This window comes from Carettochelys insculpta, chromosome 8 (genome assembly GCF_033958435.1).
Source record: "Carettochelys insculpta isolate YL-2023 chromosome 8, ASM3395843v1, whole genome shotgun sequence".
Classification (NCBI taxonomy): domain Eukaryota; kingdom Metazoa; phylum Chordata; order Testudines; family Carettochelyidae; genus Carettochelys; species Carettochelys insculpta.
This window is the reverse complement of record NC_134144.1, coordinates 44,795,511-44,867,599: the sequence shown is the minus strand read 5'-3', so window position 1 is coordinate 44,867,599 and position 72,089 is coordinate 44,795,511. Positions and strand designations below refer to the sequence as shown.

The window sequence follows — 72,089 nt, the reverse complement described above, 5'->3', positions numbered from 1 at the left end:
ACAGTTTTTACATTCTACAGACCTATTTTCTTACACACGCTGGAAGAACATAACAAACATTGCTGTTGGTTTGGATGACATTAGACGGTTGGGAGGGGCCCTTTCAAATTGCAGGACCAAAAAGTGGGGCCCGAGATAAAAAGTTTGCTTATCCTTGCTCTAAGCCACGCCCCTTCCACCTTTGGCTCTGACCCTTTTGGGACATGGATCTGGGCCCCAGTCCCACCTTGCCCTGGAGCTCACAGAGGCTGTTGGCACTGCTGCTTTTACCACATCAGATGAACCAATCATTGGCTATTCATTTTTTTTAAATTCAGGGATGGTTTTAGAGGCAAGCAAGCAGGGTGGATGCCCTGAATACCAATTTACAGGGGGTGCCAAATCACTCAGCTCCCTCCCCGCTTTTTTTCTCTTAAACTCAGGAGGCTAAAAAGACTTATGAGGCTGCGAGAGACACCAAAGTGTCTTTCATTCTGAGCAGCAAAGAGCCTCAGTTCAACCGCTTAACAAAAATTGCAGCAAAACTTTCCAAATTTAATATTTTTCACCCTTTCAACGTGTGTTATTTGAGATTTCATAGAAAACTACTGTACTTTTGTACTTTTGTGGATTGCAAAATAATCTAGAACAGAATCACAAAAATTTCACCTGAAAAAGTCACAATGTTTTTGCATGGATCAGCTGAACTCTGTATTTGATTTCTAGCGCACTGTAACCTGTGAATGTAATGAGTTTCCAAAATTGTGCATGCATATTTAACTAGCATGCATATTTTGCAAAAGTGTTTGTGATGACATTAAATTGATTGGTTACATTGATTTGCTTAAGTATTTGAATATTTAAATATACATAACCGTTTGAGTTTACCTGAGAATAAGTGATATTTTACCCTTTACATTCCCGGAAAGTGATGTTACAGAGAAAAATTTTGTTTGCAGTTAGTTAAGAAGGAATTTCTAGAAGTCAGTGAAGTTAGTATGATTATTCACCCATTTAACAGAGCACAGAATTTGGCTCGCTGACAGTCCATTGTGAAGGACACACCTGCCACCTGCCCCGCAGGACTGAAGTATTATACCACAAGCTATTTCTCAGTGCTATTATAGGCAGTTTCCCCCCACCCACCTTTTCATTTACTGCTCCTGAAAACATTTAAAAAGGAACAATCACATGTCACCAAAGAGTAGCAATTAGACAACACATCTGTTGAACCAAACATTGAGAGATGCTTTCACTGAATCCCCCTTCCAAGGCCAGAAGGTATCATTAGCAGCAATGGGGTTAAAGTGCTACTTATTTGTGAAACAGTTATCTTCTGGGGAAATATTATCGATGGAGAAAAAAACAGATATCTTTTGCCAGATCCATCCTCTTCAGTTAGTGCCTGAATAAAATCTGTGGCCTAGAGTAGTTCCTTTGAAGAGTTTACACTTAACACAGGGGGAGGGAAGTGCGAAGGCATATGGTTATGGCTTCCTGATTCTCTGCCTGGAGCTGCCCTGACTTAACCTCAGGGTCAGTGGGCATTTCAGGGCTGTCCACCAGTTGAAGATAGCCAGTGCACAGCATGACCCAGCCACCTGCCTGATACTCCTCTTTTCCCCAATATGTGGGCATCAGTGAGGAGGGAGGGTAATAGTTCAGGAACCGGAACCTGAGCTTAGAACCAACTGGAAGCAACTCCCATATTGGGAGAATTCTCAGCTGCGTATTTTCTGTTCTGTTTGCACCACTAAAGAGCCTAAAGAGCTCTTAGGCTAGGGGTGGTCAATCTTTTTGCACTGGGGACCACATGGAAAATTTTTAAATGTTCTGGGGAGCCTAACACAAAATAGTGTCATAATTCAAAACAGAAACGTGCAGCATAAATTAATATTTGATTAATCGAGACAATTCACATTTTTGTTTTTACACAAGTCCACGCAGGAGTGGTCTTAGGGCTTGGAAGTTATTCTTCTTGCAAGCAGAAATAAGCTACTACATTTTGCCCACTGTGTGCATCTCATTTATACCACCGGTTAACATGCAGATTTTTTTACATTACTCCCCACATATTTTCACTTGCACATTGTGTCTTTATGTCAATAATATTTGCAGTGCTGTTGTGTCCATGTTGGTCCCAAGTAACGAAAAACATAGGGTAATGCGTTATCTTTCAGTGGACCAACTTCTGTTGGCAGAACGGAGGTGTTCTTTCCCCACTTCATTTGTAATGACTTCTTGCAACATATTAAGCCATTATATTCAACAATCTGTCCCACTTGCATTTAGCCATGACATACTAATGGCTACCAACTCCAGATCTGAAAAAGAGCTCTGAAGCTCAGCAACTTATCTCCCTCACCAATAGAAGTTCAATAAAAGACATTACATCACCACCGTGATTCAATCAATGAAAGTGTCATTTGGATGTGCATTTTTTTTCTGCTAACAAATCTTCTTTTAAACAAGTACTAAAAATATCATACAATAAACTATATACTGGAAAGGTCACTTGTCAAATTATATTTCCTGTTTGGGAAACTATTAACAATAAAATTATCCAGAAAAAGGAATTAGAAGTACTATGTCATGCAAAGGCTTCAGTCTAAGGGGAAATACCCTTGACAGATATCAGAAATGAACTATCCAAAGACAGACCGTCTTTCCAGGGCTAAAATGTGTGGTAGTCTGCAATAACCAATACACCTTGGCTGCATCTACACTAGCAAGTTCTTTTGGAAAATCCAGCCCCTTGCCAAAAGAACATGTGGAGTATTTACAAATAAAATGCATGCTTTTGATCCAAAATCAGGCTCTTCTGGAAGCCCTCTTCTACTCCCGGATCAGGAAGAGAACCTCCTTCTGAAAGATTCGTCCAAGAAAAACCGAGTGTAGATGCTCTGCAGGCCATTCTTTTGAAAGACCAGTCCTCATGGTGCTGGATTTTTCGATCCCTGGCCCATTCTTTTGAAAGAGCAGGGACTGTGTGGATGCTCTCTATCAAAAGAATGGACTGATCTGTCTATCTGCTTTTTTTGTGTGTGCATGCACTCTTTCAAAAGAAGTTTTTTCAGAAGAGATCTTCTGGAAGAACTTCTTTCAAAGGATCGTTGTAGTGTAGACGTAGCCCTTGAGAGTCAGTATATTAGAACGTACACTTCTGATGCAATTTAAAAAAGCAATACACCCACACTTAGAATTAAAGGTCCATGCAACTCTGATCACAGAAAAAAAGACAGAAGGCTTCACTTTGAACAGTGGTGCCAGGATCCTTGTACACAGAAGCAAAAAAAACATGTGTTGTGATAACAGCACCACTTTTCTTTTGCTTTTTTAATTTCAGCCCTGGCAGGGAGGGGAGGTAGAGTGCAATAGAGAGGGGCGTTTCAGTGGACTATGTCCAAGGAGCCTGTAAAGGCAGCCGCAATGAAGGGTCCTGTGGCACCTTATAGACTAACAGAAAAGTTTTGAGCATGAGCTTTCGTGAGCACAGACTCACTTCTTCAGATGCTGAGCACAGCGCCACAGACTGCCCCTGCCACCAACTTGCCTCACAGGCCAGATAAAAATGCCTGGTGGGCTGGATTCTGGCCCCACTTGTTGGCCACCCCTGCTTTAGGCCAATGTTGTTTTTTCTAATGGCCACTGATTTTCGATACCTGGCTGGTGACTGTTTGGGCCTCAGGACTTAAAGTATTGAGCGGAGAAAAATACAGCTGAAGTCAATGGGAGTTGCAGATATTCAGCACCTCTGAAAACAGCTTTTTAAATCTACGAAGAGCATTGAGATGATCTAACCCAGTGGCTTTCAAACTGCGGGTCAGGCTGCTGGAGCTGGGTTTGCTAGACCTGGCTAAGTGTTGCTGGGGCTTAGAACCAAAGTCAAAGCCTGAGCCTCGTGCCTGGGACCAAAGCCCCAGGGCTGCAAAACTGGGCAGCAAGGTTAGAATACAGTCCCTGTGCCTGGGGTTGAAGTCCTCTCACTTCAGCTCACAGGCTTTGGTCTCCCCTTCTGGGGTTGTATGGTAATTTTTATTGTCAGAAAGGGATCGTGGGACCATGAAGTTTGACAATCCCTGAGCCACACTCATGTGCTTCATAGTACACACACAGAATTTCACCCTGTGCCTCCTGCATTAGGCCCAGTGGTGTCTGACTGAATTACAGTGTTATATTTTTAAGATATCCAGTCTGATTTGAAGATATCAAGTGATGGAAAATGCATCCAGTCCCTTGGTAATTTGTTCCAAGGGTTAATTATCTTATTTACACTTTATATCTTTTTTCCAGTCTGAACTTATCTAACTTCAACTCAAACCATTAGGTTTTGTTATTGCCTACTTCACTAATAGGCCCTCGGAAATCTTCTCATTATGTAGATACCGAGGTGGGGAGCATGGATCAGAGTTCATGTAGCACTCCCATTCAGTGCCCACCAGGGAAGCTAATGAGCCAATCAGCAGGCTAAATTTGGTGATGTATCTTGGTCACCTGCCACTTCAAGCATGTTGCACATATGCTAAGATACTTGTATACCATTATCAAATCATCTATTGAGCTTTCCTTCCAAATTAAGCTAAACAGCCTGAGCTCTGTGTGTCTCTCATGGTGAGTCATCTTTTCCAATCCTCAGAATTTTTCTTGGTAGGCATTCAGCATCGGTGGTCATTTGGAAAAGTGTGGTCTTCTTCAAGTGCATCTTTTCTTTCATTTCCCAGCCCATTCACTGCCTGCGTTTCACATGTAGGCGCACAGCTGACATTCCAGCTGGGAACTTCGTTGTCCAAAAGCAGCGGTTCCACTGCATAAGCTCCCTTTGCCCTCTTGTACATGTAATTATCTTCAGCGAGTTGCATTCAGACACCACTAAAATCAGCAAACCAAAACCATACTAAATAAAACTGCTTTGCTGGGTTTATTTTTTTAAACTTGTCATTTTCTATTGACTTAACAAAAAGCAGCATCAGGCCTATTTTTAGACATAGGTACGGATGATTATATTTCTGTGATAAAAGGGGATAGAGAGGGCTGTTATGACAGTCCTACTTTTATCATAAACAAAAGTCCAGATGGCTGTACTGTCAGCTGCAGCACAGTAACTGCAAAACATCCACAGCTGAGACCTGAGAAACAGATAAAGAGCAATTGAGTTTCCATACTTACCTACTCCTGAGTATGTTCTAAACTGAGATTGGCAATTCCCCCAACTGTAAAAAATGATGCATTGTGATGTAAATATGCTAAACTAGGTGCTGGGTTAAGATCAAATTCATTGCACTGGGAATCAAAAGCGGGAGTCAAACCAGTGCGACCCCCCCATGCTCTGATCACATCATCTGTTTGAAACTTCTATTTTTTTGGAATAATATCACTTAATTCCACCATCTGTCTCACACCTGTGCACGTACCAGACCATTAGTGCCAGAAGAATTGCGTTATCCCTAAAAAATGTAGGTAGAGTCTGATTTTAAGCAGAGATTTAAAGGGCTCCTACAAGTTAACTGAAAGAATAAACAAATCAGTACAACGATTTAACATACATCCTCAAGTTCTTTTGGGGTGAAGTTTTGTTTGTCTTGTTTTGCTGTATTACATCGCAGCAGCTGGTTGCACACAGAAAAGATGCCAGCAGATGCTACAATATTCAACCATTTGCCAACATTCCACTGAACCAGACCCATTGGAAGAGCTGCTTGCAGCTTGAGAATCCTGGGGTACAGATTTCTGTTTTATACGCTGATGCAAATCCCATTAACCTGAGGCAAAAAGATGGAATCTAAACAGCTGCTAACCTGATACCGTTAGGTTTTAAAAAATAAAACCCTCTATCACTTATTTGCTGTGGGCAAACCAGGCTGCAAGACTTCCCTCTAGAAGTCAATTGCAAGAGAATGCCAGTTTGATTTTAACTATGTTAGAGTTTCTGATACTGCAATGGTTATGTGGAATTCAGTGCCTCATTCTCAAGAGTGCTAGTGGTTGCCAGTGTGTTCTGAAAAGTCTTCGCAGCTGACAGCAAATTATTTATGCAACCACAGTCTTAAAAATTGTCTCATTCTGGTGAAACTCACAGTTTATTTTAAAACCTAAGTTTGACCCATGCAGGGATGTCAAATAGATGGATGAGAGAGAGATCCGTGAAGATAAGGTCACAATCTCAGCAATGTGTGAAATGTATTGTCTGTCTTGTCTTATGGCTTAGAGGAGGCAGAACAGGTGCCTCCCAATGCTTCAAATCTATAGTAGCCAGTGGTATTAGGATTGGACCTGGAAGACACCTGTGGGTCATCTAGCCTTCCATTTGTAAATAGTTTGGGTCTGCACTAAAGTATCCCACTCAGATAAGCTGTTTCTCAGCCCTACTCAATAATTTTGTAAATCATAGAATCATAGAACACTAGGACTGGAAGGGACCTCGAGAGGCCATTGAGTCCAGCCCCCTGCCCCAATGGCAGGACCAAGTACTATCTAAACCATCCCTGATAGACACCTATCTAACCTGTTCTTAAATATCTCCAGCGATGGCGATTCCACAACCTCCCTTGGCAATTTTTTCCACTGTTTGACCACCCTGACAGTTAGGAACTTTTTCCTAATGTCCAACCTAAACCTCCCTTGCTGCAGTTTAAGCCCATTGCCTCTTGTTCTATCCTCAGAGGCCAAGAAGAACAAGTTCTCTCCTTCCTCCTTATGACTCTCTTTTAGAGACCTGAAAACTGCTATCATGTCCCCTCTCAATCTTCTCTTTTCCAAACTAAACAAGCCCAATTCTTTCAACCTTTTTGCATAGGTCGTATTCTCTAGACCTTTAATCATTCTTGTTGCTCTTTTCTGGACCCTCTCTAGTTTCTCCACATCTTTTTTGAACTGCGGTGCCCAGAACTGGACACACTACTCCAGCTAAGGCCTAACCAGCACAGAGTAGAGCGGAAGAACGACTTCTCATGTCTTGTTCACAACACACCTGTTAATGCATCCCAGAATCATGTTTGCCTTTTTTTGCAACAGCATCACACTGTTGACTCATATTTAGCTTGTGGTCCACTATAATCCCTAGATCCCTTTCTGCTGTAGTCGTTCCTAGACAGTCTCTCCCCATTCTGCATGTGTGAAACTGATTGTTCCTTCCCAAGCGGAGCACTTTGCATTTGTCCTTATTAAACTTTATCCTGTTTACCTCAGACCATTTCTCCAATTTACCCAGATCATTTTGAATTATGACCCTATCCTCCAAAGCAGTTGCAACCCCTCCCAACTTCGTATCATCTGCAAACTTAATAAGCGTACTTTCTATGCCAATATCTAAATCATTGATGAAGGCATTGAACAGAACCGGTCCTAACACAGACCCCTGCGGAACCCCACTTGTTATACTTTTCCAGCAGGATTGAGAACCATTAAGAACTACTCTCTGGGTACGGTTATCTAACCAGTTATGCGCCTACCTTATAGTAGCCTCATCTAAATTGTATTTGCCTAGTCTTTTGATAAGAATATCATGAGAGACCGTATCAAATGCTTTACTAAAGTCTAGGTATACCACATCTACCGCTTCTCCCCTATCCACAAGGCTCGTTATCCTATCAAAGAAAGCTATCAGATTAGTTTGACAAGATTTATTCTTTACAAACCCATTCTGGCTGTTTCCTATTACCTTCCCACCTTCCAAGTGCTTGCAGATGATTTCTTTAATTACCTGCTCCATTATCTTTTCTGGCACTGAAGTTAAGATGACTGGCTTATAGTTTCCTGGGTTATTCTTATTCCCCTTTTTATAGATGGGCACTATATTTGCCCTTTTCCAGTCTTCTGGAATCTCTCCTGTCTCCCATGATTTTCCAAAGATGATAGATAAAGGCTCAGATACCTCCTCTACCAGCTCATTGAGTATTCTCAAGTGCAAAAAAGAACAGCCCTAGTCACTGACTATTTGTTGGCTTTCAGTATTTATGTATCGGGAAAGTTCCATCTTTCTGTCAGTCATCCATGAAGTCAAGGACAGAGCTGGCATTAATCATTAAGTAGAACTAACAGCAAACCCCTCCCTACCTAGTATCTTATCCAAAGTCCTTGGAATTTACTCTGAAGACTCTCACTGACTCCAATGGGCACAAAACAGAAAAATTCAGATAAAACTGCAGCAGCATAAACTTAGTAAGTAAATGAGTCAGGTGACCTAAATTTTCACTGTTACTTTTTCTCCCTCAAAAGCACACATTTTGTCTGCATCTTGTGCAGTGACAGCTCTACCAGACTGGGAGGGGATGGGATCAAAAAGCCCTTTGAAGGGCTCCAGCCAACTCAAAGCCCAGGACTCTGTTCATGACTTTCTAGTCCATCCCCTTCCAAACGCAGAATGTTGACGCTCTTGAGATTTTATCAAAAGTCTTGTAATATTTGCTATTTTTCTTGAAGCCCCAACTCCGGGAGGCACGAGACAATGGGAGAATCTCAATTTTCAGTTTTTAAAAAATAATAGATAAGCTTCTCATCCTCACAGAGGAAGAAGAAAGCCAGATAATATGATTCAAGTGTACCCTGAAGGCTTAAAAATTGAAGACAAAGAAAAAGAATATGAAATTTGTTTGTTTGTTTGTTTCCTAATCCCTTGACTTCAAAACTAGTCTCATGATTCTTTTGGGCTGGACTCTTGATTTTTGACTTCTTGGAGCTGGCAGTACTTCTCCTATGCCATGTAACCTAAGGGACATGGGAGGGGATAATTAATGCATATTGAACTGCAGAACTGTGGCGAGTTAAGTATTTCTGAAGGGGACAGAAGAATCTTAAATAGAAATTTTCTATTAAACCCAGGGAATGATCCTGCAATGTATAATCTGATTGCCTAAATAGCTCAAGTTATCATCAGCCTGGGGGGTCTAGCTGCACAAAGCAACTTTCCTCCACACCATGTGGTGTAGCTTTGGACCAGGAATAGCAAACATGATACCACTGCTGATGAATCTATGTAACCAGCAGCCATCAACAGCTGCAGTATTGGCAAAATCATTTAACACAGTACTTGTTGTGAGGTGAAAATAACTAATCCTCTGACTCTGCTTAAAGAGGCTTAAGAGATAAGGAGAGAGAAAAGGAGCAGAGAGAAGACCCATCAGAAAGGGAAAGTGGATGGGAGAGGATAAGTGTGTGAAGGAAGGGGAAAGTGATGGTAAACAAAGCTTAGAGAAGAGAAAGGGGAAATGAGGCAAAACTGCCACAGCAAAAAGAGGGACAGAGAAGAAATGTCTTGAGGAAAAAATCTTTTAGGGGATGAAAGAGTGAAGTGAGCCAGCTGCAACTGAAGGGAAGAAGCAAAGAAGGCCGAGGAGAAGAGATGAAAATCCAAATGATTAAGGTGGCAGGAAATTTTTGAACTTCAGAAACATTTCTGATGCATTTGAATTGTAGGAGCCCCAGCTGATCTTTTGCACCACACCTACCACATGTTACTATCCCTGCTGTGCCGAACATGTTTGTCCCAAGTTCACACCCAAGTTAATTAAAATGCAAAAAACAAGCCAGCTAACTGCACTGCTGGACAGCCTGTCCATCTGTTATAATCCACTGAAAAGTTGATCTGGAGCTACCCAGTAAAGACTACAGGATTGGGCTCTGATTGCTTTGAAATTAACATACCTTCCTTCTGTTTATATTCTTGCATCTGGGTAATGGAAACAGCATGTGGCTTGCTGTTGCCTGGAAATGTATAATCCTGTCTTGGGCTTTGGCAACATCCACCCACACTAATAACTTTGTGGAGATCTAAACAGGGATAACCATGTAGCTTTGGAGGGAGATGAACTGCTGATTTTTTTATGAAATTTGGAAATGACTGCTAAACTCTTTTCCAAGGGAGCTGAATCAGGGTTGGATGACCCTGCTGTAGGACTCACTGAACAGACTGAAAAGCACAGCAGAATGAAATTATACTGTGACAAAGGCGAAAGGGCAGAAAGAGGTGCCCAGGGATTTTACAGGGTGGTCAGCAGGTCTGTCATACCTAAACTAAAAAAAAAATTACACTAAGGACCCCTTTGCAAATTGATACCTATGTCACCAACTGTGTTGTTGAACCATAAAACCAGTTTATGCCAGCTTCTCAAATCCATTCACTCTCAAGCAAAGCATGCAGCATTTTACTATTTGCTGTTTCCATTTTAAGTGGCCAGTTTCGCATATCTGCACTAGAGGCTTCCATAAGTGGGAGGAGGCTGGTGGGAGGAGAAGTAGGGTGGGAGGAGGCTTCTATGGGTAAAGATTTAGGCACACAGAAAGTAAGGAGTTTTCAAAAAGAGGCCATATGGCATAGCAAAAGGACTTGTGCCCTTTACAAGACCTAGCAGTGGAAACCAACAGTCTGGTGGCAACGATGCCACTGTGTTTCATAGAATCATAGATCCCATAGAATCATAGATCCCATGGGAGGAAAAACTGAGGGGAAAAACAACTGAGGAGAGTTGGCAGTTTTTCAAAGAGACATTATTAAGGGCCCAAAAACAAGCTATTCCCCTATGTAGGAAAGATAGTAAATATGGGCAAAGACCACCTTGGCTTAACAAGGAGATCCTGCATGATCTCAAACTAAAAAAGGAATCCTATAAAAAATGGAAACTGGGACAAATTACAAAGAATGAACATAGGCAAATAACACAGGAATGCAGGAGTAAAATTAGAAGGGCTAAGGCACAAAATGAGCTCCAACTAGCTACAGGCATAAAGGGTAACAAGAAGGCATTTTACAAATATATTAGAAACAAGAGGAAGACCAAGGACAGGGTAGGGCCATTGCTCAGTGAGGAGGGAGAAACAGTAATGGGGAACTTGGAAATGGCAGAGATGCTTAATGACTTCTTTGTTTCGGTCTTCACAGAGAAGTCTGAAGGAATGCCTGACATAGTGAATGCTGGTGGAAAAGGAGTAGAGTTAGTTTTTGAAATAAAAAAAGAACAAGTTAAAAACCATTTGGAAAAATTAGATGTCTGCAAGTCACCAGGGCCTGATGAAATGCATCCTAGAATCCTCAAGGAGCTGATAGAAGAGGTAGCTGAGCCGTTAGCTCTCATTTTTGGAACGTCATGGGAGACAGGAGAGATTCCAGAACACTGGAAGAGGGCAAATATAGTGCCCATCCACAAAAAGGGGAATAAGAACAACCCAGGAAATTACAGGCCAGTAAGCTTAACTTCTGTGCCAGGAAAGATAATGGAGCAGGTAGTTAAGGAAGTCATCTGCAAGCACTTGGAAGGTAGTAAAGTGATAGGGAACAGCCAGCATGGTTTTGTAAAAAACAAATCACGTCAAACCAACCTGATAGCTTTTTTTGACACGATAACGAGACTCGTAGATAAGGGAGAAGCAGTGGATGTGGTATACCTAGACTTTAGTAAAGCATTTGATACTGTCTCGCATAATATTCTTATTGACAAACTAGGCAAGTCCAACTTAAATCGCGCTGCAATAAGGTGGGTGCATAACTGGCTGGCTAATCGCACCCAGAGAGTAGTTGTTAATGGTGCTCAATCCAGCTGGAAAAGCATAACAAGTGGAGTTCCGCAGGGGTCTGTTTTGGGACCAGTTCTGTTCAATATCTTCATTAATGATTTGGATATTGGCATAGAAAATACGCTTATTAAGTTTGCAGATGATACCAAGTTGTGAGGGGTTGCAACTACCTTGGAGGATAGGGTCATAATTCAGAATGATCTAGATAAATTACAGAAATGGTCTGAAGTAAACAGGATGAAGTTTAATAAAGATGAATGTAAGGTGCTGCACTTAGGAAGGAATAATCTGTTTCACACATACAGAATGGGAAAAGACTGTCTAGGAAGGAGTACAGCAGAAAGGGACCTAGGGGTTCTAGTAGATCACAAGTTAAATATGAGTCAACAGTGTGATGCTGTTGTAAAAAAAGCAAACATGATTCTGGGATGCATTGGCAGGTGTGTTGTGAACAAGACACGAGAAATCATTCTACCGCTCTACTCTGCGCTGGTTAGACCTCAGCTGGAATATTGTGTCCAATTCTGGGCACCCCAATTCAAGAAAGATGTGGAGAAATTAGAGAAGGTCCAGAGAAGACCAACTAGAATGATAAAAGGTCTGGAGAACATGACTTATGAAGAAAGGCTGAAAGAATTGGGCTTGTTTAGCGTGGAAAAAAGAAGATTGAGGGGGGACATGATAGCGGTTTTCAGATATCTTAAAGGGTGTCATAAGGAGGAGGGAGAAAACTTGTTCTTCTTGGCCTTTGAGGAGAGAACAAGAGGCAATGGACTTAAACTGCAGCAAGGGAAGTTTAGGTTGGACATTAGGAAAAAGTTCCTAACTGTCAGGGTGGTCAAGTACTGGAATAAGTTGCCAAGGGAGGTTGTGGAATCTCCCTCCCTGGAGATATTTAAGAACAGATTAGACAGATGTCTATCAGGGATGGTGTAGATAGTGGTCGGTCCTGCCGTCGGGGCAGGGGACTGGACTCGATGGCCTCTCGAGGCCCCTTCCAGTCCTAGTGTTCTCTGATTCTATGATTCTATGATTCCATAGGCAAAGAGAGGTTTAGTTCCCAGGAGAAAGATCATATAGAAGGACACATGAAAACATTGTGTAAGCAATATAAAGGCATCTAATTTTGAAACCAGATCTGACAGCATACGCACGACACTGCTTGAAAGATGAACAGAAAAATCCTGGCCCCATTGGAGTGGATGGGAATTTTGCTATCAACTTCAGCCTGGCAGGATGTCACTGGAACTCTCACAAAAGTCACTTCCAAGTTGGATGTGATACATAAATTTGCAATGTATAAAGGCGAAGTCCCTGTTCAAATTCAAGATCAGTGGAATGAAGATTAAGGTCCTGTCTGTGCTATAGTCTTTAATAGCATTGGTAAGCACATCATGACTCAGTTGCCTCTTCACACTGCCTCAACTACTGTTGGATGCTATATGATATGAGCACTCTGTTGTGCTGCTGACATGTTATGGGATGGCTGTGTGAATTTTCCCAGAAAGTATTCATTCAAATAGGACTAGACAGGACGGTAGGTGTGGATTTATAGACACAACAGAAATATAGTTGAACTGGGGGAGAGAGGGTCGGGGGGAATGCTGTCCTCTGCTGTGTTTGTTAGAAATGGATCAGATAAGCATACCATGTAGAAAAAGACAGTGGTACTTACCAGACTGAGAGGGTCTCAAAGAATATAACGGAAAAATGTCATAACCCTAGAAATCTTCAACTGCAGATGGTATCTAACTTCACCTTTTATACAGCAGCCTTCTCCAAAGGAGAGCACTGGTGGATGGGCTCTTTACAAAGGAAACAAATTAACCCCAGCTATGTTTGTCTTCAGACTGAGCTCAACCAAAAAGGATATGGAAGCCTCAGGCACCCAAGCCTCCAGTTACCTCATACCCAGCCTGGAGTATTGTAAGATACAGCCCCTACACCAGATGCTTCCAACCAATCCTCCATCTGTCACTGAACACATCCTCTGTCCCAGATGTCTTAATTTCATTCCCTACTACTAGATTTTTTGTTGAATTAAACTACGCGCCAGTATCCCAAACCCATGAAAACCTGCCCCCCAAGCAGGGAGCCTACAGTTTTCTGGCCTAAACAGAATGAATCACAAAGAAAAATGAAAACCTTGGCAAATAATGTTTGGATACCACAGATTTTTCTTTCATTTGGGATCAGACTAAACAGAATGTTACCCCCTTTTGATGGAAGTAGTTAGCCAGCATTCAGGATTTTGCAGGTTGCTTCTGTTTGAAGAATTGAAGATGGATCCATGTATCTTTGCTGCAATCCTTTGTTATTGACAAAGAAATAATATTCAAAATCCAGTTTCCCTAAATACAGGAGAATCCGAACAGCAGGAAACAGTTTCCTTGCTCAAATTCTAAGCCTTCATAGTTTTCCAGGTAGATTTCTACCCAAAGAGCTCCCTGTCTCCTGCTCATGCTACAAGTGTGTCTCAGGTGATCCATGGCTTTCTGTTGTCTTTCCTATCTGCTTTTGTGCAGTTTCTGACTGAATCTGCGCACACAGCTCCACCAAAATAATACCCAGCTCCCTGAGTTTGCTGTCAACCTGCAGTAAACCACCTTCTCCTACACAGCCTGATAGGCTTAGCACCTGGCCTTTGTTTTGGGTCATGGCTCCGATAGTTTCAGCTAACTTATTCTAAAAAAAGATATGAACGCCCTCCAGTGCTTTTTTTGTACTGGTACTTGCCAGTATGGAGTACTAGCACCTTGGCAGCCCCAGCCAGCCTGAGTGGGGGGGAGCAGCTGAGTAACGGATCGTCTTGATTTTTATTTTTTACAAAAAAGGCATTAACGGTTCCTTATATTTATCTTGAACAAAGGGCAGCTATTACCGTCTTTAACAAGTCTTTACCTAACCCTCAGCAGAACTACATTAGTACAAGGTCCTAGGAAACAAAAAGCTTACTTCACTACTAAGAAATGTATGTACATTCTCCAATACCATTTCTCCTTACTGTTTTCATTACAATCCGGCCTTTTGTCATCCGCAAACTCTGGTGCGTCTTTAAAGAAAGAAAACCACATGCCTGACCTCCACAGTGAACTCTCTGCTTCCTAGGACTTAGAAAGGCAGATTTTAGGCCTATTTTTCTACTGCATAAATGATTCAGTTATGCCTTTTAATGGTTTCTCCCACTCTCTCTTCTAAACATTATTGAACCAATTTCTAATTTCCAGTAGTAATGCACTTGGATCCAAGGTGACTTACTTTTTTGTATTCTCAATTTTATTTTTTTAGCATATAAACAATACGTACAGCAGAAAATGAAGTGACACCACTAGGTCTGTGTTTGTTTAACTACAATTTAAAGTAGGCTCTTTCATTTGGTTAAGGCTGTGCAAGTCTTTTCCATGGGTTACTGACACTCGGCAGTAAGGTCAGACAGTCTGCAAGAGCCTGTTTTGTTTTCACTCCAATTTCTGGGCTGCAGTAATACCAAGGAGGAGAGAGCATCTGTTAATGAGACCACATGTCTCTTTCCTGCAGATTTTTCTCTAATTTCTTGCGTTTGTGGCATTATCAAGCTATGCTAATGTTTGGTGCAGTCCCATGTGGAGAAAACAGAACTCCAGTTACAGCAGATGCCCAGATTTATTTTATATTTTTTAAAACACTCTCCTATTCCTCACTCCCCCACGTTCAATCTAAAGCATTTGGAATCTGCTGTATTTTTGGAAAATGAATAGGTCCCAAAATTGAAAATATTCTGACATTTGAACTTCCTAGAATGAAAGGAGCTATGGACATGTTAATCAAATGACTTCACCAGGGGAGCCAACAGACTTGCCAAGCACCTGGGCAAGGCGTGTGTCGGGGCAGTTCTGTGATCCAGGAAGGGGAGGAGCGCTGGGTGGAAGGGGCAGAGCTGTGGAAGCCACCACTCAACCACCACCCAGAGCATGCTGCATTGAGACTCCCCTCCACCCACCTGCAGCCCTCAGATGTGCCCAGAGCATGCTGCACTGAGACTCCCCTCCACCCACCTGCAGCCCTCAGATGTGCCCAGAGCATGCTGCACGGTGTTCCAGCAGCTATTTAAAGGGCCCAAGGTCCTTCTGAAACACCAGGCTCCCTTGGCTTCACCATGATTACAGTTTTCTTTTCATAGAATCATAGAACGCTAGAACAGGAAGGGACCTCAAGAGGTCATCCAGTCCAGTCCCCTGCACTCACAGCAGGACCAAGCACCATCTAGATCATCCCTGTTAGCTATTTATCTAACCTGTTATTAAATATCTCCAATGATGGAGATTCTACAAGCACCCTCGGCAATTTATTCCAGTAATCAACCACCCTGACATCTAGGAGTTTTTCCTAATGTCCACTCTAAAGCTTCCTTGCTACAATTTAAGCCCATTGCTTCTTGTCTTATTTTCAGAGGCTAAGGAGACTAATTTTTCTCCCTTTTCCTTGTAGTATCCTTTTAGGCACTTGAAAGCTAATTTCATGTCCCCTCTCAGCCTTCTCTTTTCCAAACTAAACAAACCCAATTTTTTTAGTCTTCTCTCATAGGCCGTATTTTCTAGACCTTTAATCATTTCATTGCTCTTCTCTAGACCATTTTCAATTTCTCCACATCTTTCCTCAAATGTGGGGCCCAGAACAGGTCACAGTTCTCGAGTTGAGGCCTACTCAGTGCAGAGTAGATTGAATGAGATATATTAAACAAAACCTGTGTGCTTTATTAATAAATAGTAGAATTATTGATAACGGTGTCTGGCTGTACGAGGCTGAACTTTGTTCAGTAACATACGATGAGTGACACTGGTGACACTGGTTTTAGTGGAGACTGTTCTAATATTAGAACAAAAGAGCATTATTTATAAAGCTCTTAAGAAAAGAGCCTTCTTCTAACAACAGCACCTAATTGGTTACAACAACCTTATTTTTTGAGCTACTGGCTGGAGTAAAGAAGGTGATAAACAACCCTAAAGGGGTTGGCAGGAAGGTCTTATTGGTAGCAAAACAGAGGTGTCTCCATTCTGAAGTGCTGGCTAGGCGGAAGAATGTCATTATAGATAACCCAAAGCCAGGTATTGCATCAAGCCAATTTACTGGTTTCATGGCTGATGCTGAAAACAATTCAGCTGTGGTACTCAGGGGTGTGGTGAGACAAAAGCAAGGAGGAATGAAAAACAACTCTGCATCTTACTTGCTTAATTCTGTGCACTAGATCAAAAACTTGTCAAAAAATTTTGAGAACCAAACGCAGCACTTATCACAGGACCGCGGTGGAAACCTGCATGGCTAGCAACCACATGGAATTACACACAGTCCTTCACTCTCAATGATACATAAACATAATACAGTCAATTCTCCCAGAGCTGCTGCAGGAGATTACCATATCTGTCACAGGTGTTATCATCTAGGTACTCAGGTGTGGCCTTCTCTCCAACAATGCAGCAGGGAGACACAGAAGACATGTCTATGCTGCAGTAAGACCTGTGGCTGGTTTGGTTCAGCTGACAGAGGCTGTGTACTATAAAATTGTGAGGGCAGAGGGTTCCAGAGCCCAAACCTTAAAGTATATATTATACAGGTTGAACCTCTCTTGTCCTGTACCCTTGGGACTTGACCAATGCTGAATGAGAGACTATGCCGGACCATGGGTGGTCAATGTTGTCTAGCACATTAGCAACATTTCCACTGTTGACTGGGTACTTAGAAGACATTTAGGGGCAAATTATATCTAAATAGCAGCACAGAACACTGAGAGCCAGGACTGGTGGCTGTAAACAAACTTTATGGGACCATGGGCAACTTGGCCACACCCATTGTAAGTAGCTAACAAAAATCATGCTGGATTACTGATGTTGCTGGATGAGAGAGTGGTGGATTAGAGAGGTTCAACCTGTATTTTCTAGTTTTGAAGCCTGACTCCTGATATCATAAGACATCTGATCCAGACTAGCCACAGCTGTGCTGCATATCCTTTAGCACAGTGTGGCATTCAGTCACAGTTTCCCATTTGAGTTTGGTGGTAATTCAAGAGTTAACATGGTTCATTTCCTTGTTGCCACCTCCCATGGCTTGGAAAACCCTGGAATAAAAGGAAGGTCAGGCTGGTGTTTAGCTGTTCACTGTTTTTCAGAGGACTATCTTTTTGGCACAGTTAACAAGGTAAGAGTTTCTTCTTCAGACTGGTTGATTTCTGGTACTCACAAGGTTAGGTGTTGTACAGACACAAAAAGTAGCACAATGTTGTTTCTGAGTGCAGTGAATCTTTACAAACTGGTCTGACTACACAAACAACTATGCAGGTAGAGCCAGATTTTCTAAAGTATTTATACAGGCAAGCTTCATTTAGCATTGCAGCTGACTTCCGAGCCCAAAATTCATTCTCATAAGTGACTCAGGCACATAAGTCTCAATCAAAGTCACTTTGAAAATGAAGCTTATGCCCCTGATGTTGTATGCAGTGTGCTATGTAGCTGTGTTGATCCCAGGATATTTGACAAGGTGGGTGAGGCAATTTGAATTTGGTCCAATAAAAGATATTACCTCAACTACTTTGTCTTGTTTAAGCTCCCAAATCAGCTTCAGTGCTGAATGGAACAATGCCCAAATTCCTTTAAAATCTGGCACGTTGAGCTCTGTTTTCAAACAGGGAAGTGTGTAAGCACAATCCAATTTTAGGCCACGAATCATAAAGTCTTTTCTTTTGCTGCAACTGTTCGTGAGAAATGTGTATAGTTTTGTTTTTTTTTGTTTTCCCTAACTAGGCCCTTCCCAATTCCTCACAAGTGTTTAACAGAAGACTTTTTGAAAATTCATGTCTGATTCTCTAATGATGGCAGTCAGTCTGTTTGAAGCAAATAAGAGTGAAATTATCTTGTGAGTCTCATGCTGTCTTTTAATGTAAATCCCTTTTGTATCCAAGAGGTGAAGCTCAAAATCTTTGGTTTTGGTGTGGTGGGCAACAGAGGATTAAAAGTGAATTAGAGCTAATCTCAGACACTGATACAAGGTGATAACTAGACTGGTGCTGCCATGTAATCAACAGTTCCTTTGTACCATTGAGTTGTGATTGGCTGAATGAATGAACAGTGGTGGGAATGTGGTAAACCTTATGAATACTAAACAATTTCCCATTAGCAGATCCTCACACTATAGATTTTCCCATTTACACCACTGGACTCAAACTCTTTGCTTTTTAAAAAAGGACTTTTAAATGGTGTCCAATGAGAGTCTTCCAGTGCAAATAAAGAATACTCTTCCAACTAAACCCAAGAACCTGGTCTCATTGTTAAAAAATAACTATTCTGTAAGTATAATACACCTGCTCCCTCTTTTCTAGCTATTCTTACATGAACTATTTTACTCTTATAAAGTGATAGGGTATGCAATATTTATTACACCAAGAGAGTACTAAAAGGGGTGGAGGCACAGAGTGTTTTGTTTTTATTTTAAATATTTTGCTAGGAAATCCTAGCTACATTTAGGAGTCCAAGTGGTGAGAAGGATCCTGTGGTTAGCAAGTATGGATTGGTGTTAGGCTGACATTGCTTCATTCAAAAAATTTGAGGAGAAAATGGATCATTTTCTGCCACTTGGATGGAAACATCAGATATGAACTAAAATACTATCAAGTGGCTAAACAACTTACCTATTCTCCAGGAAAACTCTTTAGGGAACTTCAGCCTGACTGGTTTAAGGGGGAAGATATATGGAAGGCAAATTTAATTAAATAATTCTGTGATTAAGATGAATAAGCAACTCTCAAGGAGGAGCTCATTAGCAGATCAGCGCCCAGCATGTAAGGAATTCCTTGCTGATGAAGGATCTAAGAAGGCACAAGGAAAAAAATGGCTCCATCTGTGATTGTTTGGAAAGCGAAAATCCAGGCGTACAAAGAAAATGGAACTGGCACTCATTCATTGTTTGGAGTCAGTAAGGCAGATACAGGAGTGGAACAATGTGTGGGCAAGATGCAGAAATTTTTCTGCTGAGCCCCGAGAAGGTGGCGTCCTCTCCAGAGAAACAGCTGCAGAGGTGCTAGTAAAGTAATATGAAAAGAGAATTCTCCAGAGAGATTGTGGGGCAGGTGAAAATGAGAACCACCTCTCTACCACTGACCTGCATTGAAGAGTCTACAAGAGGGAGTTGGCTTGTTTTAAATATGGTGCTTCAGAGACCTGGGCTCTGAATTGTAGAATAGAATCCGAGGTATGGTGAAAACACAGCTGCCTGACACAGGGTGAGAGAGAAAAGAAGATTCCATCCCAAGTGACACTAGGCAGGACGAAGGACTGTTTACTGTTAAGCCAGCCAAGTGCAATGGCAAAGCCAAGCCTTTAGCTACTCTCACAACTGTAATCCAGAATAGATTTTTAATGCCCACTCAAGACGTGTTTCCATTCCACTCCTGCCCCTTCCCTCTCTTCTGCTCAACATAGTGCTAACCTCTTGCAAACGAAAACTGCCAAAGTTCAGCAGCACTCCATCCATTTCTCCTTCCCTCCCTCACTCTGCCCTTTGTCCTTTCTCCTATAGCCACCATGGAATTCACTGATCTTTCATCAGCTTCAAACCCCTGGCTTTGACAGCTTTATCTCCTCTCATTCATCACCTATCCTCCCTTGCTCCTTCCTTGTCTTATCACATATCTTTCTGGCCAACCAATATCTCCTCAAGAATGTCTTGCTCCTTCTTTGAACGAAGGGTGGCTAAATGGAACTTCTACTCCTTCCCTGTTTTGTCTCCTAGAAATATAGGGCTGAAAGGGGCCTTGGTCATCTAGTCCATCCCCTCTGCAGAGACAGGAGCATTAAACCTAGCCCATCTCTGGCAAGTGTTTGTCCAACCTGTTCAAAAAAGCTTCCAATGATGGGGACTCCATAACCTCCCTTGGAGGCGTATTTCTGTGCTTACCTGTCCTCAGAAATAAAAAAGGTATTCCTAATAGCTAACCTACATCTCCTTTGCTTCAGATTTAGCTCATAGCTTCTTGTCCTCCCTTCAGTGGACATGGAGAATAATTGATCACTGTCCTCTTTACAACGTTCCTTAAGATATTTGAAGGTTTCTCTTTTGTCTCCTTTTCTCAGGACTAAAACTGCTCTGTTTTTTAAACTTTTGCTCACTTGCTTCATAAACATTTTTATCATTTATCATATCCTCCCAGTCATACAATCTCACAAGTTTAGACTTATCTTGGACTACTCGCTTTCCTTCTCACCTCACCTCCAGGCCCTGGATAAATTTTATTACTTCTTCTATAAAGCATTAAAAATTCACACCTGCCTCCCCATCTCTACAGCAAAAACCTGCCTCAGGCTAAAGAACATTCCTTCAGGACTACTGCATCCTTTTCTTGGTTATTACTAATGTTCATCAGCAAAAGCAATCGTTCTGTCCTACTTCTGACCACGGAACCTTTCCCTCTCCCCAAACCCTTATAACCGTTCCCCAGACTCCTTCTATTTCCATGTACAAATCAAATTGTTCTCATTTAAGGCTCTTTCTTCCTTACCTACAACTTAGTTCCTCTCCTGTCACTCTTTACCTCACACCCTGTGCTTTTTCCACTCTCTTCACCTTGTTCCTTTAATCTCTTCCTTGTGGCTTGTTCAATGCCCTCTGCGGGTCTGGTCTAACTTCTATCAAAGTCCCACTGGAGACTTTCCCCTGATTTCACTCTAGCTAGCCAAGTATCATTCCATCTTCTTATAATTCCTGCCTCAAAACAGAGTTCTGTAGCATTGCTTCCCACTCTTGTGCCAACTCCTCCACTCTTCCCATTAGTGGCTATCATTTGAAAATGTCAGAATATAAATGCACTCACTATGTGACTCACGTTTATCCTGTAGTCTTGTCCTGGCCCTTCTCACTCTTTATGCTGTTTCTTCTCTTCAACTGCCCTTACTCAACCTCTTCTTCTACATTTGGCTGATATAGTCTGACCCTAGTGTAAGGATTACCATCTTTATATGGAGAGTCTCCTACAAAATCCAAACAAACGTCAATGCATCTGATGAAGTAGGTTTTTGCCCATGAAAACTTATGCTCCAATAAATCTGTTAGTCTATAAGGTGCCACAGAGCTTCTTGTTGTTCATACAAATAGGTGTGTGCTTCCAAATGCACTCTGTTTCTACAGACAGCAATAGTCCTCGGCAACTCAAAGGTGTTGGATTTATGTAGAGCACAGGTAGTGGCAATACAAGCTTCTTCAAGCAAGCCATAGAGCTCAGCCTGGCTTTCCATGTTGCCTTTCCCATATATATTGGTTATAATGGTTTATATTGGTTATATACAATGATAATCAAAAATATGTAGCATATGCAAATATGCTAAGATGAGCATACTTTGAGATAACTCCTCTGGGCTGACAGAATTCCATAGCCTCCATGACTAGTCTACCCTGGGCCCTTGCAGGTTGGTTCCATTCATTATAGCTATATTTGACAAATACATATACAACTGGACAAAGACCACCACTTGATTTTACAGGGGCATCATATTGTAATGGATGTGTTAGTGATTAAGAACATAAGAACATAAGAATGGCCATACTGGGTCAGACCAAAGGTCCATCAAGCCCAGCATCCCATCTGCCGACGGTGGCCAATGCCAGGCGCCCCAGAGAAGGAGAACAGAAGACAAGTGATTTATCTCCTGCCATCCATCTCCTGCCCTTGTTATGAAGGCTAGGGCACCATACTTTATCCCTGGCTAATAGCCATTTATGGACCTGACCTGCAAAAATTTATCAAGCTCTTTTTTAAACCCTAATAGAGTCCTGGCCTTCACAGCCGCCTCGGGCAAGGAGTTCCACAGGTTGACTGTGCGCTGTGTGAAGAAAAATTTCCTTTTATTAGTTTTGAACCCACTACCCATCAATTTCATTTGGTGTCCCCTAGTTCTTGTATTATGGGAAAAGGTAAATAATTTTTCTATATTCACTTTCTCCACACCATTCATGATTTTATATACCTCTATCATATCGCCCCTCAATCGCCTCTTTTCCAAACTGAAAAGTCCCAGTCTCTCTAGCCTCTCCCCATATGGGACCCTTTCCAAGCCCCTAATCATCTTAGTCGCCCTTTTCTGAACCTTTTCTAATGCCAATATATCTTTTTTGAGGTGAGGAGACCACATCTGCACGCAGTACTCGAGATGTGGGCGTACCATAGTTTTATATAGGGGAAGTATGATATCTTTTGTCTTATTATCGATCCCTTTTTTAATAATTCCTAACATCCTATTTGCCTTACTAACTGCCGCTGCACACTGCGTGGATGTCTTCAGAGAACTATCCACTATAACTCCAAGATCCCTTTCCTGATCTGTCGTAGCTAAATTTGACCCCATCATGTAGTACGTGTACGTGTACGTGTACGTGTACGTGTACGTGATTACCATAGAACTGTAGGGCTGAAAGGGGCCTTGTAAGGTCACTCATACTATGCCTACATGACAGCCCCATTTTGACATAAGGTATTTCAAAATAGCCATTTCAAAATAACACAACCACACACAACCACATCCAGCTATTTCAAAATAGCATTTCTGGGTCCATAGCACTATTTCATAATACCTCAGGAAATGAGGTTTACTGGAATCATAGTGCGTACATCATTCAGACATTACCAAAGTTATTTTGAAATAACTGCTGCTATTTTGAGATAATTTGGCTGTGTAAACATAGCCTTGGTCCGTCCCCCTGCACTGAGGCAGGCTCTAGCAAACTGAGGCCAGCTCTCACAGGAGTTTTTCCAACTTGTTCTTAAAAATCTTCAATGATGGGGATTCCACAACCTCCCTTGGAAGCCTGTTCCAGTGCTTGTCTAGCCTTATAATTAGAAAGGTTTTCCTCATATTCAACAAAGTACTCCCTTGCTCCAGATTCAACCAATTACTTCTTGTCCTCCCTTCAGTGAATTCAGAGAACAATCGGCCACCATCCTCTTTAGAACAGCCCTTTAACATATTGAAAGACTGCTATCAGGTCCCCCATCAGCCTTCTTTTCTTGAGACTAAAACATGCCCAGCTGTCTTTAACCTGGAACCCTTCCCTACAGGACAGAACAAGATCTGTTCAACTGTCACACATCCTTCATTGCCAACAACTGAAAGAACTTCCTCTTTTAAAACTATAGGCCCAACCCCTTGAGAGAAAGGAAGTCCTACACCTCTCTGTGGTATGTCTGCAAGCATAGAGACAGCTGTGAAGTTCTAGGTGGTCACAGATTTGTTACATTGTATTTATGGTTACAAAGATAGGCTATGCCCTCGCTACAATTGGGAAGTGTGGTGGTGGCACGTATGGGCACGCCGGACTTTCTTTCACTACACTACACTACACTATTAGTGAGCTTGTAAAGTCACAAGAGCATGGCCTGACCAATTGAGTGCAAGTGTGCCCAGTATCCTGTATGCATATCCAGGGGGGCTACCTATTGCTACTTCCAATGCTATTGCCGCTTCACTACTATTGTTATTCAAGGTAGCTCGATCCAAGATAGCTCAGACACATCCACCTGTGCTGCCATCAAACCACCTGATTGTTGTGTAGAGATATGAATGGCGACAACAGCCCTGGTGTGAGCTGACACAACTCATTTGTTTCCATGGAGTTATGCCCACTTGTGCCAGAAGTAAACTGGGCCACAGAAACTGTTCCTGTTAGGAAGCGATAAGTCATAAGTGACAGTCCTGAAATCGCTGCTGCTGCTGTTCTTTCATTTTGAGTTTGGGTTTTTTCAGCATATCCTCACTGCCACCAGAAACTGAAGATTAGACGATTGTATTGGAACACAATTTCCCCAAAATATAAACCGTACCCTGGGGGTGAGGGTGAGAGGGAACTGAAGGGTAGAGAGGGTGTGAAAGATTAGCTGGGGTAGGGCAGACAGACCTTTAAATTCTTCTCCTGAGTCTCAGCTTTCAGGGAAAAAAAGATTCTAACTATAAGATAGGGAAGAAAATTTTCCAAACATGAAGTGAGCGTGACCTGGCAGAGAGCCCTACTTGAGTCTGCCTAGAGCGCAAAATAATAGCTCTGAGGTATGAGCTGCCCCTTTCATTTAAATGCCATAATGATAGTTCATGGTGTTGACATGTAACATATTTTAAAGCATATAAGAAAGGAGAAAAAGTATATTTTGAAGAGCTACCCCCATCCCCCAATATCTCCCGAAAAGCTAAGGAGGAAACACCAAAGACTAGCTGAGAGGTGCAGAAAATGCAGTAGGCAAAACTCATAGGCCTTTAACAATACATCATGGGGACTGAGGAGGGAGTGGGGGTGGGGGAAGTAGTGAGGATGTGGAGAGTAGATATTTAAACAACACGCAGCAGGGATTGAAGGAGGGTTAGTCATTTAACAGTACAAGTTGTGGATGCAGGGATGGGGGCTGTCCATAGGCCTTTACCAATATAAAGGAAAGATGCAGAATGGTGAAGGGACAGAAAATGAGGGAGCTGATTCTATTTTTGAAGATCTGGAACATAAATGAGTAGGCTTAGTGACAGTTTCACCTTAGGGAAAGACATGTCCTGACAAGCTCCTAATCCTTTGCATGTCCCTATGGATTAGTGGCATTTCAGTCCTTCCTAGAGCATTTTACATCTTTCTCACACAGCCTGGATCAAATTTATGCAAAGAATAAAACAAGGCAATACAAAACCACAAATGAAACAAACAGACAAAAACAACAGGCACTCCTGTAACACCTTAGAGATTACCTAATAAATAAAATCGTTAATGAGCCTTTGGGGGTAACTTAACGGCTGCGTGTTTTTGTGATGCTACAGACTGACACAGCTGTCCCTTTGAGACTGTTCCCAAATGAAGCAGTTGATAAAAATCTACCTTCTGCCCATCCTGTTTGCTATTCTGTCTGTTTTAAACATAAATAGGTTTTAAAAAAGCAGCTGCCCTATGTCAGAAGAACCCTGAGTGCTATTGCTCTGGTTTTGTGACTAATCACATGACTAAAACATAATGACTAATCATTACTAGAAGAAAATAGTAGATATTGCCTGCAAGGTGCATTAATGTCAGCCTGTGCTAATGAAGCACAACTGCTAATTTAAAATTTGACAATAACACACTCATGTGAGCATAAGCTTGCCTACAGCATGGTAAATACAATGAACTAGTGTGCTTCTCTTAGGAACACAATCTCTCTCTTTTTTCACAGCAATAAGGCCTTTTAGCCTCAAAGGACTCACAGTAGGCTGTCTGTACTCATTCACTGTACCGGGACCTAGTCTGCAAATGTAATAGCTCACTGAGCACTTTCAAACAGTGCAGCAGTTTCATAATAGTGCAGCAGAAGTAACACAAGATAAAAATCAGTAAAGGTCTAGAGTTCAGACCTGTCCAAAACAGACCATTGCTGATTGGCCAGGCTACAGGGGGTGGAATCTCTTTTTTTCCGTACAAAGATTGAACTGCTGCTAACTGTATTTTAAAAGTAACACGCAGTCCTGTAGCACTTTAAAGACTAACCAATTTATTTATTAGATAATGAGCTTTCGTGAGTAAGACCCACTTCCTCAGATTTGGAGTAGACAGTTAGAATCCAGGGTTTATATGATGTGTGTGTGTGGCGGGGGTGTCCCTCCTTCCTTCCCCATCCCCCATATAAACCCTAGATTTGTTAGTCTTTAAGGTGCTACAAGATTGCTTTAAGGAGCTACAGGAGGAGGTGGCCAGGTTGAGGCGTATCCGACTCCATGAGCAGTTCCTGGACAGTATTCATGTGGAGACAGCTGAGGTAACTGTCCCAGTACACAAGACAGCTGATCAGCCACTGGTGGAAGAGGAGATAGATCAGGGTGGACACTGGCAGCTTGTTACTTCTGGCAGCAGGCAGTGTTCCACCCCTGCTCAGAACCCTCCCACTGTGGTATGAGGAAACCGTTACGCTGTACTTGATACAGGAGACAAAGAATCGCCCTGTACAGCAGAGGAGAAGCCTCATACCCCCAAGGCTGGGAAGTCTGCTGCCACCACTGCGAGGAGGAAACATAGAGTAGTGGTGGTTGGGGACTCTCTTCTGAGGGGGACGGAGGTGCCCATCTGTCGCCCTGACATTTCATCTCAGGAGGTATGCTGCCTGCCTGGGGCCTGTATCCGAGACGTTATGGAGGCGTTGTCGAGGATTATCAGGCCCTCTGACTACTATCCCATGCTTCTCATCCATGTGGGCACTAATGATACTGTGAGGTATGATGCTGAGCAGGTCAAGAGTGACTTCAGGGCTCTGGGGGCACAGGTGAAGGAGTTTGGGGCGCAGGTGGTATTCTCCTCAATCCTGCCTGTCAGTGGTAGGGGCCCAGGCAGAGACAGGTGCATCCTAGAGGTGAATGCCTGGCTTCGAAGATGGTGTCTTCAGGAAGGCTTTGGCTTCCTTGATCACAGGATGCTATTCCAGGAAGGACTGCTGGGCAGAGATGGTGTTCACCTTTCGAGGAGGGGAAAGACGGTATTTGGACACAGACTGGCTAACCTAGTGAGGAGGGCTTTAAACTAGGTTCGACGGGGGCAGGGGAGCAAAGCCCACAGGTAAGTGGAGAACATGGAAACCTGGGTGATGGGTCAGAAATGGGAGGCAGCATGGGCAACAATGTCAGAGTAAAAAGAAGGTTGGGGCAAAACAGGGAGGCAAGATCAAGTCAATATCTTAGATGCCTGTATACAAATGCAAGAAGTATGGGTAATAAGCAGGAAGAACTGGAAGTGCTAATAAATAAATATAACTATGACATCGCTGGCATCACAGAAACTTGGTGGGATAATACCCATGATTGGAATGTTGGTATTGAAGGGTTCAGCCTGCTCAGGAAGGATCGACAAGGAAGAAAGCGGGGAGGTGTTGCCTTATATATTAAAAATGTACACACTTGGACTGAGGTGGAGATGGACATAGGAGATGGATGTGTTGAGAGTCTCTGGGTTAGACTAAGAGGGGTAAAAAACAAGGGTGACGTCCTGCTAGGTGTCTACTACAGGCTGCCTAGCCAGGTGGAAGGGGTGGATGAGGCTTTTTTTAAACAACTAACAAAGTCAAGCAGGGCCCCAGATTTGGTGGTGATGGGAGGACTTCAACTATCCAGATATATGTTGGGAAACCAATACAGCAGGGCACAGACTGTCCAGCAAGTTCTTGGATTGTATTGGAGACAATTTTTTATTCCAAAAGGTTGAAAAAGCTACCAGGGAGGAAGCTGTTTTAGATTTGATTTTAACAAATAGGGAGGAATTAGTAGAGAACTTGAAGGTGGAAGGCAGCTTGGGTGAAAGTGATCATGAAATCATAGAGTTCGCAATCCTGAGGAAGGGTAGAACAGAAAACAGCAAAATAGAGATAATGGATTTCAGGAGAGCAGATTTTGGTAAACTCAGAGAGCTGGTAGGTAAGGTCCCATGGGAAGCAAAACTGAGGGGAAAAACAGCTGAGGAGAGTTGGCAGTTTTTCAAAGGGACATTATTAAGGGCCCAAAAGCAAGCTATCCCACTGTGTAAGAAAGATAGAAAATATGGAAAAAGACCACCTTGGCTTAATCAGGAGATCTTGCATGATCTCAAAAAAAAAAAGGGAATTGTATAAAAAATGGAAACAAGGAAAAATTACAAAGGATGAATGTAGGCAAACAACACAAGTATGCAGGAGAAAGATTTGAAAGGCTAAGGCACAAAATGAGCTCAAACTAGCTACAGGCATAAAGGGAAACAAGAAGGCTTTTTATAACTATATTAGAAACAAGAGGAAGACCAGGGACAGGGTAGGGCCATTGCTCAGTGAGGAGGGAGAAACAGTAACAGGGAACTTGGAAACAGCAGAGATGCTTAATGACTTCGTTTCAGTCTTAACTGAGAAGTCTGATGAAGGAATGCCCAACATAGTGAATGCTAGTGGGAAAGGGGTAGGGTTAGAAGTTGAAATAAAAAAAGAACAAGTTAAAAATCACTTAGGAAAATTAGATGTCTGGAAGTCACCAGGGCCTGATGAAATGCACCCTAGAATACTCAAGGAGCTGATAGAGGAGGTATCTGAGTCTTTATCTATCATCTTTGGAAAATCATGGGAGACAGGAGAGATTCCAGAAGACTGGAAAAGGGCAACTATAGTGCCCATCTATAAAAAGAGGAATAAGAATAACCCAGGAAACTACAGGCCAGTCATTTTAACTTCTGTGCCAGGAAAGATAATGGAACAGGTAATCAAAGAAATCATCTGCAAGCACTTGGAAGGTGGGAAGGTAATAGGAAACAGCCAGCATGGGTTTGTAAAGAACAAATCTTGTCAGACTAATCTGATAGCTTTCTTTGATAGGATAACAAACCTTGTGGATAGGGGAGAAGCGGTAGATGTGGTATACCTAGACTTTAGTAAAGCATTTGATACGGTCTCTCATGATATTCTTATAAAAAAACTAGGCAAATACAATTTAGATGAGGCTACTATAAGGTGGGTGCATAACTGGCTGGATAACCGTACCCAGAGAGTAGTTCTTAATGGTTCTCAATCCTGCTGGAAAAGTATAACAAGCGGAGTTCCGCAGGGGTCTGTGTTAGGACCGGTTCTGTTCAATGTCTTCATCAATGATTTAGATATTGGCATAGAAAGTACGCTTATTAAGTTTGCAGATGATACGAAGTTGGGAGGGGTTGCAACTGCTTTGGAGGATAGGGTCATAATTCAAAATGATCTGGATAAATTGGAGAAATGGTCTGAGGTAAACAGGATGAAGTTTAATAAGGACAAATGCAAAGCGCTCCACTTGGGAAGGAACAATCAGTTTCACACATACAGAATGGGGAGAGACTGTCTAGGAACGACTACAGCAGAAAGGGATCTAGGGATTGTAGTGGACCACAAGCTAAATATGAGTCAACAGTGTGATGCTGTTGCAAAAAAAGGCAAACATGATTCTGGGATGCATTAACAGGTGTGTTGTGAACAAGACATGAGAAGTCATTCTTCCGCTCTACTCTGCGCTGGTTAGGCCTCAGCTGGAGTATTGTGTCCAGTTCTGGGCACTACAGTTCAAAAAAGATGTGGAGAAACTAGAGAGGGTCCAGAAAAGAGCAACAAGAATGATTAAAGGTCTAGAGAATGCGACCTATGAAAAAAGGTTGAAAGAATTGGGCTTGTTTAGTTTGGAAAAGAGAAGATTGAGGGGAGACATGATAGCGGTTTTCAGGTATCTAAAAGGGAGTCATAAGGAGGAAGGAGAGAACTTGTTCTTCTTGGCCTCTGAGGATAGAACAAGAGGCAACAGGCTTAAACTGCAGCAAGGGAGGTTTAGGGTTGGACATTAGGAAAAAGTTCCTAACTGTCAGGGCGGTCAAACAGTGGAATAAATTGCCAAGGGAGGTTGTGGAATCTCCATTGCTGGAGATATTTAAGAACAGGTTAGATAGATGTCGATCAGGGACGGTTTATATAGTAATTGGTCCTGCCATTGGGGCAGGGGGCTGAACTCAATGGCCTCTCGAGGTCCCTTCCAGTCCTAGTGTTCTATGATTGCTTGTTATTTGCGAAGGTACTAACTAACACAACTACCCATCTGTGCCTGTATTTTACAAGGGGATTTAATGTGAATGAAGGTGTTGGAAAGACCCAAGGGTATCTGCATTCCAGAGCTCTGTATGGCTGTGGTTTTTTTCAGTTGCACCTATACTAGAAATGGAATTACATATGCATTTCTGCTTTATATCATCATGTTTTACTTCATCTTTCAACACAGACAATTAAAACTCTACTGACTTGAATGCAGCAGATCTGTGATTTGTCCCTGGCTGTGCTACAAGGATAAAATACTTCCCTGCTTGAGTCTACAGAGCAGCACAGCAAAGTCTATCTATACCTGTACTGGACAGCAGTACAATCGACTAATGAAGAAAATAGTGATTGGGTTTAACTTGAGGCTGCACTTAAAGAAGAATTGCCCTGACAAAAGAATCAGGATTTGTCTGTCTCTGCGACAGAACAGACACAAAAGCCACGTCTGCATGAGCAAGTCCTTTCAGAAAATCAGGCCCTTTTCTGGAAGATCATGTGGAGCGTCTGCACACAAAAGGTGCTCTTTGGATCTGGGATTGAAAGAACGCAGCTCTTCTGCTCCCAGAAGCCCTCTTCTGCTCCTGGACCAGGAAGAGTGCCTCCTTTTGACAGAGTCTATTGAAAGAAGGCATACGTAGACACTCTGCGGGTCCCCCTTTCGAAAGAGGGGTCTGCCATGGCACCGGCTCGCTGGGGCACAGAGACACCCTGTCCAGCGCTTCCAGAACTCTATGTTTGCTGCATCTGGCCATGTGTAAAGCTGCCTAGAGCCAGAAACCCCATGGCAGGAAGCTGAGAGTGTGCTGGCAGCAAAGGCATGAGCCAGAACCGCACACCCTCATGGCTACCCCTGCAGCCAGACTCATGCCATGGCCATCAGCCAGCCTCCATATGAACCTCAGGGGCTCCCTACAGAGCCTGCAGAGAGGTCCCAGGAGCCTGCGCCAGTCCCAAGGTGGAAGGCACCCTCCTGGACAGAGCCAGAGATCAAGGACCTCCTGGGTCTCTGGCAGGAGGAGGATGTCTTCCACACAGCCACCAGCAAATGGAGGAACACCAGCTGGCCACTGGCCTCACCACCTGAGACCACCCTGCACGCACCTTGGAGCAAGTTCACTCCAAGGTGAAGGAACTCAGGCAGGGATACATGAGGGCCTGGGACACCACAAGGTGCTCAGGGGCAGGACAGGCCACCTGCCTATTTTACAGGGAGCTGCATGGGCTCCTCACAAGCATAGACAGCTCCCCCCACCCACCGTCCTTGACGTGGCAGCCGAGAGGGAGCGTCCAAGCAGGAGCTGCATCCAAGCAGGAGCCAAGGCCACCCAGACCCTGCATGGATCCTGGCCACCTGGGGCCAGAGACTGAGGGCCCCTCGGATGATGGAAAGTCATCCGAGGGGACCCACGTCACCGTGATCCTGGCAGGCTTGTCCAGCCAGGCGGCCTCCAGTTGGGCATCCCCAGACATCCCCCTGGAACCTTCAGATAAGTGCCCAGTGCCCCACACCCCTGGGGCAAAGATGTGGGGTGAGTTGGCCCTGCCACAGCCCGAAGTGGGACAGCTGTATGAGCGACAGCCAGATCCTAGACAGCCCACCAAGGAGCACACCTCCCTGGCATATGGGCATGCCCACAGGTGACACTCAGCACCTGCCCCTGGGGACAGTGCTGTGGGTTGCATGGGTGTGGCAGGGGGCTGGGAAAGGCCAAGTTGTGGCTGTCTCACCTGTGACCCAGGCAGGGCCCCTGCATGGCCACATACCCCCAACGGTCAGCCCCACCCCAAGGTACAGTGAGGGCCATGTGCAGCAGGGCCTGCTGTACACAGCACATAAGCCACTGCACCTGGGACACCCCGTCCCTTGGCGCAGGGGTCAGGGCACCTGCCTATGGACGGTGAGGGGCATAGCCCACAGGGCTGTGCTGCAGGGCTGACATGCCATCTCTTCCTCCCCTTCCATCCTTAGATCCATGCCATCCGAGGGGCCCGTCCACCCCTGGAGCCAGGCACTCCACCCTCGGCACCCAAGAGAGCTGGGCCACTAGTGAAATAACCTTTCCTAATATCCAGTCTACACCTCCTGCTCTGTAACTCGATGCCATTGTTCCTTGTTCTGTTGTCCATAGAACAGCCTCTCTCCATCCTCTTTAGAGGCCCCTTCAGGAAGCTGGAGGCTGCTATCAAATCGCCCCTCACTCGTCTCTTCTACAAACTAAATAACCCCAAATCCCTCAGCCTCTCCTCAGAGGTCATGTGCTCCAGCCCCTTAGTCATTTTCATGGCCCTCTGCTGAACCTGCTCCAGCACATCCACATCCTTTGTCTACTCGGGGGGCCCCAGAATTGGACACAATACTCCAGATGGGCACATAGAATTTCTTTTCCCTGCCCCCAGCAGAAACTGGTGGACTTGCTACTGTCTGCCAACTGGGGCTGCTGTACCCAGCACAGACCAGCTCATGCACAGAAGACACTGCTGCAGGGAGGAGAGGTAGCTAGAGGGCTCTTGGCAGCTGCAGTTCCCAGCACTGCCTGAGAGAAGCAGACAGCAGCATGTAGGAAATTCTGTTAAAGCCCAGGACCCAGCATCAGGCTGTTTCGCCCTCTGGATCCTTGGGCTTTTAGGGGTAGGTGGGTGGGTGTGGAGTCTGGGCTAGGAGGGGCCACAGCTGGGGGGGTGTCTGTGCAAGGGGGACTCTGAAGCTGGGCTTTGCAGGGTAGGTGATTTGGGTGTATTGGCTTTGGGGGGTGGGCACAGCTGTGCTTTGGAAGGGAAATGGGGCAGAGAAATAGAAACTGGGTTGTCATAGGGGTTTTGTGAACTTTCTACTCCTAGAGGAAATTTGGTGTGAGTCTGTATTGTTACATATCTGCTTACTGACAGGTATTTGGTAATAAATTACCAACACAATTGAAACTGGTGTGACGTATTGTTGTAATGCCAAATCAAATTTGCAGAATTTTAACATATTGTGCACAAAAAGAAAAATTTAAAGGGGATTTTTTGATTTTTCTTTTCTTTTCTTCTCCCCCCACCACAATTGCCCTAGGAGTAGCACAGTTCCAACCCCCTCAGTTCTCCACTCACTGCATTTGCAACTGTTCTCCAGTTAGTTCTCACTCAGGCCTTCCACTGTGACCCATCATCGTTTGTCGCAGTTCCTATTGCCATGGTGTCCAACCAGTTCTGAAGCAGTAGCTACTACAGTGGCTACTGCTCTAGCAAACTAGCCACGTTATTTTGAAAATATAGTTATTGTTCAAGGCAACCAGCCACCCTCAACTGGCCAAACAGCCACATGGGGCTAGCATGATGGACACTATGGTGCTATTGTTTCAGTGAATAGAATGCCATAAAATAGCTTATCTGAGACTTCTATTTATCCAGAATTAAAGGTGGCTATCATGTCTATCAGCTTTAAGGATGTCTGTGACTGCTCACAGATCAAACACATGCTTGCTGGCAGCTATTAACTATTTCCAGCATGGCCATACTTATAAACTAACCTGCCCTTCCTAACTCAGGAAGTAAAAGATGTCTCTATTAACGTACATCTGCACACACAGCTCTGCGTAGGATCTGAGTGGCAGATCTTCTGATGTAAGCGTTTGGGGTGGCCTCTTAAACTCAATTACAGAGAAACTTGCTGATCAAATGCAGAAGCAGCCAAAACCTTGTTCCTCAACACGACCTGCTTAAAGGCAGGTATCCTCCAAAGACTGTCCTGAATATTTGCATTGCAAACATGTGTGTTATGGACCTTCACCAATGGTCTTATAAATTTTTTATCCGTCTGAGCTGGGACAGGTAAAAAACCCCTTATAACAGGGTTTAATTGATTTCCATTATTGCTATAGAGAGCCATTGACAGGGCTTGGAGAAGAACACCTTGATCCCAGTTTTGAGTATTAAACCAGCAGCTTATCCTGCTGAAGCAAAATAAGTCTTAGGGCAGAATCACCACGGCCTACCCCTATATGCTGTAAGAGCTGCTGCTGCTCGAGCTGTCTTTTTGGTAGCTCTCCACAAAGGATGTGGCAGAGGAGCCTTAGCGCAGTATCATAAAAAATGGTCACCTAAAAGCTTCAATAGTTGCAGATGGGCTTAAAATAAAGAGAATGAAGGAGACTGTGATCACTGCAACTGCTTACAGAGGTGTAGTGATGTAGCATCCGTGAAAACAACACTTACTGTGAAAGCAAGGAAGTGCCATTTTGACAGCCTGAGGCCCAAGAATCACAAACAGCTCGTCAGCGTACACACCGTGAGGCAGGAGACTCTGAAATTGTCCAATAAACCAGGATTTGCAGGTAGTGCAACTGTGGTTCCATTTTTCCATAACAGAGCAGAGCGGCGTGATGCAAAGAGCTGCCCTCTCAGCTTTCCCTCTTCCTTCCTCACAGGAGTTATAGAGCAGTGACTGTCAAACTCGCTGATGGGGGGGTGCAAGTGTTGGTGGTGCAAAGGGGGCAACTTCCCCAGAGCCCCACGATTCAATAGGGCCCAGGGCTCCTGGCTGCTATTACTGTAGCAGCAGCTGGAGCCCTGGGCCCTTTACATTGCTACCAGAGTCCCTGCACCTCACGCTCTGGGTGGCTCTGAAGGCTGGCAAAGGAGGCAGGGAGTGGCATGATGTAGGCACTGCTGCAGGCTGGTGGCTCCAGCCCCGCCCCTTCTCCTCAAGGCCCCACCCCTTCTGGGAGCACAGAGCCACCTTGCCCAGGAGCCAGGCCCTGCTGGTGACTGTCAACCTTTCCTGATTACTGTGCCCATTCAGGAGCCTGCAATGGTTTATCTACTCCCAAGTTTCACCTCACTTAAAAGCTACTTGCTTACAAAATCAAACATAAAAATTCAAACATGTCACAGCACACTATTACTGAAAAATTGCTTACTTTGTCATTTTTACCATGGAGTTATAAAATAAATCAATTGGAATATAAATATTGTGCTTACATTTCAGCGTATAGTATATACAGTTGCATAATAAACAAGCCACTGTCTGTATGAAATGTTACTTTGTACTGACTTTGCCAGTGCTTTTTATGTAGCCCGTTAGAGAACAGGATAATCTCTAGATGCATTGACATACTCCCTGGAAGACCTCTGTGTACCCCTGGGGTGTGCATACCATTGCTTGGGAACCACTGCTATAGTGCCTGAAATTGAACTGCCCTTACACTGTGTCTGCTGTTGGAAACAGCCAGTAAAATGGCGGTCCTCATTAGCAGCCCCAAGTTCTTGCCTGTGAGAGCAGATATGCAATGCCTCCCTCAACAAGACCCCATCCCCCTACAACTGGCACAAGGGGCTCTCTTCAGGACTTAATCCCCAGGCTTTGGGCAGGGCCCTGAAGCCACATGGGGGGCTCCCTCAGAGGATAAGTCTGGTCCCAGGTTTAAGAATGTACAGTGCTTCCCTCTGGGGAAATAGTGAGTATGGGACACTGTCCACGAGGAAGTGCTACAGAAAAAGCAGGAGTAACTCCCTTAGAAGAAATGGGGGCTTGTTGTACAGCGGGAAGCCAACAAAAGAACAATGATACACAGATGTCAGTGTTCAACCCTAGATGCCAAAATGCTTTACAAGGGAGATAGTATCATTATGACAGTTTTCCAGATGGGAAAACCAAAGTTCAGAGAGAAAAAGTGACTTGTCCAAGATCTCCCAGCAAAGCGGTGGCAGAGCTAGGAATTTAACCTCAGTCTCGTGAGTCCCAAGCCAGTGCACTAACTAGATTACACTGCCTCCTGGCAAATGAGTAATAAGGCTGAGCAGCCAAAGGGAATTAGGCACCCAACAGCCACTAAATTTCAATGGGAGTTGGGTATCTAGTTTTCATTGCCTCTTGGGGAAATCCCAGCGCATAGCAACAGAAAGCAAGCATTTCATCTTGTAACTAGCTTTGTAGCTAACTCTTAAAATAACAACAATGCCAGTAAACAGAATGCTGTAAAAAAAACCCACTCATATTCCACCTCTTCCCTCCAAATCCCCACAGCTATTTTGAAATAACACTACCACACACAAAATCTTATTTCAAAATAGCACTTAGGTGTTCCAAAATGCATTGTCTGCACACATAGGCCATGTCCACACTAGCCCCCACTTTCAGAGGAGGCATGGTAATGAGGGATTTTGGCAGATGCTAATGAGGTTCTACTGTGAATACGCAGCACCTCATTAGCATAATGGCAGCCACATGGGATTCGAAAGTGCCACTTTTGAAAGGCATGCTGCCCATGTAGATGGGGGCCTTTTGAAAGGACCCCTGATTTCAAAAGCCCCTTCTTCCTAAAACCAAATGGTGATGGACAGGAGAGAGGGTACACAAAGCAGCTAGAGTAGCTATCTCTCAAGAAGCATGGTAAGAATAAGACCACATCACAGGGGAAGACTGCAAACCTTTTCACTGATACCAGGTAGCAGTCTTTTGAACTGGTCGTGCTAGTTGTAAAAAGTAAAAAGAATTATGAAGGTGGGCTTTCCTTCCTGCTATCCTGCTAGCTCTCAAAGATTTCTGTATCAGATGTGTTACATCTGCAAGCAGAGATGGCTTTTTCTACCTGCTAATCCTGCTAATTCATCTGGGCACTGGCCCCCCGAGCTGCAGTCTTTCCAACTGAAGCATTATCACAGGTAATAATTTTTTTGCAGACTAAATCATTCCCCTAGCAATGGTTGTGTAACTCCATTAATTTCACAAATGACAAGCTGTCCAGTAGCACCTTAAAGACGAACAACTTTAGGTAATTAGTGTTTGTGCATCACACCCACTTCTTCAGTGCCTTTGCACTCATGTAACCAATTGGAACACAGTAAACTATTTTGTCAGACACACAAGAACCATTAGAACCCTGCTCTCTCCCCATAGCTATGTTTCCTCTGCAGCACTAAAAAGCAGAAAAAGGTTTGAGTCACTGAATGGAAGACTAGTATCAGAGGGGTCGCCATGTTTGTCTGTATCGGCAAAAACAACGAGAAGTCCTGTGGCGCCTTATAGACTAACTGAATTTTTAGAGCATAAGCTTTTGTGGGCAAAGACCCGCTGCGTCAGATGCGTGGAATGGAAGAGTCCGAATAATAACGCACCAGGAACAGGTCCAGTGAGTAAGATGAACCCCACTTCAGCTTGACCAATGAAAACACTCCCAAGGAAGAGAGCAACCCCAACCGGCAAGCTTATACTGTGATCTCATCTCCATTAAAAGCTTTATAACTGCTATTTGAAAGCAACATTATTATTGAATTCCTTCTCTCAAGTAATGGTAATTAGGCAAAACTGTAAAGATTTTAATGGCAATCACTATATTAAGTTGAAAGTGCCTGAAACACTTACAGCTTTGTTGTGAGAAGTGTACTGATTATGTTGATTGACTTCTGCAATTAAAGACTGGGGTGGAGGGGAAAGATGTACGTAGATGCCTGAGAACATGTTTTTTAAATGCCTGAGACTGCAAAGTGTTGCATTCAAGAGGCAAAAATCACACTCTTCATGACTAGTTCAGAGCCTCAGGAGTAAGTCATGTGAGTCGGGAATATTTTGGAAATACCCAGAGAAAGAAGAGCTCCATCCCGTGAGCAATCTCCCAGACCCTGTCGTTCCCAGTGCCGCCAGCCTACAGAGGGTAAGTCATGTCACCTGTGTGTTTTTTGTAATATTGGCTCACAATGCTTACTCACCTATGTAAAATGCCTAGAGATCACTGGATGAAAACTGTTGAAAAGACAAGTAGCTTTAGAATAGAAACATGATGCATTTCTCACCAAAAAGTACCCAAGCTCTTGGCTGGGGTAAAACAGTGCGTATTCCACTTTAGTAACGGAACTTCAAACTTGCAACATATGGCAGAGGAGGACAGCTCCGAGTCCTATACTCCAAGGTGTTCTTTCCCCAGGCACATTTCCAGTAAAGGATTGAATAATGCTGGTGATTAGCTGCTAAAACTAAAGTGGTCTTTGGGGGACCATGTGTGTTAAATACAATGCTGTGTGATGGGATGGATGGGCTCCGCCTGGATGAGAAAGGTGCCAGAGCAGCCCTGGCATCCGGCTGCCCTAACCTCTCCAGCCCTGTCAATCATGCAAGAGCAAGAGGAGGTCCACAAAAGGGAGTAAACAATGGTTAGTGGGGAAAGGATTGGGATTGCCTTAAAGAACAGACAGCAGGAGTGATTCCTGAAACTGTGCAGGGAACTCCCGGGCAGGAAACCTTCACCTTGCCCTGAGGAGAACACAGTGGACTTCCACAGAGACAGACAGACAGGCCAAGCCTGCCTCAGGGACCCAGCCAGAGAGATTTCCCCAAACCCATTGTGCTGGGGCTGGATTGTTGGCAGCACTGTAGATTCATCCCCACCAGTGTTTGCTGGGACTGCTGGAAAGGAGGATCCCTGAGTGCGTGGGCATTTCTGCCTTTCCCTTTGACCCCCCAGCCGGAGAGACATACAGAGATCTGAAAAGGGCAGAACCCCGCTGAAAAGAGTAAGGAAATGGGATGCATGTTGTCAACACACAAGGTAGCCAAGTGGTGTGATTCCCCCACCCCCAACAGAGGAACTGCCAAGGACTCTGGTGCAACAGGATTTAAAAAACAAAGGTCTGAACACAGACTTCATCTGTTTTAGTTGCTGGACTGCTGCAAACGTGCTTTGCCTATCATCTGAAAAAAGACAGTCAAATCAAAGGTCACCAAATACGCATCCAAGAGGAGAATTCTGCTCTAAGACTTTTTCATGTGTCCTTCCAATCTTCTTTTGTCCAACCCAGTGCAGTCCTAGCCATGCCTTGTCTCTATGTCCTAGAAGTGCACCTGTGGCTAAGGACAGCCTCAGTAGCAGATGTTCTTCACTCTAAAGCATGACTTTTATATGAAGTGCGTACTCTGGAGATCAATAGCCTCAAGCTTCCATGGGGTTCTTAATAGATGGTCTGAACATAGTCCACAAGGTTAATATGTTATTAGCTACTTCTGCTCACACATCATTCCATAATCACTCCAGCTACTTTGTGGTTTTTTTACTTCTTACAAGCTAAAAAAATGACGCTTCTGAGCTGTTTCTGAAGACCAGTCTTGGATGAATGAGTGAGTGGCACATTACGCTATGATTTAGATTTTATTACTTACAAAAATTACACCACCTGAAATGTGTTTTTAACAGGGGATGCAGGTTTGTCTGAATAGCCAAATATGTAATATTTGGATTTTTTTTTAAGTGGAAGCTAACTGACTATTGTACAAAACTACCACATACGAAATGCTAATGGCTTTCTGACATGAAAAACACTTTCAACTCATTTTAAAAGAGACTGAGGTCTTATTTAAATATAGATCAAAATAAAAGGACATTTCATAGCACAGGGAGGAGAGAAAGTTGGGTCCACACAGTTAAAGCACAGAAGAAAACCCAGTGGCAGGAAGGCAAAAGCAGAACTGCCTGCAACAACAATACAGCCACTACGGTCTGCAAGAGCTGCTTAGCGATGAAGCTGCTTTTTTGGTGAGCCAGCAGAATACACTGCAATTAGCTTTGCCTTATTTAACAAAGGAATCGCCATGATTGCCAGATCTGCCTGTGTAGGAGATGGCTGCAGCCTGCACATATTCTTACAGCAGTTAAAAAGCAGCCCTGGTAACACCTATTGCTTTACTAGTCATCTCTGATCAAGAGGCATGAGCAGTCGCAGGAGGGCATAGGAAAAAGCTGCTCTGCTCAGGTTTCCTATCCAGCCTTATGGAGATCTTCCCATCAGTTAACCAACAGATGCCCAGATGCTTTGTATATTGGGCAGACTTCAAACTCTCTTAGACAAAGAGTTAAGGGGCACAAAACAGACAAAAAAACACTCCTGATTCACAAACCGGTCAGCTGACATTTTAAGGAGTGGGCCATTCTGTTAATGACTTAGGAGTTTGCATCTTACCGAAGAGGAATTTTCACACTACTTTGGAAAGAGAGGCTGCTGAACTCTCTTTTATATTCAAATTCAACACATTAATGTGGTTTGAACAGGGATGTGAATTTTCTGGGTCATTACAGGGGCTCTTTTGCATACTTGGCTTAATCTAATTCTTGACTCTCTCCCCGCCTTCTGCCCCTCTACCCTCTGATTTGCTCACCTTGATAATTTTTTTTCTGATTTGTCAACCTTGATTACTATTTTTGGTTCTCTGTGCCTTAAATATTGAATCTGTTCTGGTACGCCTATGGTCTGAAGAAGTGGGTCTGTCCCACGAAAGCTCATCACCTAATAAATCATTTTGTTAGTCTTTAAAGTGCTACTGTACTGCTTTTTTGTTTTAATAGTATGTAGACTAGCATGGCTTTCTCTCTGTTATTAAACAGTAGAGCTGTTACTTATGGCACTTAAATCTCACCCTGAGTTTTCTGTGATTACTGCAGACCAAAAGTGTTGGCTAACAAAATTGGCACCAGAATCAGACATGTTAATTAATTGCTCCAGTTTAATTCAATAGAGTAATTAATTACCTAACACTCAGCTAATTAGCTGATACTTTCATCTGCCAAAGCTAGACATAGATGCCAAATGGGAGCTCTGGGCCCCACCAATCAACGCATCTTTAAAGAAGATTGCAGGTAAGAACAGACTGTGAGGCGCTCTTCTAGGCAGCACCACCACTACCCTCAACCATCCTGCTCACCCTTAGCTTCTTTTTCGTATGTTCCTAAAAGATAGTATTTACATGCAGGCCTGCCAACGGAGGGGGCAAAGGAGGCAATTGCCCTGGGGCCCAATGACTAAATGGGGTATGGGAGGGTGCTTGGGTGAAGGGGGCAGTTGTGACCTGGGGCAGGGGATTCTACTCCAGCAGTGCCAGCGACTGGAGCACCAGGCCCTTTAAATCGCCACGAGAGCGCCGCATCTCACTCTGCACACGGCACTGAGGACTGGGCTCCTTCTGCCTGAGGCCCCGCCCCTTCTGGGGTTGTGCAGCCAACCTCCCCCACTTTGCCCAGCGGCCCACAGAGGCTGTCAGCTCCATGGCATATGTTGCAAACATCAGTGCACAGTTATCTCAAAGCAGAGGCAAGTGCCATCACTATTGCTGTCTTTGCTAGTTGTTTCTCTTATAAATGTCCTCTGGGAGCATCACGGAGTTTTGCAGTGCAACCCATTCCAAGCAATTTTTGAATAGCTACCGAGCCAGCCATTGCTGTTGATTGTGGGTTTTGTCAGAAACTCTTCTAAAACAGAAATAGCAAAAACCAGCAGCAGATTGGTCTGGAAAGCTTTTCTGTGTTAATCTCAATGCACCAAAAGATTAATCTCTCCTGAACCAGCACAGGTTTATATCTTCCTGAATGGTTTGAGATGTTTGTGCCACTTCCTCCACTCCTGTAACTGAGCCTGGTTTTGGGAGGCTTGCGTAGGTGACTCTAAGGGGGATGAGATTTAGGCGCTGCAATTTTAGGCATTTATTTGAACCAAGCCTCCAAGTGCCCCAGGGACTCAGTCTTGCAACCATCATTCCTGTGAGAGAGCTCACTGGAGGAACAGAAATTAAGTATGGGTGATAGAACCAGGCTCCAGACCAGGGCCAGGCACAATACGGCCTGCAGGGCAGATCTGGCCTGCCAAGACACCAGATCTAGCCTGCAGACACAGAGGGGGAGCCTCAGCAAGGCCCCCAGCTTGACCTGCCCTCCCCCTTGCACGCCACTCAGAAAAGTAGCTGTGGGGCCCTGTTTCTTTCAATGGCTGTGAGCCCAGGGTTGGGGGCAGAGAGGCTTCAGGCACTGCTCCCACCCTCAGCACAATCCCATAGGCTGGTATCTGACCAATAGGAGTTTCCTTTTAGAAGCACCCCTTCCCCTCCTCTGAAGCTTGCAGATGCCTGCAAATTCAGCTGTGCTGCTGGCTGAGAGTCACCCAAGTGAGTCTCCGGGTCAGAGCTTGCCTCTGGCACCCCAGACCTTCCCTTCCCCCCAACTCCCTCACCTCATGTAACCCTAACCCTCTGACCCCTCTCCTCCACCCATATTCCACTTAAACCAAACCCTCTGTTTCCCCTTCTCCATTCATATCCCCTTCCACAACCCGCACCACAATCCTCTGCCGTATATCACAACAAAACCCATACACCCTCTCCTGCACCCCAGTCCCCTGCCCCAGATCACAACTGCTTCCTTCACCCTAACTCCCTCTCAGACCCCACAACCCCTCCTGCACCCCAGTCCCTTACCCCAAGCTCCCTTCTGCACCCAACCTCCATCCCAGACTCCACATCTCCTCCATTAATATAATGGAAGAGTGCAGCCCTTGACCACTTATCAAATTCTCCGAGTAGCCCCAGCATCAAAAATATTTCCCACCTGTACCCTAGATTATAAACTCTTTGAAGCAGGGACTGTCTCTTTGTTGTGCTTGTACAGCCCCTAGCACAGCGGGGATGTAGTCTGTGACTAGAGCTATTAAGTGCTAGGACAATATAAATAAATACAAATAGAGATGCCTTCTAGTCACTAAATTCAGCCAGTTAAATCTGGCTAGTTACACAGCCAGAGGGCCTAACAACAGGAAATTCTTTTTCCTATTATCCCTGAAATGCTAATTTCATACCAGACTTCTATTTTATGTCTGCATGAACAAACTTCAGATTACAACCCAGGTATTAAAATGCTCACTTGAATGCTGTAGCATCCCAAGCAACAGAATTCCTCAAACCAAAGCAGTAAGACACAGAACTATGCTTTGTCAACCATGTCCACACTGCCTGAGTATTCACATGCCACTCCCAACGGCTCAGGGTAAAATCTAGGGTAGTTTCTCTGGGAGCACTCTATTCTTTCCCTGTGCCAAATTCCTGGCCAAGAATCCAAAGAGGAAGCGCCCAGATAATGCAAACATTTTGGAGAGGTATAAAAAAGGATTGTGCTTTGGGAGCTGTTTGAAATCTCTGTTTTGTTGCAGGCTTTTGTTACAAATTTGAAAGCCAGGGCAGATTTATCAAAAGGTTTGCTCTCTGCTCATTAACCATTGGAGAAAACAGAGGGATTTATTATTGTGCTGAATGAAGTAATGAGACCTTAATGATTTTATAAACCAAGGGTAAGGATTTGGTCTACTTTGCACATGGAAGCAAAATTTAGGAGATAAAATCTATCACCACTTAAAATCAAATTTAATATTTTGCATTAGACCAAGGCAAGCAACAGAGTTTTCGCTTTTCATTTCATTAGGAGTGCTAGGAAATTTCTTAACTTCCAAAACTGAACAAAAGAAAAGAATTCAAAATTTCCCATGAAACAGAACTCTGAAAACAGTTTCATTTTGGATTGATCAAAACCTTTTGATCTGTTTTCAACTGTTCTTTTGTACTGTATTACAGATAATTAAGAAACTGAAATTAACAGTCATTTTGAAACAGAAAATCAAATATCCCATTGCAGAAGAGTTGAAGTGTTTCGTTTCAACCTTATCAAAATGCTGCTTTTCAATTTTTTTTCTTTCCAAACAAACTTTCTTCAAATAGAATCATTTCTGATGTTTTGCAATCCAAACATTTCTGACCTAGTTTGCGTAAATCCTTGTGATCCAAAGTCATCAACGTTCTCCTGGCTCAGGCTGTCACATGGACCTTACATACATTTTCAACAGAAGCCTATGGAATTATGAAAATAAGTAGACAATTTGCATTCTCTGCCTCTTCTGTTTCAAAAATATATATGTGCCACGTGAACCTTGTGCTGGGATAGTAACAGAGAGGTAGCCGTGTTAGTCTGTACTCCAACAAAACAAACCAGCAGAAATGTAGCACTTTAAAGACAAACAAAATGATTTATTTGGTGATGAGCTTTCATGGGACAGACCCACTTCTTCAGATCAATTTCATTTCCAATACAGACAGACTTATATAAGTGCAGAGGACCAAAAAGAAAAAAAATCGCAATAAAAACTGTAAAATCAAATAGGAGAGAAGGAAGGTAGCGAGAGGTGGGGGGTTGTTAATTGTCCTGTCTGACATAATTATAAGTATCAAAGAAAAGGAAGCAGTCTTTGTAACTTGAGAGGTAGTTAATGTCTCTGTTCATACTCCGTGTTAGTGTGTTGAATTTGAATATGTACTCAGAAGCCTCACGCTCTAACCTGTTGTTAAATTCCCTGTGATGCAGGATGAAGATTCTCAGGTCTTTAACAGAATGGCCCACTCCATTGAAGTGTTCACTGACAGGCTTATGTGTATTGAGTTTCTTGATGTCTGCTTTGTGTCCATTTATTCTTTGGTGAAGGTTTTGCCCAGTCTGTCCAATGTACATAGTGTCAGGGCATTGTTGGCACATAATAGCGTATATAATGTTGCTGGAATTGCACAAGAATGTGCCTTTGATCTTGTAACTAACATGGTTAGGTCCAGTGATGGTGTCCCCAGAATAAATATGTGGACAAAGTTGGCAGCAGGGTTTCTTGCAGGGAAAAGTTTCAGGATTCGTATTACTGTGGTGTAGGCTGTGATTGCTGGAGAGAATCTTTCTCAGGTTAGGAGGTTGTCTTCAGGAAAGGACAGGCTTGTTACCTAGAGCCTTCTGGAGTGTAGCATCCTGATCCAAAATAGGTTGTAGATTTTTAATGATGTGTTGCAGGCGTTTGAGTAGGGGGCTATAGGTGATGACAGGTGGTGTTCTGTTGTTGATCTTCTTGGGCCTATCTTAAAGTAGCTGGTTTCTGGGTATTCGTACGGCCCTGTCAATTTGTTTTTTTACTTCTCATGCTGGGATGACTGCCAAGGGTGAGATCCAGGGACTCTGATCAAAGAGCAAGTGTGTCAACAGCAGGAGGTTAGCTAGCTTGGCCCTTCTGCTACCTCAGCATTATGATGGGACATACGATAAAGTTAGAAATGACACTCCTTCAAAAATAGCCAATCTGGGGCCCTACCATAATAACTGGAGGTGAGTTAAGGGAATACGTGACACACCTTCAGAAGTAGCCAATCTGAATCCTGTAATACTGTCCTGAAGATGATCTACTGAAACACACAGCATTACCTCTACAGGAATAGGAATATTTTGCAGCTGGTTGAGTAGAAAAGAGAAGAGAAAAAGTTCCATGGTTGTTCTTGGAAATATCACAAAGTGAAAAGAGGATATTTAACTGACTGCCAAGTTGCTTCAAATATTCATATTAAATCCTGTAAATTAGCAGCTGAAGCAACAGAAGCCCACTGAGTTTGTGACAACTGAGAAGTGTTTTTTCTGAAGGGTGGGGGGGAATTCATAATATCTTTTTTAAACTGACTCCAACAAACCTATTATGACTGAGAGGAAAGGTCATGCTGGGTAAGTGAGTTCTGAATTTGTTTTGATAAGATAGCTGTTAGCCTTTGTTTTAGTTTTTATTTTGAACATTGTATTACACTTCTCTTTAATCCTCTTGCATTTATTATACAATTGGAACAGAAATGCAAACTGAAGCCCCATTGCCTTATGAATCTCATTTTAATTTAAATGTGGATTATTGCACAGTGATTTATTAAGATGTTCAGACAATATGAAAAATGCAACTTGTGTTAAGGTTCCAGTGAGCTCCAGTATGTGAGACAATAAAGTCAGTATCTAAGTGCATTATTTATCCAGCAATTCTGGGAGAAATGTATGAAAGAATTATGGCTCTTCCCATTGCTAAAGTTAGTGGAAAATATTGACTGTTTTGCTGAACTTTGTGGAGATGGCACTTACAAAGTATTTAAGGTTTCTAATGACTGTATAGCAGCAGCAAAACGCGGTTACTATCATATTAAACAGTTCAAGAGACTTGGCTTTGGCAACACCTGGAACGGTAAGATCTTCCCTAAACATTACAGCCAGTGACTGTTTGGGTAATGCTGAGTCCCCTTACAGACACAGATTCTAACAGGAGTCTGGGACTGCCAGCTGCTTAGAACTCATGAAGGGACCAGCAGCAAAGCACTGGCAGCAAACTACCGGTGGATGCTATCACTGCAGCTAATTGAGAATTAAACACGAGGATGAGTGGCATTAGTGGATGGGTATGAAGCCCCGATGCAGTCGGATGTCTGGAGGGCCCAACCTGAGAAATAATTATTTGGAATGGATGCAGTAAGCATGCGCTTTAATGCTGAATGCAATGGGACAGCCTTGCCTCCCTTTGTTTTCCTACCTGTCTAGAGCTGTTGGCTCCTTCCTTGTTGCGCCTGTATTATGTTATGTTTGCACTGGTCCCTCCTGAGAAGCTTTTCTCTGTTCTCACAGAATGGGATTTTTCCAGATCTTCTAATTCTGACTCTCCCCTTGTTCCTCGCACTTCCTCCCTCTTTTGTGTCCTCACGGGTTTTCCTTCTTCTTCTCCTCTCTTTCTCCCCTGTGGTCTGTCTGTCCTACACTTATACCTCCCTGCATGGTTTTGTCTCCTGTCCCTTTACTTCCATCACCAGCGATATCCTACTCCGCCACCCCACACTTCTTCCTTATTTATTTCTTCACTCCCATCCCTCCTCAAAAGCTCCCTCCTCTGACTTTGCATTGTTTCGGGAAGGAGTTGACACCGCCCACTCCATTCCTACGGGAGTAATGGTTTGCTCATGAGACACAATCATTTGTCTGATGGACTGCTCTGCCATCTCAGTCTGCCCCTCACAGGTGGCAGCATCAGACCCCACTCTGTGTTTCACATCAGTGGCAGCCTGTTTCAGTCAGATGACCAATAGCAGAGGTGCGATTTCATAAAAAATGGTGAGGAAAGGAGTGGGTGTGAAGGTGCTTGAGTCGGGCAGCTGCATCAAGGAGGCATCTACAGAACAATAAAAACTGAATGCGAAGAGGACAGGCTGTTGTCTGTCTCCCCCTTCTGCTCCCGCCCCTGGGGTTGGGCTTTTTACATATAGCCATGATGTCATGAGCAGAACATTCTAACAAAGAATCAAAGTTTCAAAGTGAGCGCTCCAATATTGTTTCTTGTGTCATGAATTCCTGTCTCTGTTTGATCTGACTTGTTCATAAAACCTCTCAAAATGTTTTTTCCCCCAGAAATGGGTTCGTTCATGTTAAAAACCCTCATTTGGATTCAATGGATGAAGATATCCTTTATCACTTAAATTTAGGAACTAAAACTCACAACTTACCGGTGATGTTTGGTGACGTTAAGGTAAACAAAAAAATGCCAAGGTGACACAACAGCTCATTTTCTTCAGGCTTGTCTTTCTTCAAACTTCTCTTACTATGGACTTTATCTAGGGTCTTCTTAATTCTCACTTGGAACATGAGTTAACTTCCCTGAGGCTGATGCCATTCTGTGAAGCAACTTACTAAAACTGGGCTGCAGATGCAGCGGGGGCAAGTACCCTTCTTTTCTCAATAAATTGTGCAGATGCCAAATTAAACTTATCACAGCCATAATGGGGTAAAATTATCCTTGGTGGAGTTCCTCTGACTTCAGAACAGAAAGAGTACAGTGACTCCAAAGGATGAATTTGGCTGATCATGTCCGTGATAGCTGTCATTTCCAAGTCTCTGTATGGGAAGCAGGATGCACTCAACTGCTGCACCAACAGCATGGATTCTTAATTACTTCAGAGAATGGCTTTGACCTCAATTTCTCAAGGAATTGCTACTCACCCTGATAGCTCAAAGATAAGATGTGATACAGAGATGTATATATGCAAAGATTCTTTCCACCCCAAATCTAAGAAGGCCTGAAGTTCATCGCATGATAAGAAACTCAAAACAAAAAGCTTTCTTTAATCAAACCTGCCTTGGTAAAACTCTGGTTTCCAATCTGCCCTGGCATCAGTGCAGTGACACAGGGGAGGAATATTTGGGCTGAAATATTTGGCCATCATCTGCTTGAGACAAATGACCTAAGACTTTATGTTTCTGACTGAGAACTGAGGTCAAAGTATATCTTATGATGATTATGAATCTTTTCTGTTTATTAACAAAGGGCTCATCTCCATGGGAGGGAGGCAAGAGGGTTAATGCACAGTTTTTGCTGGGCATCAGATATCACACCATACTCATGCCTCAGCTTTGGTGGGCATACAGGATGCTGTATCTACTCATGCACATCAGCGTGTACATCTGGCAACAGTTTGCTGTAAACTGAGAGCAGGGCTTTCCATGCTCAGCTACTGAGCAGTGTGCATTCTGGGGCTTTTCTTGCTACGTTGTGGGATGCATAATGGAAGCCAACCTAGTTTAACATTTTTTTTTTAAATCTCATGATTCAGATATCTTTGCCCCATACTTCCTTTATGGGCAGGCTTGTGCCACCGCTGAACTGCTGTCATCCGACATGGATCCAGCAGTTGCCTCCACTGCCATGCTGGAAATGTCAAATGGGCAGAGACTGCTGGGCAGCGTTTCAGCATTCAAAGCTGGAAAATTTCAGTTTGAGACTTTGCCTACTGCACCTCTTAACAGATGAAGTGGCAGCAGCAGCAGCTCCTCCAGCAACAGGAGAGATCCTCACTGGGGGCGGGCGTGCAACTATGATGCAGATGACAATCAAGAGGAAGACCCTGGCCAACTGGCAGAGGAGAACTTGTTCCTCCAGCAGCTTCACAACATGCAGTGTGGTTTCTGGGCTCAGGAGATCAGCATAGATTGGTGGGAACAGCTCAGACAACCAGCAGTGATGAGAGATGTTCAGGATGGGGAAGACAAACTTTCATGAGACATATGCATGACAAGTTCTTGCTCAACAGTGGTAGCATGCCAGCATGCAATGTCCCATACCCATGGAGAGAAACATTGAGGATACCATTGCTGGCTGGAAGCCTTGAATGTTACTGGTCTGTTATGAACCTATTCAGCATGGGAAGATCAGCTGTTGAGGTCATTGTGTGTGATGCCAGGAAAGAGGTACCATAGCACCAAATTATAGAGAACAGTAATGCTCAGGAGATTACTGACAACTTTACTAGCATGGGGTTCCTAAACTTTATTGGGCAACTGATGGGACCCTTGTTTGCCCCACACCACAGCTTAGCTGCACCTTGGTAAAATGTTCCTAAGAGCTTGTCAACCGTTTTGGCATGGTTACAGACATAAATGCAGATTAGTTTAGAAGGGACTACAGTGCTAGAATCTTTTTCCCCTGGAAACAGAATGGACATGAAAAATGTGGACATTGCTCCTGGGAGAGCTGCTTACCCTCTGCTGCCCTGGTTCATGAAGCCATTCCCAGGCCACTTGGACAGAAGGAGGGAAGGAACAGTTTACCTACTATCTTAGTAGCTGCAAAATGACAGTGAAATATGTGTTTGGTTGTTTGAAAGGTAGATGGTGGTATTTGCAGACTAGGTTGGAAGCAGCAGAAAGAAAATATTGCCTGCTGCCCTATGAATAATATGCACTGTATCAAGGCATTTTGGATTTACATTGCCTCCAGGAATTGCCTCTACATTGCACTCTCTTTCATACTGTCTTTCCAGGAGTCTGCAACCTGCAGCTCTTTAAGGACATCTTTGTGGCTCCCAATGCTGTACTTGAAAAATTAAAAAAAAACCCTTCTGAAATGGTGAACATCTAAAAGCCCAACAACGTACAACTCATATCTAAATAGAAAATTATATGTGCTCTCAAAACTTGGACAATATCCCCTTTAATACGTACAGTGCATTGTGGGACATGATACTGTATTTGTGTTTTGATCGTGTTGCTAATAAAGTGTTGATCTTGAAAAGGAAAAGGAAGCTTGCAGCATTGCTGCTGTGAAGGGCAACAAGTATTTTAAGAAAGAAAAACTGAAATTAAACACAAAGTAAAATTGGCATAATTAAAGTGGGGTTGGAATGACTTCAAAAAGAGAGGAAAATTCAAGATGAAACCAGAGAATTTCAAACTGAATGGATCCATTCCTTTGCCTTTATATCGAATTTGGCTGGGCTCCCTTTATGTCTCATTTGCAATGAGAAATTCACCACCAACAAAAACATACAACCTCAAGAGGCAATCTCTCAGAAAATACACTACTTTTGCCGAACAGTATCCAGCAGGACATGCCAGAAAAAAAAGCCGTGGAGGAGCTACAAAGCAAAGCAAATTAAGAGTACATTCACTAATGGGTGAAATCACCATGTACTATAACTGTGGCTAGCTTTGTGGCAACTCAAGAGATTGTGAAACGAGGAAAGCCATTCACAGATGCTGAATATATAAAAGAGCACTTAATCAAAGTATTAGAGCAACTGTACAGTGATTTCAAAAACAAAATTATTCAGAATCTTGTGTCCTCCATGGAGAGAAGGTTTGGGAGCAAAATCCAGGAAGCTAGCAGTATAAAGATGCATATGTAAAGTGTGAGGAAATAGAATATGTAAAAAGTTTGTGAAAGTCCTCCAGTAAATGTGTGTCCCATTGCAAATCATGATGTGCACTGTTCTTAAAATAGGGGTTACAAAAAGTATGGTTTGACATTACTAAGGACTGTCTCATATTCAAGTACATTGCAGCTCTTGAATTACTGAGTTTTTTCCTGAATTCAAAAAAAAAAAATGGCTCTTCTTACTAATTTGGTTGCTGACCCCTGGTCTTTGCACTAGCAAAGGACAGTGGAGCAATTACCAAGGAAACCATTGCATTAGTCAACCATCTCCCAGAAAGCTTTGTTAGTTCTCAGATCCTGCCTCCCCACTATGCATTTTCTGAGGTTTTAGGAGACTCTGCTACTGTTCAAGAACATTTCCACAGGAGGTTGCCCTTTTCTTCCTCTCAAGTTTGCCCTGTTCTAGAAGGTTTGACCAGTGTGGACACATCACAGTTGAGGGTATTTAAAAAAAAAAAAAAGATGAGCAGTTATTGTTCATGTTCTAGGAAGGTTACAATAGCTACTTATTAAAACATGTGCTACCTCCTTTACCTCTCTGGGTTTGTTCTGAGCTTTGGGGGAACCTTGGAGATTGTATGTGGTGCTGGTGCTGGGATTTTTTGCTGTGTACTACCTCCGTGTGGCTTTACCATTGTTTCTTGTGGGGGTGGGGTATGTTCAGGATTTAAGTTCCTTGGCTAGTGTTGCTGTGTCTTTGAAGTGCTTATATGGTGTCAAAGAGGTTAGCAGGGTGAATCTGGGGGTGAGCTGTTTAATAATCCCTTCTCAATGTCCTTTTGGCCCTCCTGACTCTGTATGGGGTTATGCTGTGGCCAAAGATTAAGAGGCAAAGAATGTCCTTATTCAAAAAGGGAAAAGGCAGACAAGTGAGAGATGCTGTGAAGTTATTCACCAAGATGGTCCTTGCAGAACTGAAGGAGTGGAAGGGGGTCACCAGCTATACCAGTGAGGATGGCTATACAGTTCTTCCTAAGGTTGCCAGCTATTATTGAAGCTATTCTGGGAGATTCCCCAACCCCCCCACCGACGATGTAATGTTATTTTCTTATAATATCCTATTAAAACATCAGGATCACTTTTAATGGTCACTGGGAGATAGATGACAATTCTGGGAGACACCAGGCCCATTCTGGAGGGTTGAACACCCTAGTTATTGCTCATAATCTCAGAACAAACACAGCCATTTCTCTTAGCCTTTGCTTAGTTCTCTCCCCTGTAGGCATGTTGAAATTGGAAAGAAAAAGAGGTAGGGTTCTGCAATGACTGTCTGAAGCATTCATACTCACCAGCTGAGGGAAGGAAGGAAGATCGGCGCACAGGCATGTTTCTTCCATGGCGTAGGACTGAAATTGTGCAGTCGCTGAAGCTCTAGATGAGACAGAGGCCTGGCCATGGTAGGCACCACTTTGGAAAGGTTAACAAAGTGAGGAAGGGCGATGAACAAGGTTGGTCTAGGAAGGTAGGCAGGGACCATGGGGCTATCAATGGTCGTAGCCATGGAGTGTCCAGAACTGAAGCAAGCATGGCCCTACAGCATCAATCAAAAGCTGAATACTGAATTTTTAAAAATAGTTTTATAACCTTCTCAAGCTGTTTCCCTCCACAGGATCAGTTTCAGTCCTGGGCTGGGCAGCTGCCTGGAGGTTGAAGCTGGTTGCTACAACACAGGAAGTGGACTCCTCTCCTACCTAGCCCACAGGAGGGTCTGGGTCCTGGCTGTATAGGGAGAGCTCTTTCCTGACATCTTCCTGTTCGTACCCCCATGAGCCTTGGCATGTCATTCTCTGGGTGAGGGGCAGGAGTGAGGAGAGAAGGTGGCCAGCAGGCTCCACAGGCTGGGTGATCATACAGCTATGCAAAATCCTGTCCAGTTCCTCAGAAAGATTGACTGGTTATATGGCACCTGAAGGATTTTTCTTATTATCCCTTAGGCAATGTAAGGGCTCATGCACTGTATTTGGCACCATTGAACATTCTGGTCATGACCTCCTCACAGGCAGCTGAAAAGTCATGCCCCCTAAAAGGTTTTATGCTGGTGCCTGGCCCCAGTTGCTCCCTGCATTGATGTTTCTCCCCAGGAAGTGGTTACATTCAGGGTTTCGATGAAGCAATGTGGCTGCTTGAAGCCTGTGGTGTGATTTCTGGAGTGTTACCACAGGTGTTGGGATAAACTAGAAAGCAGGAGTGAACAAACAAAATCTGGAGCTGTAGCAGCTTATAAGTGGAAGCTGGGACAGCTGGTCAACTTGCCTCAGAGCTGGTGAAAGCACACAGGTAAACAGACAGGTCAATAAAGGTCCCCCACAAAGCTGAGTGAGCTATTGTAGGACTGCCAACATAGTTTGCTGCATCTTTGTTCACACACAAACAATAGACTGGATTAACCTCACCTCACGCAAAAGTGAGCTCATTTTGAAAGAAGATGGCAGAGTTCACAATACACGAGGAGTCAATGCACTACAATGATGTGTGTCATGCATGCACATTTTCAAAATGGATTAAATCCCCTATGTAGGCAAGCCCTAAAATTCTCTAATTCACACTTCCAGGGGACAAAGGTAGATCTGAAAGTGAGGGCCTAGCAGCAACCCAGAGGTTCATCTGTCCCCACAAGTTTGCCAAGCATAGCTAATTTCAGATCTGCAATGGCCTCAGTCTTCTCTTGTCTTCCTGGGAAATTGTGCAATAGTTTTACAATATAAACATGTACTCACTAGAGACAGCACTGGTGGTCTGAAACTTCACGTTAGATCTGCCCTCAGAAGCCAGATGTGAAATAAGATGGTCAGAGGGGAACAAATTAATTAAATTTAGAGTTAGATTTTTCAAAATATGGTCCTTTGTGAAATGTTGCCCCTTTCCCCCTCTCATTCTACTGTCTTTGTGTCTCCAGCAAAACTCAGTAATTCTTGTTGACACTGTTGGTAGAATAAATTAGAACATTAACTACTTTAACATCTGTTTCTGCTTTACTGGTCATAGGAATAGTAACAATTTACATTCAGTGTATATATTACACTGAAGTTATTTTTCATTTACTTGGCCAGGAATTAATATGAAAGAATTCACAGCTGTATGGTAGTGAAATCCTCCAGTAACACTTTATGAATTTTTTGAACTTATTTCTTGGGGTTTTTAGAACAGTGAACTAATCTGATAGTCCACGCCAGTGGTTCCCAACCTTTCCAGTAACACAGCACACTTCAATGAGACAAACAGTACTACTACACACACCCTTTTTTCCAACTGAATTGATTGCTCATAAGTGTCCCTCTTACTTACATTTACTATGGCTCCAGTCTTACTAGAGAGGTTTGAAACATAGTAGTGTCTACAACAGGCTAATCAAGGATCAGATGGATTAATGTTTCAGACCCACCACAGGATACACAATTTTAGACAGTGAGCACAGACACATTTTCGATATCTGCTCAATACCACACAAGGGATGTTGAGTAAATGAGTAACCACTGAAAGCAGCTCCCCTCCCAGCCAGCCCAGCAGAACCAAGACGTGGCATTTACACTGTGTCTCAGCTCCAACAAGCTCCTGCCCTACCTCTCTCCCCCTTGCCGCAGCTGAGCTTGGGGGTGGGCTTCCTGCCAGCTTTTTTGGGCTGGGAAGCAGCATTTTGTCTGCCTCTCAGTGTGAACTGGGACCTGTGGAATTGGCACATCCCCTCATGGTGGCTCTGGGAAGAGCCACAGTGAAGGGAAATTGATGACATTTCAGAGCACATTAGGACAGTTCTCACAGCAGACCAGTTCACACAGAAAACCACTGCTCTACAGTCATTCCTACAAGAGAGAGCTTATTTTCTTCATCCCCATGTATGTGTGTACTCTGTAGCCCCTTCTGAGGATTTCAGTGTACTTTATAATAGTTCTGTGAAAGTAGTAAGAGGTTTTATTCCCTTTTTAGAGGAATAAACTGAGTCACAAAAAGGATAAAGTAATTTGTCTAGGAAGTCTGGAAAGGAGCCTGTGGCAACACCAGGACATTGAAACAATATGTCTTAGAACCACCTAACAAAAACAGGAATTGAAGCTGAGATCCATTCTCTAACCGTTAAGCCCTTCAAATAAATATTAGATACTTAATATCAGTACAAGTTCAGATCCACTAGCAAGGTTACAATAGGAACAATAGTCATTCAGCTAGGATATAGGTCTTATAAATCAGATTGTTAGTCTTCTTAAAACACAGTGTTGGCATATCTTAAAAATATACAGTGCACTTGTAATGGGGCTGGAATCATAAAACACCAAATATTTCTAGAAGGAGTTTCCATATAAAAGTTGCAAGACTAGATAATTACATCTTACATTTGCTTTACTTTCATACTTGCTCCCTTTATATATATGATCCCACATGACTAGAACAAATGAATAGAACATTAGGAGTGCAGACTGAGTCTTGATCCCTTCTTTAGCTAAAATGGTACAGACAGTCTTGTGTTTTATGTCTAGTTTGTCTGTGTTGGTGGCAGCCCCAACAGAATGAAAGCTTTTGCTCAGCTCATGCACAAAGAACTTGGACTTGAAGGAGATGGGAAAGACTTGAAAGATATTTGTGCTGGAACAGATCGGTACTCGATGTACAAGGTTGGACCAGTGCTCTCTGTTAGTGTAAGTACTTTATCATATACCAAAAATACTTCAATTTTCAGCCCAGCAATAACTGAAGGATTCAGCACTTTCTTTGTAATTTTTTTCCTAAATCTTTCATGTGAAGTTAGAGTTTCTGAAAGTGCTGGATAGAGACCCCTAGACACTGAATAGGTACACTGTGGAACTGCATTACAGGATCACCCACAGTATGCTGACCTAGTGGAATTGCCTGTTGGAATGAAAGGCTAGTTAAGTCTTCATGTCCTTCACTTCTTGGCCTCTATGTTGTGACTGCCAACAAGTGCCTCAGTTGTGATGGTATTTTTTTGTATGGAGACCTATCTAGTCATAGATGATGCAGTTATCAAGTTAATTTTATGTTGGCCCTAATGAAGCCATCAGACTGTAACAAAACCCATGAAGCACAGATGTGAGATGGATTCAAACCTGTGACCTACAGATAAAAGGCTCCTATCTCCCAGGCCATAAAGACCTGACTTCCAACTCATGGAAAAAGTTTTGTTTTCTTCCAAAAGAGCCTAACAGCTAACACTTTCATCATTCCCTATTTGTTATTTCGTAGGGGTAGTGCCTATAGAAATTACAGCATAGTTCAACAACCCAGCAGCTTGACTAATAGCTTAAACACAGTGAGTACCACAGCAGATAATTTTCTTCCGTCATATCACATAGGCTTCGTCTATGCTGTCAGTTTAGGTTGACAGAGCTATGATGGCCAGAGGTGTAACAAATCCACACACGCAAGGACCACAGCTAAGCCAGCCTAGTTCCTGGTATAGACTAAGGCTATATCTATACTAGGCATAACAGTCAACCACTGATAAGTTGATTTTAGCTACACAACTGGTGTAGCTAAAATTACACATCAGCAGTCAATTGCTGTCCTCATGGAAAAAGGTTGATGGGAGCATTTCTCCCATCGACCTTCCTTAATGCTCACTGCTTGCAAGGAGTTCTGGGGTTGATGTTGACCCCAGAAAGCACTGTTTCATGCACGAGCAAAAAACAAAACTGCAGAAGATCAACACTGAGCGGGTCAATCGTCCACAGTAGCGTGGAAGTGGGCATGACCTCTAGTAACTAAGCTACCTTTACGTCTGGAAATGGAGTTCCTAAAGAAACGATAAACCCTTTTTTCTTTGTTGTTTATGCTACAGGGTTCAGTGGCATAGCTGAGGCACTATAATCGTGGCACTGTCATGCATATAGACATGGCCTTATTGTCTCAGGGCCTGACAAGTTAGAAGTATCAAGACACCCACTCCCAGTCTCTGCCTCTCTCTTGTTTCTGCCATCAGAGGATCCAGAAGTGCTGACTGATTAGAACTTCTCACTATTCTATGAGGTAGAAAAGTGTAATTATCCTCCTTTTACAGCAGGACCAAGGCACAAAGGTTAAGTACCTTGCACAAGGTCACATCTCCTGCTCTTTACAGCTGCCTTGTGCTTTTACTTCATAATGGACTCATCCAGTGGCAAGTTTTCCCTCTTTAGCCTCAAAAAACCACTAAATCTTTCAATCACATTAAAAGGTGACATTTTAAACTGCAATCATGCCAGTGAAAATCTGCTGTTGCTTTTCTTTTGGTTTTTATGCATTATTTCCCAACTTTGCCTACCTAGACTAGAGCACATGCTCACACTTGCTCATGGCTTTTCCTTTTCCACACTTCTAGTTCACATTTAGACAAAAGAGGAATAGGCCTGGAGTCTGCTTCTGCTCCAAGGGATGGCAGTTTTATCGTGGGTTCAATAGGAGCTGAATCAGGACCAAAAATGATATATTAAGAAAAAAGGATTCTTATGTTTCAGTCATGTCATATTTCTTGGCATCCTGCATATTCAGTTTGCAAGGTCTCTGCATTACCACTGAAAGAGGACACATTTTGTTCAGCTCACCAACCTGAAAGTTCAAGAGGTGAAGCCAATTCGTACTATGCACAAACTATGGGATACAGCTGAAAATATTACAATCATTCCCAAAAAACCTGATGATGATGACGACAACCTTATTTTGTTGTTGTTTATGGGTCAACAGAAATCATTTGGAGCCATATAAAATCTTATTCCTACAACACCACACATCTAATCATTTTACTTATCTGAGTAGTCCTAGTTTTACTCACATGAGAAGTCAAGAGGACCACTCACTTGCATGAAGCTACATGTTTGCAGGACAGGAGCCTAAACCCCAGAAAAAAAGACAGGGCACTGGGAAAAACAAAGAGGAAATAACATTTTTATTATTGCTCAGTCATTCTAAAATTCAGTAACAACTGCAACACTCTCATGATACAATCCTTGTATAAGGCCTTGTCTGTACTGTGACAAAGTCCCGAGTGATCCCTTGTGGGCCCTGTGCTTTGGGGTGGTTAAGGTAACGCCTCAGAGGCTGGCTGTGTCCCTTTTCGCTCTGCCTCCAGCGCAGGGCACAGCCTACTGAACTATACTCATCATAGGCACAGTCATAAGTAGAGGAAATCCCCACTTGAACGTTGAGGCTCCCCCTGCTCCTTCCAAGCTGTCCTGGGGAGTGTGGGAGGCAGTCTGGGAGGAACCCAGTCCCCTCCCACTCAATCCAGGTTCCAGCCCAGGGATCCTGGGCAGCTGCTGCTGGAGGGGCTGTGTCCCTCAGCCCAAAGGGCAACAGCTTCCTCCCTGGGCCACTTCCCCAGACACTTTCCCCAGTACCTCCAGCAAGCTCTCTCTCTTGCAGGGCGTGCGCTCGCTTGCTCACACTCTCCCGCCCCCCTCCCCAGACATTTCCTCCTTCCTGGTCCACCCCCTTTCTCTTCCTCCCTCCTTACCTGAGGGAAGCCTTTTTCAAGGGCTCCACAGGCCTTGATTGGCTGCAGGTGCTTAATTAGCCCCAGGTGTTGGTTTGACAGGCTGCAGGCTGATCCTTGCTGGGCCTTAGCCCCTGGGGAACACAAAAGCACAGACCCAAATGCCCATGTACATGCCCCCTTCACTAGGCTACTATAATACACAATTGTATACTATTTCCGCTGAACTAGTTGTAAAACACACTATTAATTAAACCAGTGGAAGCCTGATAATCAGACAAGGCTTAAGACAAGATGAAGCATCTGACTGAGCCAAAGAATAGGTGATAAAGAGAAGGGAAGACAAAATAACAATAATAATTTGGCAGTGGAAGATTGTGCTGTGTAGATCAGGAGAGCTGCCCCAGCTGTAGGTTGAGCTGGTTCCCCTGATGTAAGTTAGTGAAGCCCAAATCATTCTCTAAAGTAGGATGGCTGCCAATAGCCCCAGGTACTGTGTGATGAGGATCACAAGCCCAACACTGGACCCAAAGGGTTTCAAAGGCAATACTGGACACAGGTAGCCTCACCCCTCCAGATCTGCTGAGCATGCACTGACTGGAGGAACCAGTTCAAAGGAGGTCAGAATCCCAGGTAAAGGCTGCTGGACATGCTGCAGGAGAAGGCTGCATCTTTCTCCAGGAAGTCAGACAGAAGAAATGCCAGAGAAGGGACTACAGACCAGGGAAGGCCCTCAGGCAGAGCCTTCTCAAACCGTGATCCTATGGTGGTCTTGTCATTGCCAGCTATGTTGTCTTCAGGGATACTCAGTACTGCCAGTGCAGTGTAAGTAAGGGAAAGAAGAGAATTTGTAATGGTTTGATGTCCATGTAGTGATAACAACTCTGGGTGGGTCACAGCCTCTCCATTGCTGCAATAGTCATTTCTATTATTTACATTACAATAGTGCCTAGGGACCCCAACTGATATTGGGGTCCAGTTGTGCCTGGCAGGCTCCAAACATAACATTATATTGACTTTTCTGGGTATTAGAACCACACCGAAAAGCCCTAGTCATGGAACAGACCCTACTCTGCTAGATACAAACACAGAACAGGAAGACAGTCCCTGCCCCAATTGACATACAATCTCAGAATCAGACAAGAGACAACAGATGGACATGAACAGGGCAGTGAAAGTGAACAAGCAAAGTGTTGGTCACCATGCTAGCCAATGGTCTCAGCGCACCAGCAGCCTAGCCATGTCATGTTTTTGTAGGCAAGTTTTGAGGAGGGATTTGAAAATGGATAATGAGGTAGCTAAGGAGAAATTTACAAGGATGTGCTCCCAAGCATGACAGTACATAATACACTCCCCACACAAATGAGCTTTCTATGTGTCACTTTTCCCTATTACATCTGGGGAAACAACCCTAGGAACTGTTCCCTGTGGACTCCATCTATGTGGTGTTCACCTTGTAAAAAGTATGTGGATAGAGAGCACAGGAGGTGCCTATAGAGAACCATCAGCAGTGTAACCTCACCTGGTGCCATGCTGTCACGTTGATTAGAGAGAGTAGTTCAGAGGATCTGGCCCCTCAAATGGATACTCCAGTCCATGAAAGTATGATTCAGAATCTGTTTCTCCCACAGAAATATCTCAATGACATCAATGGGACCAGGAAACCTCTGGCTATACAGTAATATTTTAAAAAAATGTTTAAAATGTGTATCAGCTTAAACAAAATGATGATTAATGATGTCTTCATTTTCTTTCCTCTCAACAGCATGGAATGGGTATCCCTTCCATTTCTATTATGCTTCATGAAATAATCAAATTATTACACCATGCAAAATGCCGTGATGTTACTATGATACGCATCGGTACTTCTGGGGGCTTAGGTGAGCTACCAGCTTTGCTTCTGCCACATGGAAAGGATGTTTAATTAAACACAGCTAAGCAATAAAGCAAGTTATTAAGAGCTTTTCACGTGTGGGGGTGGGGAGGGTGGTCTTCAAACATCCAACAACAAGAAGAGATTTTATTTCAGGTCAATGACTGGCATAGCAAAAACATACACTTTTATAATATATAATATCTGGAATCTAATACATCTGAATAATGCTTTTTCCAGACCCAAATCAAGTGAGAGAAGTTTACTCTTATTTCCCCAGATACTCACCCCATAAGCTGATACATGCATGGAAAGTTTCAGTGCCAATAGAACACCTTTCACTCAGTTAAAAAAAAAAAAAAATTAATCTGTTTTGTACATCAGGCCCTTAGGTCCTAATCAGGATTGGGTCCCCATTGTATGGGGTTTTATACAACTATGTATGGCGAGATAGTTTCTTCTGGGAGAACTTATGGTCTAAGGATGAATGGAAAGGATAGGCAAGGAATGGGGACTAAGAAATCTCTCTTTCATAATGGAAGTGCTCAGTTAATATTAATGATCCCACTAACCTGAGGTTCAGAAAATATGAATTCAGACCAACTCTCAGAGGAATTGGAGTAACTATGTAAAGAAAATAAAGCAGGCCTGGCCAGTCAGTCTGGATGCAAGCAAAACTCCCATTTCCTCCTATGAGAGCTTTGACTGCATAAACCCTTGAGGATTAAACCCAAATTGAGGAGAAGCAGTAAAGCACTTTAACCAGTCCATGGACATCTTAGGAACTCACATGTGGCTCCGCTGCCCTGCATAGAAGATCATTAGAACATCATGGCAGTAGTCGGACAGAAAGCTGATCTGCTCAAAACTCCCAAAGCTCCTAGTGAACAAAGTAGATGAGATTCCCCTTTACCTTTGATCAGTACAGGGCTTAAGATACAGTTTTGGGAAAAAGATGGGGATTTATTTAAAAATAAACATGCCTGTCTTTTCATCCTAATCAAATGTGCATTAGAACACAGGCAAATCATACATACAGACCAATAATTACACATGAATCTTCCTTGCCTCCTCTGTGTTAGAAGTAATAAATACCATTTAGCCAACATATTCCCTTTGTAACCCTTTATGTCCATTCCTGTGCACTAGCTGAGTTGAATTTTGTATGTATTTGAGCGGTTCTCTCATATTGCCAATAAACATTCATACTTATTAAGATTTTACCATAATAAATTAGAATATAATATAAATTATAAATATTACGTGGCATTAACCTGTCCCCAATCTGCAATTCTGCAGGCATTGAACCTGGAACTATTGTAATAACAGACACTGCAGTGGATTCATTTTTTAAGGCTCGCTTTGAGCAGGTGATACTGGATAATGTAGTTGTAAGAAGCACAGAACTTGACATGGACCTTGCTGAGGAGCTACTGAACTGCAGCAAAGAGATTCAGGACTTTCCAACAATTATTGGGCATACTATGTGTACCTATGACTTTTATGAAGGTGAGGAGTATCTCTAATTTTCTCTCTCTCTCTCTCTCTCTCTCTCTCTCCCTCTTTTTTTTTTCCAAATATAAAACCAGATCTTGAAAGACTTGCTCAGGCAAAATGACCCGTGCAGTCATTGGCACAGTTGTCTTTGTATGTACTAAACACTTTAGGATTTGATTGACCCATCATATACGTTAGAGACTTGTTTACAGGTCAGAAATGGAACTATTTCATAATGTCATACCAATTAACAGAATCATTAACCACAGTGTAACTGGCCTCTGTTGCAGCTGTCACTTAGTCAAATTTTGTAACAACAACACAGCTGCAAAGAAAATATTATTATTACCACGACAGTAAATCAAGCATTACAACGAATTCTGGACAGCACTCTCTCCCTTAGGAAAGTATTGGATTCCCCGGATAGCACTTCCTGCTGTCCCTCAGCCACTGAAACCAGCATATGCTCAGTCAATCTATGAAAGCAACAGACACACAACAGTAGCAGTTACAGTTAACAGCCCCTTGCCTATAATCTTAACATAATTTTAACAGATGGGTTACACTAAGTTACTTCCTATGACAGGAATATAGCTTCAGAATTACCAAACAGAAGAGAATGTCAGAAAGTGTGTGGCCTTAGCAAGACGCTGGAACTGTTTCCTTTAAAAAATTAAATGCTGATTGCAAAGTGGATGAAACAGAATAAATGGAGAATTAATAATTGGAGGACTATTTATAAACCTTTGGCTCTGCTTGAAAATGCGGCCATCTGTGTGTTGCTGAAGGCCATGTTTCACTTAAATAAAAAGCTATTTGAGAGGATTAACAGTAGAAACGACTATAAAATTCAAAGGTTTGTCCAGGTGAGTAAAATTATAGGTGTTCATATGCCTGAGCCAAGGACATATCACCTAACTGAGAAGCATAAGCACAAGAAAGAAGGGTTCTTTCTTTGAAGATCAAAATTCAGTTCTAAAATGCTAATAAGGACAGTGAGTGAAGCTAGTAAGACAGGTCACTCAGCAGGAGCTGTAGTTCTATGAGGTAATTGCCTGAATTCAGCCTCACTTGTAAGAGATGTGCATGTGTCCTCTCTACAGCGGCAGAAACCTCTAGAGCAGGGGTGGACAATCATTTTTGATGGCATTGGGCACTCCAAGAATTTGGTAAATTGTCAAGGGCTGCACTGTTCCACAATATTGGTGGAAGGGATGTGGGGTCTGGGATGGAAGGTGGGTGCGGGAGGAAGCTGGGGTAAAGGACTGGGCTACAGGAGGGCGTGTGGTATGTGGAGGTGTGGGGAGTTTGGGTAAAGGAGGGAGTTGTGACCTGGGGCAGGAGACTGGGCTGCAGGGTCTGGGAGGGGACATGAGAACCGGATGGGGGCAGAGAGTGGAGCTGGAAGACAGAGGGGTGGGGTGCCAGAGGCAGGCTCTGGCCAGGAGACACTTACCTGGGAGGCTCCTGGCCAGCAGCCAAGTGGGTTCCCTGCCTTCCATGCCCAAACAGGCAGCTCAGAGCAGCCAGCTGCAGGGCCATGTGCATCTGTGAGCCCAAGGGGAGTGGAGGAGGGGTACTTCAGGTGCTGCCTGTTCTTCAAACAGGCAGCTCCCACTAGCTGGAAACTGGCCAATGAGAGCTGGAAGATTTCGCTGGGGGCAGGTACAGTGCATGATGGCCCTCCGCACCCCTCCTCCCCCTGGTTCACAGCTGTTCAAAGGCAAAGAGGCTGCTGCTTCCGGCTTCTCTGAGCTGCACGTGGGGGTAGGGCAGGCAGGGGACCTGACAGAGGTTCCCTCTGTGCCTATGGGCCAGATCCAGTGGCTTGGCAGACTAGATGTGACCCATGGACTGTATTTTGCCCTGCTCTGCCCTAGAGGAATTGTGCTCCTCCACATTGTGGGCTCCCCATGCTCCTGCACAGATCCAGACTTTCAGACCTAAAGGCATATAAAGTGCTCCAATGCTTTCTGTCCCAAATCAATTCCCTTTCCGATTTAGTCAAAAAGTTATCTAAAGACCCAGAAGCAGGAAGGTTGTTGGGCAATATGGATCCAGTATCCGGTAAGCAGCCTCTTCTGTCCTCTGGTAACTACCCCCTTGAGAGATTAGTTAATGATGATAAACCTGCTCTCACCCCACTAATGAGATTTAACAGAGATAATAAACTGCAAGATGATGCTCTCTCATCGAACATCAAATCTACAAGCTAACTCATAAGAATGATATTGCAAAGATGTGGGAGTTGAGCTCCATCTCACAGCATTATGCATCTCCCCCACAGACTTTTCTGAGCCATTGAGTTGTTTCAGGCTGTTTCAGAGCTGTTAGAAAGTGTTCTGAGACCTGGTCTGCAGTAGCAAATTATGTTGGCAGGCATAACTAGGTTGCTCAGAGCTGGAAAAAAATCCCTGACCTGGAGCGATGGAGTTAGACCAACCTAAGTGCCTATGTAGTAAATGCTGGGTCAATAGAAGAATTTTTCTGTTGACCTAACTACTGCCTTGTGGGAAGGTGGATACCAACATCAATGGGAGGAATCCATTCTTCAGCAGAGGTGCTATCTATGCTGATGTGCTACAGCCACAGAATTGTAGCTGTACAGATTATTATAGGCAAATCTAAGACCTTCAATTAAAGACTTATGTAAAGTCCCAGCAGACTCTAACACAATTAATTATTCACTTATTTTCTAAGCATAATTTATCAGCCCTCTGAACTGGTCTCCATATACTACAAATAACACGTGGGATTTACAAAAAGCCTCGATCCTTTCGTCACATAACACAGAGAATTTTGAACAAAACTATCAGGCCTCACCTGCTAAATTAGCAAGATTAGGAACTGTCGTGGAGTTGATATGGCTGTCTTGCTCTAGAGAGGGCCACATACTCTACCACCCCATGGCTGGCCTCAACACTGTGTGACTCAAGAGGGTTCTCCCTCCACAGTCCCAGCTATCAGTACAACATGGCTGCGCAGCCAAAGTCAGTAACAACACCCCACTCTCACAGGGCTGTGAAGCCTAACAGCCAAAGTCAATAGCACAAGGTGCAGATTCACCACTTTGGAGGGCAATGGTGAACAGGGTACAGGGACTTGACCTGCCCTCTCCACTAGGTCCCAGCCAAAGGCCCTGTCAGTGGCAGAATTGCATGCCACCAGCGCAGTGGGGCTCCCAGCAAAATATGCCGAGCTGTTCCAACAAGACTACCATTCCTCAAAAGTCTCCCCTGGCCACTTCCTATGCAACTCTCCATGTCTCTTTAGCTCTGGGCTCTCCCTCTCGCCTCTCTCAGCAGCTTCCCAGGCCAGCACGTTCATGTCAGTCTCCCCTGGCTGGCATTAGCATCCTGGCTTGGAGGTGGTTCCTCCTTGGGAACCAGTGTAGCACTTCCTTCTCCATTGAAGTGAACTGCTCTGCAGGCCTTTATACCTGGCTTCCAGCTGGAGCATGCTCAGCAGAGCTGAGGGGGTGGGGCCTCCTCAGCTATGTGAGCTGGGTTAATACTTCCAGTATCAGTATGGCCCTATCACAGGGACCAACAGTGATAGACTGATAGATTGAGTGAAGCAAACTGAATCATCCTGTAGGTCACCTATCCTTACAGCACACAGCTGAAGGAAGCCTTGGTTTTTCAGCATGGATCACTCCTCTTCTCCTTACTAAATGTTACCGCCACCAGTAACGCAGACCTTTTAGATCACTTTGACAGCCATTTCCTAACCTACACACTGCTTTAGTTAGGAGAACATGGCTGCCCTCAGGCCCTGCATCCAGAGAAGGGGGCATCTTGGCCAGACCCAAGATTAGGCCCTGAGACTATGCAAGAGCAGGATTAACTGTTTTTCTAAATGGATCCTGCATCTAAGAGATCTGAAGAAATTAAAACAGATGTGTACGCCCGATAGATAACAAGATATGTCAAGAAAAAAATTCTCTTAATCCACTTTGCTTTCCTTATCCAACTCCCGTTTTAAAAAGGAGTTAAAACGTCAATTAAAAGATCTTTTCCATCTCCATTTCCTACACATGATAGAAGAGGGAGGTGTACCTAAAATTGTTAATCCTTTTCTAAAACAACTTGCTATTTGTAGATTTCATCTGCCAGAGCCTCACAGAACTATGCCAACTTACACAACTGACAATCTGCCACCGTATCTCAATGCACCTGTGTTGTCGATTTTTTGTCTCACTTTGGTTAAAATTTCTATAGTAAACTCAGTTGCATTTTCTCATAGCAGATTGGCTTTAGAAATACACGACAAATGCAATAAAATATAATTTATTTAGTACTAATAAAACAACAATTTAATGTGTAGAATTTAGACAAATTTTGCACTTTGGGGGAAATTGCCTGAGACGCCGGTCAGTGCTACTACGACTGTAAAACCCTATTGTATAAAAGAATGAGCAGTCACAGGTTTTTAGTTTTTGGTTTTTTCCCCCCAGGTCAGGGACGTTTAGATGGAGCATTGTGTTCTTTTTCCAAAGAAAAAAAGCTGGAATATTTGAAAAGAGCTTATGATGCTGGTGTTAGAAATATTGAAATGGAGTCAACAGTATTTGCTGCTATATGTGGACTTTGTGGTCTTAAAGGTAAGACTTTGTGTCATGGACCATTCCCTTATCGTGCATGTTCTTGTACACTTTCACACACCCTCTGGGATTTGCACAATGTGAAAACTGAAAATGTATTCCAAGCTTCTTTCACCAGACAGTACATTAACACTTTTTATCTACTGGCTTAATAAAACGTTTACTTTTAACTGCTTATTTTGAAGTGCAGAGCATATTAAAAACTGACTTGTCAGCACCAAAATTTCATTCAGCCCTGCTCTGATAAGTTTCCTGGCTATGCTTGTGTCTTTGGTTTTCTTTTGCTGGCTGCAAAGATCAGTTGTCTCCTGATAACATATTGGCTACGTCTACACATGCAGCCAACATCGAAATAGCTTATTTCGATGTTGCGACATCGAAATAGTCTATTTCGATGAATAACGTCTACACGTCCTCCAGGGCTGGCAACGTCGATGTTCAACTTCGACGTTGCTCAGCCCAACATCGAAATAGGCGCAGCGAGGGAACGTCTACACGTCAAAGTAGCACACATCGAAATAGGGATGCCAGGCACAGCTGCAGACAGGGTCACAGGGCGGACTCAACAGCCAGCCGCTCCCTTAAAGGGCCCCTCCCAGACACAGTTGCACTAAACAACACAAGATACACAGAGCTGACAACTGGTTGCAGACCCTGTGCCTGCAGCATAGATCCCCAGCTGCCGCAGAAGCAGCCAGAAGCCCTGGGCTAAGGGCTGCTGCCCACGGTGACCGTAGAGCCCCACAGGGGCTGGAGAGAGAGCATCTCTCAACCCCACAGCTGATGGCCGCCATGGAGGACCCAGCAATTTCAATGTTGTGGGACGCGGATCGTCTACACGGTCCCTACTTCAACGTTCAACGTCGAAGTAGGGCGCTATTCCTATCTCCTCATGAGGTTAGCGACTTCGACGTCTCGCCGCCTAACGTCGAAGTTGGTGCCGCTACTTCGAAGTAGCGTGCACGTGTAGACGCAGCTATTGTGGGTCATATTTTCAGTGCAGCATGAAGAATGAATTTGCCAGGCAACCTCGGCCAACTGAGCTTGTAAGGAGCTCAGGATAAACCTTAAAGATTGCTGTTGCAGAACTGCAAAGGAAGGGTGCTTGTGAGGATGCTGCCTCTGCTTCTCCAGTACAGCTGCCCCTTTAAGGGAGTGCAGCATACATCCTTCCAGGGAAATATATTAAGCCCTTCATTTAACTTGGGCCCCCCAATAAACTAACATTACCTACATGTGCCTCGGAACCTAATCATTTACTGTAGCAAATGCTGTGCATATTTGGTAGTAGTAGTAGGCATCCTTCAGTCTACGTAGACTATGGATCGCGCCCTTCGTAGTTCCATTTGGGATCATCATTTGCAGCATCAGCTATGACTTGGAGGGAGCACATGAGAGTGACAGTCCTTGCTGCATCTGTTGCATGTGTAATGGGGGTCTGGCAGGTCCTTACTGTGCTTTCTGTGGGCTTGCTTCTCCTCTGCTAGCTGTCTGATCCTCATCTCACCCTTCTGAAGGCCCTTGTGTAGTTCCTGCCTCCATCTGCTGCAATCGTCTGCCAGCTCCTCCCAGCTGTCCGGCTGAATGTCTACCTCCCTGAGGTCCCTCTTGCAAACATCTTTGTAGCGCAACTGGGGGCGTCCAGGAGGTCTTTTGCCAGAGGGTAGCTTGCCATACAGGATGTCTTTTGGGATCCTTCCATCATTCATCCTGTGGACGTGGCCAAGCCAGCGGAGCTGCCACTGCCTGAGGAGGCTGTGAATGGTTGGGATTCCAGCTTGCTCAAGGATGGCAGTGTTGGACACTCTGTCCTTCCATGATATTCCAAGGATGTGCCTGAGGCAGCGCAAGTGGAAGACTTTCAGCCTCTTTTCCTGGCGGGCGTACGGGGTCCAAGACTTGCTGCCGTAAAGGAGGGTGCTGAGGATGCAGGCTCTGTAGACTTGCATTTTGGTGTGGGTATACAACTTGATGTTATTCCACACTCTATTGCTGAGTCTGGACAGAGTTGTGGCTGCTTTTCCAATCCTCCTATTTAGCTCAGTCTCCAATGACAGGGTGTCAGTGATGGTGGACCCGAGGTAAACGAACTCATGGACGACCTCTAATGTATAGTTGTCAGTGCTGATTGATGGAGGTTCAGCAACATCCTGAGCAAGTACGTTTGTCTTCTTTAGGCTGATGGAAAGCCCAAAGTCCTTGCATGCTTTGGAGAACTGATCCAGCAGTTTCTGAAGCTGGTGTTCTGTGTGTGATATTTGGTATATCACAAATTACTTAAAGGGGCACTTTTGTTTTTGTTACAGCAGCTGTCGTCTGTGTGACACTCCTTAACCGACTTGAAAGTGACCAGATCAAGGCAGCCCATGAAGTTCTAGTAGAATTTCAGCAACGGCCTCAGCGTCTGATCTCAATTTTTATCAAAAAGCGCCTTGGGTTATATAATCAAATGGAATTACTGGATAATGCCTTTTTCCTGAATCACTGAAGAAAAATGATACCCCACTGACACACAAAGTGAATGCCTTATGCATTTGTTTCTGTGTATCGATACATATAGGCAGACATAGAGTGTTGCTGTGTGGTGAATTTATATATAAATAAAACTGTTTATAAGGAAATGGAATGAAAATTCCAAACTGAAAGTTTGAATCCATAGTTAGCAAAACCCTGAAGCCAGTTACAGTGTAGACTTTTGGTCCTACTAGCACATTTACCCAGAATTACTTGTGTGTCTAAGGAGGTACTCAGGTGAGGGGAGATCAGGAGTCAGTGTAGGAGGTTGAGTAGGGGGAGTTCACAGCAGTGGATACTGGGATAAGAGGAAGCTGCATACCAAATTGGTGGTCCTAGCTCTTACCATTTAGGAGGAGTTTGTAAACAAACGACTCACAGGCAGGCAGAGAGAGGCACAAACTATCTCATATAATAGATAAAGGGATTTTACTGCATACACATTCATATAAAATTGATGCCTTATCTTGAAAACATACACTTTGCACATTAGATCACTCTACCGGTATAAAAATTTTGGTGTGTAATCACAAGTAGCCCCAGCGGGTCTCAGTGAACCTCATTTACACCAACTCCTTTCAACAAGGCCTGTACTGTAATTGGTTCAGTATCCAGTTCTAGCTGGGATGTGGTTTCATTTATATATCTGAGAAAGGGGGTAAAATGGAAAATATGTATGACTGCAATACAAAGGCACAGGCCACACAAACCCTTCTGAGAAGAAAAATTAAATTATTGTAATGGTGGAACTGCTCACTAAGTGGATGCAAGTTTGGGGCCCAATCGGGTTGTTTAGAAAGACACCCGTCTTTGAGCATGGCCTAAAACCAAAACCAGGCAAACTCAAACCAAAGCAAATCAGCATTTGTGGCATTATTGCTCTTCATTAGGCCTCAGCACACACAGATGTAGGCAGCTTATAAAAAAGAATACATATCATTGGTCCAAATTTAATTTAACTCTGAATTACTATACGTACTGTATTCTTCCTATGTATTTGTTCATCAACACAGAGAAATACAAATTGTGACCTCTAGTTCCTCAAATGGCTAAAAGGTTCTTTGTTGTTTGGATTTTTTACTTAACTTACAGTCTGACCCAGAATGCACTGCTTTCACTTTGCCATAACTTCAGTGGGCTCTGACTCAGGCCTCAGCTTTATGATCCATTCTAAGTCTTGTTTGCGATGATTTTTGAGACTCTTACACTCTTAAAATGGCAATTTATCATTTAAATGCTATTTTAAACATCATAAACTTAATATCTCACATTAAATAGACAACAGGTCTGCAAAACTAACACATTCTTTGTATTTAAACAGACAAGAGAATCAGAAGAAACCGTTACAAAAGAGATTTTTCAGGGGAAAGCCTAGACTCTCAATCCGCCTGGCCCATATTCATGAAATCTTCATTGAATACAGGAGAATCATAATTTTATGAACTAATTGGGTGTTAAAGTGCATCAAATAAAAAAATTTGTAAAACTGACCATCTCAAAATTACAGCAGTCCTGGTGTGTAAATGGCAGGATGGTGCACTACTTTCTTCTGGTCCTTCAAACTCATTCCCAATATGCTTGAAGCTATTAGAATGTGAAATGATATCAACCTATTCTTCATTGAAATCACTTTAGTTATGTGTCTTCCCCCCACTCCCATCAAAAAACGCGTTCCTAAGATTCCTGTTGCTAAAACTGAGGTCACACTTTATTTTTTTACTTCAATAACTGTAAGTCCATAAACTAATAGTGTTTAAAAACCTGTTTAATGCATTCAAGGACTGATTTTCCTCTCACCTATGCTATTTTACAAGATGTGCACTGCAAATATTTCTGTTTCTCACTGGGGTGAGAAGGGAATCAGATCTCTAGTGCAGTGATTTTCAAAGTGTCATGACTGCCTTGCAGAAAATCCACAGGCTCGGGACTCACCCCCTCCTCCCTTCACTGCAGGGGTTCTCTGCCCCTGCCATATATAAAAATGATGTTGAAACTTGTTTTGGACACAAATTAATATTTTACTTTATTTAAAATGAAGATTTAAGACATACGCCCACTTACGTTATAAAATATAAAAATATGATCTAAATATATGCCTCCCTTTTGTCCACATGGGCGGTTGGCAGTGATCCATGGAAAGGTTTGTCTTGAATGGGGTGGGCCTTGGCCCAAAGGATTGAGAACCACAGCTCTAGTAGTCACTACTCAGACATTTGAATGGAAGTCTTTTTTAAAAAATTATACCACGGCTACTGCACAGTCTTCCCACCTCAAGCTCCTCATTTCCTCATGAGTAGGCCTCAGCCTGAGCTGGAGGTCTCACTTCTAGGACTAATGGGCAGTTCAGGTTTCTTGTCAGACCAACCCTTATCCCCTTAACCCCCAAAAAGCAGCATTGCCAAGTGATCTTTACTGGGCCCAGTGCTGTTCAAGATATTCATACATGATCTAGAAAAAGTGGGGGAAACAGTGAAGTGACAAAATCTGCAAAGATTCTGTAAATTACTCAAGAAAGTTAAGTCCAAAGCAGACTGCAAAGATTTACGAAGGAATCTCACAAAATTGGGCAAGAAAAGAGCAGATGACATTCAATGTTGATAAAAGTGAAGTAATACACATTGGAAAATATAATCCATTTCTGCATACAAAATAAGGGGATCTATATTAACTGTTACCATTCACAAGAGAGAACTTGGCATCTTGGGGAATAGTTCTCTGAAAACGCAATCCACTCTATGTGCAGAAGCATTAAAAAAAACCCTAACAATAGGAACCATTTGGAAAGAAATAGATAATCAGATAGAAAATACAAACCCACTATATAAATCCATGGAACACACACATCTTCAGTGTTCTGTTCAGCTCTAGTCACCCCTTCTCAGAGAAGGTATATTGGAATTGAAAAAGGTGTAGAGGTTGAGTCTACAGTTACCTTAGGTACGTCAATTGCACACCAAAAATCGATTTTGCAGCCATTGATATTCGTCCCTGTCCTCGCTGCAGAATGCCAATGGGATCACTCCTCCTGTCGGCATTCTTTAATCCTTGCAGTTCGCAAGGAGTTCTGGGGTTCACATTGACCCTGTAACATGCTGTTTTGCATTCAAACCTAAGCATTTGATCTTTTGTGGCAAGTGTAGACCCAGCCACAGGAGGGCAACAAGTGATTAGGGATATGGAACAAATTTCACATGTTGAGAGATTAAAAAGACAGTGTTCTGCCTGCAAAAGAGAAGACTAAGAGGCATATATATGACAGAGATCTATAAAAACCACAAATGGTGTGTAGAAAGTGAAGTAGTACAGGTTGAACCTCCCAAAACTGGGACTCTCTGGTCCTGGAACAGAGAACCTAGTATCTTAGGACTCTGCCAGGCCCAGAGTCCAGTGGCAGGGGGATCAGTGGTCCTGCTGCATCAGAGGCCCAGCAGGGCCAGCTGGTATCCACAGGGCCAGCTAGGGCCAGAGGCAGAGCCACGAGCTTGGCCGGGGCGGGGCCTGCATCTGGTAGCCTGGCCAGGGCTGGGGCGGGGCCAAGGTCTGGGGCTGGCAGCCCTGGCAGAGCAAGGGCAGGGGGCCCACCTGGGCAAGAGGTAGGTGTGCCAGCTGAGGTGGAAATGCAGCACGTAGCGGGCCAGGTGTCCAGAGGCAGGGGACCTCTCCTGGTTCAGCAAATTCCCTCATTCGGGACTGGTCAGTCTGGAGGGTGCTGGACCAGTGAGGTCCAACCTGTACTATGTCACACCATACACAGCCAACCCATGGAACTACTTGCCAGGGGATGCTATGATGGTCAAAATTAAAATTGGGTTCAAAAACA

The 72,089-nt window shown here is 43.6% G+C and overlaps 1 protein-coding gene across 7 annotated transcripts; it reads left to right on the top strand.

Moving 5' to 3' along the window:
- The first annotated feature begins 17,586 nt into the window (after positions 1–17,586).
- On the top strand, positions 17,587–69,372 carry UPP2 (uridine phosphorylase 2). 7 transcript variants are annotated; one of them, XM_075001080.1, is made up of 9 exons: positions 17,587–17,655; positions 26,908–27,051; positions 30,240–31,178; positions 47,065–47,182; positions 54,835–54,993; positions 59,548–59,662; positions 60,955–61,164; positions 65,609–65,755; positions 68,065–69,372. In XM_075001080.1, the coding sequence occupies exons 3-9, from the start codon at positions 30,925–30,927 to the stop codon at positions 68,241–68,243; spliced, it is 1,182 nt and encodes a 393-aa protein (XP_074857181.1). In that variant the 5' UTR covers positions 17,587–17,655; positions 26,908–27,051; positions 30,240–30,924; the 3' UTR covers positions 68,244–69,372. The 7 variants fall into 7 exon arrangements, with proteins under 7 accessions (XP_074857181.1, XP_074857180.1, XP_074857183.1 ...); XM_075001079.1 differs by having other exon boundaries at positions 68,062–69,372; XM_075001082.1 differs by lacking the exons at positions 30,240–31,178; positions 47,065–47,182 and having other exon boundaries at positions 68,062–69,372.
- Positions 69,373–72,089: the final 2,717 nt, after the last annotated feature.

What these genes read in the sequence shown, in the direction of transcription:
- UPP2 (XM_075001079.1), top strand. Translation starts at nt 30,925, where the DNA reads ATGGCCATCAGCCAGCCTCCATATGAACCTCAGGGGCTCCCTACAGAG. An exon ending in TGGAGCAAGTTCACTCCAAG is followed by an intron (nt 31,179 to 47,064) that starts GTGAAGGAACTC and finishes TTTTTCCCCCAG; the next exon opens with AAATGGGTTCGTTCATGTTA. An exon ending in GACCAGTGCTCTCTGTTAGT is followed by an intron (nt 54,994 to 59,547) that starts GTAAGTACTTTA and finishes TCCTCTCAACAG; the next exon opens with CATGGAATGGGTATCCCTTC.